The 72,089-nt window shown below is 42.8% G+C and overlaps 2 protein-coding genes across 4 annotated transcripts in view; one reads left to right on the top strand and one right to left on the bottom strand.

Annotated features, from left to right (window-relative positions):
• LOC119729803 (STAGA complex 65 subunit gamma-like) overlaps positions 1-17,788 on the bottom strand; it is a 24,286-nt gene extending 6,498 nt beyond the window's left edge. Inside the window, exons 1-7 of one of the 3 annotated variants that reach the window (XM_038202591.1) lie at positions 17,659-17,788; positions 12,107-12,273; positions 11,550-11,676; positions 9,141-9,268; positions 2,595-2,704; positions 1,422-1,543; positions 410-553 (exon numbers count right to left, since the gene is read on the bottom strand). In XM_038202591.1, coding sequence (XP_038058519.1) covers positions 410-553; positions 1,422-1,543; positions 2,595-2,704; positions 9,141-9,268; positions 11,550-11,676; positions 12,107-12,237 — 762 coding nt within the window. In that variant the 5' untranslated portion in view covers positions 12,238-12,273; positions 17,659-17,788. Of the gene's footprint in view, positions 1-409; positions 554-1,421; positions 1,544-2,594; positions 2,705-9,140; positions 9,269-11,549; positions 11,677-12,106; positions 12,274-17,180; positions 17,613-17,658 lie in introns of those variants that run through there. The other 2 variants (XM_038202571.1, XM_038202582.1) reach the window with 2 other exon arrangements.
• A 24,916-nt stretch (positions 17,789-42,704) lies between these two features.
• On the top strand, positions 42,705-71,085 carry LOC119729802 (probable isocitrate dehydrogenase [NAD] subunit alpha, mitochondrial). The gene is made up of 7 exons (XM_038202555.1): positions 42,705-42,859; positions 53,658-53,711; positions 60,449-60,532; positions 62,009-62,181; positions 65,997-66,126; positions 67,438-67,571; positions 70,960-71,085. Exons 1-7 carry the CDS (start codon positions 42,824-42,826, stop codon positions 71,006-71,008), a joined length of 660 nt encoding a protein of 219 aa, XP_038058483.1. The 5' UTR covers positions 42,705-42,823; the 3' UTR covers positions 71,009-71,085.
• The last annotated feature ends 1,004 nt before the right edge of the window (positions 71,086-72,089 follow it).

Here is a 72,089-nt window from a genome sequence, read left to right as displayed (position 1 = left end):
GTGTCTCAGACGCTGAATTCAGGCCCAATTCAAAACATGATTCAGCAACTTTTGATTTGAAATCGAGAACCTAGCATGATGTTTTTCTCCAAATGTACAGCTGAAGCTGAGCTGAAACTTCATCAGGTTAGTTGTTCAGTGCCCTTCCTTAGATTTTGAGCATGTTTGTTGCTTCAAACGAACAAAATGCACAAATTACAAATGATGGACTATACCTTTAAACTGATGCAGGAGCTCGAATCATATGTGTATACAATGTTGGCACTCCTCATAGATTATTGAGTGGAATGTACTTACCACAAAACATGCTTGGTGTCATGGTATCATGGTTGAAGCCAGTTTGTGGAGCCTGGTTTCTTTTATAAGGCACTTCCACTAATTTCAGCAAGACTAGAGCTTCAGTACCCACCCTTAGTTTGTCATACTGCTCCCTGAGTTGAGAATTTCTCTTCTGTATGAAGGCATGGTAGTCCTTAATCCCAGCTTTCCAGAATTTGAAGAGTGTCTCTGTGTCACCTATGCCAATCTCTTGCAGGACTTGCGACAAAACATCCTGTGGAAAAGACAAGTGGTTTCTAAGCCCAGAAAATGGCTTATAAAAGTTTGATTGAAATCAACACTGTAAGAAATGACTCTACAGTACAGGTCACATCATCCACACAATGACTTTTATTCTCAGCAGAAAAAAAAGGAATTTCAACAATCTATGAGATGTGAAATGACTACTGACTTGTGAAACTGGAGATTCTAAAATATGTAAAACAGAATTTGTTGATACAGAATATATTCAAATTTCCAACTTCGCCTTTAGAAACATGAAGAAAAAACAAAAGACACATTCTAATAACTTCTTGCCAGGAACACCGGTGAGTAGTAAGCTGATGTGCTTGCAGAAATTGCCCCAGTTCATTGTGTCGGATATCTCATGTGATATTCTTTCATGCTGAGCATTTATGAGTTTGTACACTCATGTCTGTCATTGTGTTAAGAAAAATGCATTAATTCACAAACAGTAGTGTAAAATATTGTAGCATAAAAGTGATCGTCATTACAAACTGCTTTGTTTGAAGCTATTGTGACAGAAATAATCAGCCATACCGATGCCCCATTGCATTAATTTATCAAGTAACATCGACAAAGATAAGCTGACATCAGAATCTATTTATTAATGTAAATCATCCTTCTAAAATTGAAAAAAAGTTATCAGTTCTATGCAAAGAAGAAATTAGGTATGTTGTAATAAATTCTTGCCAGGAACACAAATGTGGAAATAGGGTCAAAGTGCTCCGTATACTTGACAGTTGTTCTCAACACTGGTTTCAAATCTCAAGTTTCCAAATTCCAAACCAGAAAACTGTACTCAAATTTGAATGTTAAAATATGCAGACTTCAATCCAAGCACCTGTGTTGACATAACCCACCTGGAATCCAGTGCAGCTTGTCAGTGCCTCCTTGTCCACGGCCCCCCTTAGCAACTTGCACACCTTAGTCAAATACTCATGAAGAACATCAGTCAGGGTTTCAGTGGCTGATTCTTGGCTCACTATACAAACAAGTGGTGGGCAGCTGTGTTAGTCAGGCAAAATCAAATGGAAAAGTAAGGTATCACCTTAAATGACTAACTAGAGTGAAAGTGTGCATAGCTTTCAAAGCTACAACTACTTCATTAAATGCAATGAAGAGGGGCATCATCATACAAGTTTTATATAGCGATTCCAAAAAGTGAAAGGTGTCATGCCAAAGTCAGGTGATTACGGTGCTTTCAGAGGCATCCTAGTTGCCAGAATGGGCAGTTATTTTGGCCATTAGTTGGCACAATGCTTTGGCTTTGACTTGGATGCTTCAGTGTGCATGATCATCACATACTCAGATCGATTTTAATCCAGGTGGCAAATTGCCTGCCAGAATGCACATTTCTCTTTGCCAGTAGGCTGAATTTGCTGAGGCATGAACCTCTTAAAAACATCTTTCTAGGCAGTTCTGGCAAGGGTCCCCTTGGAATCTAAGGGATCAGTTGGGGAACAGTGACAGTTGCTTTGCCACTATTCATCTGTCAATGATTCTGTGCTCATGTCCTGATTTATCTTGACACATGGCCTTTCACATTTTGTGAGAATGTCCAACAATTAGAACACCATGGACAATTTCCGTCTGTCTTGGAGTTTCTGGATACCTCTTTTTCTGAAATATTCAGTGGATTTTGTGATAATTTATGTTTAAAAATGGGTATACTTTTTTGTAGACACCCGATAGGTCATACCGGTAAGCAGCAAACATGTTTGTCAGCCTATGAAACGGGATCACCTGAGACTTAATCTCATTGATGAGGAAATCCAGCTCTAGCCAGAGAGTGGGTAAACTCAAGTGTGCGTTAAAACTATGCTGTTGTATTAGTTGAGTATTTCATGTTTCTTTAATTTGTTCCCTTTCATTCTGAAACAAATATTTCCTCTTTATGGCTATAATGAAAAATAAATGCTCCAAGAATTTTAGCAAGAGAGAGGGGAAACACATTTGGGAGACAGGGGAGGGGGATGGCAACTATCGTTCTACAGAAGTAAAGATGAGAATATCAAAGGTCATCAGCCACTTACTTTCATAGCCCGCATGTGCACATATTGTAGCCACAGCTCGCCTGCTCAGTTTTCTGGATGTGAACATTTCATTTTGTACACTAGTGTTTAATATTGTTGGCTTGCATATTCTTTAGAAAAAGAGAGAATAGAATGGTAGAAAGATAAAAGGATTATATAACCCAACCTGGTGTGCATGTAAGGCATCTCCATTGTTTAAATTAAAATTACACAAAAATAGGCAAGATATTTGTATAAAAGAAGTGGTGTACATGTACAAACTAAAGGGAAGGAGGTGGCCCCCTCACCAATAGCTCATGCTGTGTAATCACACCCCAAAATTAACATTTTGTGAAAACAGACAGAAATCTTTAAAAAAAATTCTAATACATGTACTGTGTCACACAGCAAGTTCTGATAAGGGCAACCGCATGCAAAAATGGAGGGGAAAAGCAGTGCTGATTATGCAACACTTTGCCACACGAGCAAGGAATTCAGTAAACTCCTGCTTGACTGCTCGGAATGTGTTTGTCTTTGTTGGTGTTCAATTTCACTTCTAATTTATTCCGGGTTTGGTAGTAGACCTTAATATTGACTTCATGGAGGGTACGCTGGATCTTGTGCGATGCATGGCCAATGCATGGAAGGACGGCAACCGGCATGTCAGGTGTGTTCGGGGTCTGAGACTGGTTACGAGGCATGCCTCTTCAGTCGGTACATTAGTGAATAAAGACTTGACATCAAAATTCACTAGCATGTCGGCGGGTTGTAGTTGAATTCCCTTTACGGTGTTGATGAACCCTGCTGAATTGGGTGCATGGTGAGGCGTGTTGCCAACGAGTGGGTGTAGGAGATTTATATGTTAAGTGTTGTGCGAGGTTGTAGGTTGAAGACACATTGGGTTGGAGTGGTTTATCGGGTTTGTAAATCTTTGGTTGGCCTAAGAATCTTGGGCATTTGGAGCTGGCGGGCAAAGATGCCTGTATAACGGAGTCAGTAAGGCTGTGCTATGATTAGGCGGATATACATAGGTATCTGTGTTGAGGATATCCTGAACCTTTTGATAATATTCTGTGCAGTCCATTATGACAATTGCATTCTGCCTTTAGAATGTGTAATGAAGTAACATTGCAGAGGCTGTTGATAGCCTGGTGTTCCAGTATTGTTACATGTATGTTTGATATGGGAGGCTTTGAGTGCTTCAGGACTTGGTGTACTTGCATACAGATGTCGTCTGCTTTCTGTATGCCAAGTTTACGAATAGAAGGTTCAATCGATTGAATGAACTCCTCTACTGGAATCTTGTTAGGGTAGGTGGCAAAACTCATACCCAAGGCTAAGACGTTTGATTTCGTTTTACAAAGATGGCGTTGGCTGAGGTTTACCACCAACTTCGTTTTCTCCTTGTCATCATTGTTCCGATTGTTTTTGGACGTGTTCCGTGAGGCTCTGTCTATTCTTTTTGTGTGAGAGGAAGTGAGGCGTTGGAATTTTTGGATCTCCGTGAGGGTTGATATCTTATCATAATCAGTTGTGTGCATAGTCGTACGGAGACTAGCCTTCCTACTCATTATTTCTTGATCAGTTCGGTATAGGAAACATCGGGTGGAGGCAATTTGTGATCGGAGTAGGGCTTTATTGGCAGTGTGTATGATTCAAGCACAGTAATTACAATGGAAGAGCGCCCCCACACTGTTGGCTTGGATGTCATGACCTCTGCCCTGTTTACAATTCAGGTCATGACATCCGGGGTCTTGTGTTCTATCACGCATTCACACCGCATGATCCGGCTTTCGATGCCGTAAAAAATCGTCAAATTGACACAAAATGTCTGTTGCAGAGCACAATTCTGGTGAAAATACACAACTGTTGACTTTGCTCAACAATATTCAGAAGAGATTATCGGCACTAGAAACGAGGATTGCCCCGAATTTGGAGGAAACGTCAGCCGTTACAAAGGACAGTGTGGTCGAAACGACACCACAGGACAAGCCTGATTGCACCTGTGATAATCAGGCAGACACACCAGCCACTGACACCGGTGCGGCCGCCATCAGTAAAGAAGATATCCAAAAGGAATTCAGTGCGGTTAAGGATACCGTCTCACGAGTACATCTGGACTCTTCCCTCAGGCTGTGTGAGGGCCCCTGCCCATCAGGTACCAATAATAAAACTGAGAGGGCACTTTACTTTCTGCTAAAAAGAGCAGTTGCTACGTAGAAACAGCTCTGAAAGTACTTCAGCTAGCGTACAGCGACCTTCACAAGAATGAAAGTGTGGATCCAGCATTCTTGGACCAGCTGGCTGTAAGTTTGAAAGCCAACTTGGACTACAATCAGCGTGAGTACGAGGCAGTTATTGTGGCATCACAATTCGACGAGGATACCTCCAAGTTGTTTCGCAGCTTTCAGAAAAACAATGCTTGCTTCTCTGATCGAGGGGTGAACCAGCTAAAATTAGCAGCAGAAGTAGCCGCAGCTTCAAGAAAACCAGCATCAGGGGCACGTTCAAATACTAGGTCATATGCCTCCAGAGGCAGGGGTTATTCTTATAGAAATTATGGTAGAGGTGTAGGTGGTCGTAGTCAAGGTAGAACGGATGTGTGGAGGAGAATAGTTCTGAATCATGCCACTCTCTAACTATTCCAAGTGGCAAGAAATAGGTGCGTCGCCTACTGTTATTAGTTGGCTTCAATGCGGTGTTACACTACCGTTTACCACTGACCCACCGGTGATTGAATTACCTAACAGAAATTTTGCAAGTGATCAAATAACATTTTTGAATAGTGAGATTAAGAACTTGCTTCAGAAAGGTATTATTGCCAGATGTGCCTTTAAACCTAGAGTTGTCTCTCCACTGAATGTGGTACCGAAGAAGGGCAAAAATAAGTGGAGACTTATTATTGATTTACGTGTTGTGAATTCTTACATTGATGCTCCCAAGTTTTCTAACGAGAAAATTGACGTTGTTTATTCATTAGTGAAGAGTGAGGACCAGTTAATTACGATTGATCTCAAGGATGGGTTTTATCATGTGCCTGTTTGTGAATGTCATCAAACCTTCCTAGGTTTTAAATGGAATCATAATTATTATTGCTGGGCCAGACTTCCATTTGGGTTAAACGCCTCACCTTACTTCTTTGCAAAAGTTTTGCGACCGGTTCTTGAATATGTTAGGGTCTGTGGTTTACGTGCAGCCCTGTTTGTTGATGACTGGTTACTTGTGGCATCCCCAAGTAATATTGCTGCCCAATCAGACTTCCTAATTGCCACTCTTTAGGATCTTGGGTGGACAATTAATTATGACAAATCCTCATTGGTACCTGAACAAACAAAATTGTGGATCGGGTATAATATCTCAACCTGCCCGGGCACTGTGCCAACAATATGCATTCCTCAAGAGAAAACGCGAAAACTCCGGCGCGAGGCCCTAAACAATTGGAACCACACTCCAATACAGCGACGACCTGTGGAACTCCAAATGTTTACCGATGCATCGTCCACAGGTTGGGGAGCATGGATCCTTGAACAAAAAGCAGCAGGTTTTTGGAACAAAAGGTTGAGCAACATGCCCTCCAATTATCGCGAAATGTGTGCAGTACTTATGGCACTTCATTCGTTCCTCCCCACAGTAAAGGAGAAGTCAATCGAAATTGTGTCCGACAACATCAGCACGGTGGCCTACTTGAACCATCTCGGGGGCCCGGCAAAGGACTTGTCAGATATTTCAACAGCGATATGGGCATTAGCTTTTCAACACAATATCGCCATCACCGCACGATATTTAGCAGGCCGGGACAACAGTTTGGCCGATGCCCTCTCCCGACTCAACCCGCGGTATGAATGGCGACTTCACGCGGGTCTCTTCCAATGGCTGGACAGAAAATGGGGCCCTCACACCATCGATCGCTGTGCAACAATCCTCAACACACAGCTACCCCGCTACAACAGGCGCTTCTTCGATCCAAGATCGGAGGGAGTGGATGCTATGGCTCAGAACAATTGGGGGTCGGAAAACAATTATGTAAACCCACCTTTCCGACTCATCCCAAAAGTGATAGAGACACTCAAGCAGCAACACGCAACAGCAACATTGATCACACCATGTTGGCCAGCACAAATCTGGTATCAAACGCTTCAAGAAATGTCAATAGCGCCACCCATATCCCTCCCAAACTCAAAACGGACTGTGTGGTCAGTGGGAGTAAGACCAGAACCACTAAAGAATGCCCACTGGCAACTTATGGCTTGGCGAGTGTCTGGAGCAGTCACTTAAAACTGTTGAACTGGTCACCAAGGGCCAGCTCACAATGCATACTCAGCTGGGCGCCTACTACCCTGCGTGTATATGACCGCCAATTACAGAGACTTCGCAAATTTTGTGTGGAAAGACAATTGCAGTATCCACCATATGACACTGCCACATTAGCAAAGTTTCTGTGCTTAGTGGCGGACTCATCCTCAAAGCCACGGTCAGTTTTGCATAGCACCATGGCTGCCTTGACAGCCCTTCATCAGGCTTCTCCAGGCAAGAACAATCCGACAAACTCTGCCGAGCTTCATAGACTGATTACCGCTCTTGAAAAGAGTGGTACCACTGCTCCAATGACACATTCATCTGTCATGCCAATACAGCCTTTTGTCAGTCTCTTCCAATCTTGGGGTGACAATGAAGGACTGGACTTAAAGCGTCTATGCTTGAAAGCAATAACGCTCTTGACACTCGCGGTTATGGCGAGGCCATCCGACCTTGCACCTAAGGGTGTACTGTTCAACGAAAATGGACCTAGCGAGCCTATGGTTATGTGCAAAAGTCAGCTTACTTTCCACGAGAACGGAAAACTGTCAATCCAGTTCTTCGGGATCAAGAATGACATTCACCGTAAAGGCTTCTCAGTTACCATCCCAGCAGCGGACAATCAGTGGGTGGACCCAGTCTCTTGCCTGCACACTTACATCCGCAAATCCCACAGCCATCGGCTGTTATGCAAGGATGACCCACTGTTCGTCACTCTTAAGAGACCATATGGAGCATTGTCAGCTGGATCAATTGCAGATCAGCTTAATTCCGCTATAGGTCTGGCTGGACTTGGGGGGCGGGGTTTCAGTGCAAAATCCTTCCGACCCACAGCAGCTACAGTTGCAATTGACACAGGCTGTGATCCTGATGTAGCCAGGAAAATTGGATGCTGGGAATGCCCAGCAGTGTTCTATGACCACTTTGTTCACTCCAACACTCCACTAAACTTTCGTAATAACTTGTTTGGTCATAAGTGAAATTTGAGCATACTGCAGAAGTGTAGCATACATGTAGTTGTACTTGGTGGTTTGTTAACATATCACTGGGTGCATAACAGACACTTGGCTTACTGTTTACTTGGCTTTACTGCCAGTATTTGGAATTGACATGCTAATGTTTACCAAATTTCTTGGTGTTCTTGTTAAACATTGTCTCTCCTATTATGGCATTTCATTAAAGTTATTTCAAATGTTAATCTTTAATGTTCAGTGTTTGCTGTTCCATGAGTAATGTATGTTTGCTTAAAAAAGTAATTACAATGGAACAGCGCCCCCACACTGTTGGCTTGGATGTCATGACCTCTGCCCTGTTTACAATTCAGGTCATGACATCCGGGGTCTTGTGTTTTATCGGTTAAGCTTTGTACACTGGTGATGAATGCGTGATGGTACAGGATATGGCATTTCATTAAAGTTATTTCAAATGTTAATCTTTAATGATCAGTGTTTGCTGTTCCATGAGTAATGTACGTTTGCTTAAAAGAATTGTTTCCTTGTATTAGGTCTCGTAGGTGGAGACTCTTTGGGACTACATTTGCATCTCTACATCTCTTTAGAAAAGTCAGTTTATTTATCAGTTTGCAACGTCTGGTACAACAACGTTGGTATAACTTGACAAGGTTATTCGTGCACTCACCGTAGAGCATTCTGATATACGATTTTCGGCCTTGCATGGTTGAGTATCAGTATCGTTTCAGTTTGCTGTCACAAACGTGATTATTACTATCTGTCCATGTAACAAACGTTATTTCAGAAAAGCTGTAAACATGTCTTTATTTCAAGTTATTTCTTTGGTTGAACAGTCTAGAAAAAAAATGAATTGGGGTTTACATGGCCCTTACTATTCTCAGTTGTTAAAAAGATCTTCATCAATCAAAAAAATGGTAATTTGATATTGTCTTGTCTGTCCCAGTGACATACGTTATTTTCATGGCATCCTCCTCTCTACAATTTATTAAGAAAGAATAAAGTTTCTTTGAAAGTTTTCAACAACAAAAAAGCCGAGTTGTGTTATAGATGAAAATTGACCTGATGTCATGATGACGTCATCACATGAAATGTGACATCACATTTAAGGTGCATTTTTATAAGCCTATAGCTTCTGAACTATTGGCACTGATGATTGAACACTATACAACTTTCTACTGCACATCTATGTTATATCAGTCTATAAGATGACAAAAAATACAACAAATTGCAGAAACAGCCATAGGTTTGTCCACAAACATCTAGATTCAAAAGGTGTACAAGGGGCTTTTTAAAGACTCACTCATCATGCTGCTCTAACTGGCCCATGTTGTCGCTGCTAGAAGCCCAGGTCCTCTTAGTTGGAACCAGCATAAGAGGTGTCGCTGGTAATGACTGCAATCTTGGTCTTGCACCTCGGTCTTCTCCTTTCTATTAGAAGTAACAGAGGCACTGTTTATGTTTCAGCCCAGCAAGAACACTACAAGCTCCTAGCACCAGACTTCACGGTCCTCCCCTGTCCAATGTGTCAGTATTGCTGACTCCAACTAGCTTCAAGCTAATGTGCCATCCATTACACATATTTACTTTTTATACAACATAATGTGAATTTCAAAAAGAATTTTATCTCTAAAATTCCATTGATATCCTCTTCAATTAAAAAATACATAAATGATCTGATATGCCTTTCAAATCTCTTGAAAAAATCACATAAACCTAGACATGGAAACATATATCCTGTCGTTATCATTATTTAAACAGTTGTGTTTTTAATGAAGGGCCTATTTAGTTTCTTTTTTAAAAGATATGAAATGCCGATAAGATCTCAAGCCCTCCCATAATCACATCAGTTTTAATGTACTGTATGTAATATTCTGATCATTTGACAACACATTTGAAATGCTGATTGTATACTGAAATGCTACATTATGAAGCAGTTGCAATCAGACACTAGCGTATTACAAGACACGCCCATTACTCAAGCAGAAAAGCCATCATTGTTCCCATATTCAAGAAAAAAGATAAACTGGACTGCGCCAACTATAGGGGTATAAGTCTACGCAGTCTTGCAGGGAAGGTCTTCTGCTCCATTTTGCACAATGAAACAAAGAGCAAAGAACAGAACAACTATTATCTGACTCACAAGCTGGATTCAGACCTGGTCGAAGCACAATAGACCAGATGTTCACTCCTAATAGAAAAGTACACCGAAATAAGAAATCCCTTGTACCTCTGCTACATCGACTACAAACATGACAAAAGCCTTCGACATCTTGTGGCAAGAAGGACTCTGGGCTACTATGCGACATCTGGGCTAACCCGGCAAGAATGTGAGACTACTCCAGGCCTTGTACATCATCTCCAAGGGCGCTGTGAGAGACAACAACGGCTTGACGGACTGGTTTAAAATCCTTACAGGCGTCAGACAGGGTTGCATACTATCATCGCAGCAAATTCAATCCTACTTGAGCTAGTCATCACCAGGGCAAATCTGGAAATGAACATAGGTGTCACAGTCCAAGGCAAAAACAATCAACAACCTACATGTACCATTTGCTGATGACATTGTCCTACTTGCCGAATCTGAAGAAGATATCCAACTACTGGTGTCCAAGGTTCAAATATCAAGCAAGAGATTCAGTCTCACCATTAACCAGAGTAAAAAGAGGTGCAAATAATCATAAAAGAGAGCAAACATAGTTCAATTCTTATTGAGAACATGCCTTTGAAGCAAGTACCAACATTCACCTTCCTGGGCGGTGTTATAACCGACAAATCTACCAGCAGCCAAGACATCAAAATGGGAAAGGTCTAGCCATGGGCAATACGCAAACACTGTCTTCATTCTGGGAATCTAAAGATATAAGCTGTGACACTGAGATTGAGTTGTACAAAGTACTCATCCTGTCAACTGCTACATATGGATCTGAAGCATGGACACTGAAGAAACGGGAAGAGCAAAGACTCCTAGTCTTCGAGATGTCCTGCCTCAGACATATCCTAGGCATATCAAGAAGAGACAAAATCAGAAACACTTCCATACGAACGGCCACAAAATGACAACCTACGATCGTTGATAAAATATTAAGAGCAAAGCAGTTGTCCTAGTTTGGTCATGTGATTTGTATGCCAAACACCAGATACCCCAAAGTTGCCCTAGAAGGAGGAATCACTGGACAGAGACCCAGGGGCAGGCCTCCCAAGCATTGGTTGGACAACATCAAACAAAGCTGCCTGGATCTCGGAATATCTACAATGTCCAAAGCATGTAGATTAGCCTACAACAGGCCCTACTGGAATTCCATGGTGAAACGACTGCTAGCTCCAAAGATTCCTCAATCTGCAGCAGGACAGCAGTAAGTCAAGTAAATCAAAACTTACAAGCATAGATACATACATGTACGTGTACCTTTATGAAGTTACACATCCTACATATCCTACATGAATTATTCGATATGAAGTGAATCCTGATAGCACACATTGGTTTGATCACAAGAACTTCCATCACTTTTTGAGACTTTCTGGTTTACCAAACTCCTTAAAATTGTGCTGAATCTTTCACTTATGCTTTGAATTCCTCTGATCACTTTACTGTTGCATACGAAAAGCTGAAGGTTTTAATACTTTACTCTAAAATACATGTGTATATATATATTTATAACATATAATAATAGATGGATAGGGCCTATAAATGGATGAATCTTTCGCTTACATGTACATTGCTTTCTGTTTGCAGCTGCTGAGAAGCGGCAATAATTGTCCGGATGCGGCGGTTGTGCTTCATCAACTGAATGGTGTGAATGCTGATGGCATCAGGACGGCACATCTCAGCTGGCAAGCTGCAACAGACAGAATTCTGACATAAGGATTGAAGGAGATCATAGGCGCTTGTCCATGTATAATGGAAAAGGCTGGTCAATTGATGTTGATCCTGTAATGAACTGCTGCTGGGGCAGAACTGGGTGTCATTCAGCTGAGTTTCTAGGTCTTCTACAAAAAAAGCCCTTTAGTTCAACTGCTTACAAGTTGATTCAATTCTTGAGAAAATCATTAAGCCAGCTCCCCCCCCCCCCCCACCCCGACGAGCAACCAACTGGCCCCCCAATCGACAAAAACCATAAGTGTAAAAAGGTATATCTTTGGGTTTCTTTTTTATGGTGTGGCCCCTAGTTTGTACTGTGACCCCCCCCCCCCTCCCCCAATGCCAGGAGCTGGCAACGGTGCTGCTTGTAGAGAACATATTTTAAAGTGCATATTGCACAAACTTACGATTTATGAGGAAGAGTATCATGATGTGCAGTTGGCTGGTGCAAATGAGGTCCTTCCAATTCAAGAGATTTAGGGGTTAGAGTACCTAAGTCCATATCAACCATATGCATTGACTTTGTTGGACACTGCATGTGTACAAACTCCCCCCAGTGATGCACTGCTTTATTCTACAAGAGAAAAGAAAGAAGATTTACACGCTGATATGGTCATTACAATAATTATGGTATTACTATATGAAAAGACTTTCACAATCCCTCACTTTTACATTGTGCAGTATACTATATCACATTACAGTACATTTTCATGCTGAACGTCTTTTTGTTTCTTGTATTTTTTTATTGTAGAGTAGACCCATATACATGTATATCATAATGACAAACTCCCAATTTTTTGTAATGTGCGTTTATACATGTATGTTTATAAAGCTGAAATTCATCGAGTAATTCGTCGGTCGGCGAGCGCATATTTGAAATCAACAGATGTTGAATTTTTCATGCAAAATTCGTAAAATCAGAAAAATTGTGACGTAATAAACAGGACTTATTTATACAACGGCTGTTTACTGCTACCCCATGCGCCCCAGCAACATGTGGCTCGGAGTCAAGCAGTAAAAACATCAACATTTTTTTCAAAGACTCGCAGAGATTAACATTCCTGTCCATCGGTTTTTTTTTTTTTTTGATGAGTATGTTGACCAAGGAAACGGTGACCTCCAAGCCGTTCTTCCATATAAATTTGAGCCCGAACTGCACGAAAAAGAGACCAGCGAAAACATGGATACTGCAACTGGACCAACTGAAAACACCCGACAACATGGCTCTGATGAGTGGTAGGTTTATAAAGTTTCCGTAAAAAAACCAGCAATGTTTTATCCAAGGATTCAAAGTATTATGTTCATTATAAAAATTCTAGATGAGCATCAAAAGTCCTACCACAACATTCTTCGTGATCTACAGACAATCCCCAGGTTATTCTGGTGAATATTCAGTCCAAAGAGACGACAGATCACTAGGCTGTTTTCGAATACACGTACAGCACGCATCACGGCAGTGGATGTGGTAGACTGCATCCAGAACTAATGATATACGGTAAGCAGCATCACGGGCCCCGGTCAAGTCCCTTGCGTTGCCAGGTGCTTTATATACATGTATATGTATACATTCGCCACAAGGAATAGTCCTTTTTCTCTTTTCTTTCCTTGTGAATTTTAACAAGTACATGTACATGTATGTTTTATCATCCTGATTTGATAATTATGAAGTTACTCGAATTTTGAAACTGTTTTAATTTTAAAAAGCTGTAAACAAGGCCAGGAGATCCATATGGGCCTACCGTTTCACCTCAACCCGTAAACGTGGCCACACGCTCATGCACGCTCCGTTCATAAATCTGTGGACTTAAAGCCCGAGTCCATCATTTGCAGCTATCCAAAAAAGCAACCGGCGTAATTATTGTTGAAAAACATACTGGTTGAAAGATAGTAGGCCTATTAGGGGACTAAACTCCCTGTGAAATTATCCTTTCTGGCAAGCTCTCATTTTGAAGAAATCAACGAAAGAAGGCATTTCCAACGGTGCTTCTTAAGAAGCACCGTAGGAAAATTTAAATTAGTTGTTCGTTTTGTTATTCGGCGCAGCGCGCGCACAAGCATTGGAACGACGCACACGAGCGCGCGGTTGCTATAATTCGTTGGATCAGTGTGCAACATCGCGTAGAGCTGCAATTCAAAACAATTCGAAACATGATTTAGCAACTTTTGATTTAAAATTGAGATCCTAGAATGCTGTTTTTCTCAGAATATGAAGCTGAAGCTGAAGCTGAGCTGAAACTTTATCAAGTAAGTTGTTCAGTATCCTTCATTAGATTTTGAACACTTCTGTTGCTTCAAACGTAAAAAATGCACAAATTACAAATGATGGACTATACCGGTAGCTTTAAAGGGGTACAAGGTTCTGAAATCCCAATTTCAAACATCTGGTTGAAAGGAAACCAACCTGTCTTACCATTCGCGAGAAAAGAAAAAAAAAAACCGGTTGTTTACATCCTACGTGACGGAGCACGAATACGTTTTTCCTGTCGTACTCAGTCAATGTACAATATACACATTGTGTGTTTCTACACTGTATACAGCACCGTGCTCTTGAACAGCTGTGACCAATCACCAATGCACACTTCAACCATGTACAGATTCGTTTGCACACGTTTGCGTATCAAAATTTCAACATGAAATTTCACGAAAATTAGACATTTGAAAAAGGCAGCACTTTCTGATTAGCCTATTAAGTATAAAGAGATTTAGTATGCTTCTAAAGCAAAAATAAACTACAAACTAAGCCTAAATGTGAAAATCAAAATGTGACAAAGTTTGACATGTTTTTGTACATGGTTGAACATGTTGAAGTGTGGCCTTTATTTACGGAGGTAGGCCTAGGCCTAGTCCAGTAAATTGGCCACATTATGGGGCTACGGGGAGGGGTGGGGGAAACAATAGGCCCATAAAGACTGCTTTAGCCTGCAAAAGTCACTTTGGTACTACTGGACAGTCATCTGCCAAAGTCAGTTTTGAACAGAACTCGTGAAAATAGAGGTGTCCTAAAGAAAAGGATTACCTAGTCCCACTGGGGCACTAGGCAGCTAGAGGGCCTAGCCTATTGTTGATGTACCTTAACGTGGCGCAGCCCCCAACGTGGCGCACTTTGATTTTTCGCCTGTAGCGCCTACCTAGAGCAAAAGTTTTAACTGAAATTTCACAGAAAGTGAAATTTCATCAAGTTCTAAACACTCCTGTTCATAAATCGCGAGGTTATTTACCCGTAACAAAGTTAGAAGAAAAATTTATTTTGACGTGATTTTTCGATTGTATTTTCAAGTGCAAAGTGAACCCTTTGAAAATGCCAGGAAAAATAAGAAAATAATTTTCTGACAAACATCTGGCTGGGTAAGTAAGTAGAGATAATAATTATTTATCAGAATTTATCAGGTTTACAGAAATTCTTAAATGTTAATCTGGAATTTTCCGAGATTTATTCAAGTGCGCCACGTTAGGGAAAACTCCGCCAATTTGTGCCCAATTTCCAGACGCCACCGTTCTTGAATTTCGGATTAAATTTTATGAAACCGAAATTGTTCACAGAGGTTAAATAGCAAGCATTAATTTAAAGGTAAAAGTACTAGTATTTTACTGCATGAATTTGAGGTTTGTCAACAAAGAGGTTTGGTAACACTATACAAGGAAATTTGGGTAAGCTTCGAAGTGCGCCATGTTAGGGATTTTTGACATTTGGGATGTTCGTACTGTAGTAGTAGGCCTACATGTAGCCTCATAAATGTGGCCTATTTACTGGACTGCCTCCGTAAACATAGGCCACACATCCACATGTACAAAAACGTGTCGCACTTTGCCAAATTTTGATTTTCACATTTAGGCTTACTTTGAAGGTTTTTTTTTGGTTTAGAAGCATTCTCACCCTCTGTATAGGCTAATCAGAAAGTGCTGCCTCTTTCACATGTCTAATTTTTGTGAAATTTCATCTTGAAATTTTGATACGCAAACGTGTGCAAATGTATCTGGAAATTTCACGAAAAACGGACATCTGAAAAAGGCAGCACTTTCTGATTAGCCTATAAAGAGGGTGAGTAAGCTTCTAAAGCAAAAAACCCTACAAACTAAGCCTAAATGTGAAAATCAAAATTTGGCAAAGTGCGACACGTTTTTGTACATGTGGATGTGTTGCCTATGATTTGTTTACGGAGGCAGTCTGTTGTGCCCATTCTTGAAAATCACGCAATCTTAAGAATGGGCGCGCATTCTTAAGAATGAGCGCGCATTCTTAAAAATGAGCACGCGTTCTTAAGAATGAGCGCTCATTCTTAAGATTGGCTGGGAATATCACGTGAATTTATGAATTTTGCACAATCTTAACAAACATTGCACGACATAATTAGGAAAGATTTCCATATACGAAGTTCACTCAACACCCTGTGTACAAACCCTATGAGATTGGACTGAACAATATTTAATAAGTGTTTTCTAAGAAAATGCTTGTATTTTCTCACTGCTCAAATTGACTTTGATGACATGAAATTGCTATCTGGGGGCTTGTTAGTCAATACAGAGGAAAATTAGTGAACTTCGCATATATGGTAATCTTGCCCATAATTATGTTAAATGAAATGTATAGTGGTTAAAAGGGAAACAATTCATATAAAAAGGAAAGAAAATGTTCTATGCTTCTGTACTCGTATAACTACGATAATTTGAATCAAATTAAACCTGTTACTATTGCTTTTTTTCTGCCCACTATCATGACTATGGAAAGTTTTGTAATAACGGAGGACTGGGAACTAGTCTGGGAAGTGCTTTGTTTAGGCTAGACAAGTTACAAGTCCCTGTTATCAAATGCATGCCACGAAAAAAAAATGCTTTTTTGACTAGATAGAATCCAGCTCTGCGGCGTAATGATGGGGGTGTGACACTGTGAACAATAAACTGGTGGCAATTTAAATGAGAAATAGCATTAGCACTATGAGATGTCACAGTATTCATTCTCATTCTTCACATTCTTCATTCTTACGTCCCCCCCCCCCCTTTTATTATCACAAAAATCAGAATTCTTTCCAATACACTATTATTATGTCTCTTATTTTTTCCCCGGTCCCCCCCCCCCCCATCCCAATACGCGTATACTTTTCATATCCACTCTACTTTTCAGCGCCTTGCATTGCAACAGTATAATTATTAAGAATCAGTGAAAGAGGATGCTAGACTTGCCAAGCGCAGCAGGTGCTCGGCCAACAAGACCGTTATCTTGTCGCGCATTCTTAAGAATGTGCGCTCAATCTGGAATAGTTATTTTTTGCGAAGATTGCGCAAGGATCCAGTTGCACAATCATGAGAATGTGCATGCACATTCTTAAGATTGCGTGATTTTCAAGAATGGGCACAACATCAACAAGTCCAGTATTAATAGGCCACATATGGGGCTAGCCTACATGTACAACAGACCAACATCCCAAATGTCAAAAAAGGAGGTCAAGCGCCCCAGTTAGTGGGACTAAGCCTTCTAAGGATTACCGTGTTACTACTGCTGCTTACCTCCCCCAATGTGCCGAAATTTGTTAATTTTCCGTCACAGTTTCTTTTTATCACAGTTGTGGGCAACTCCATTTTGGAAAAGTCCGCCTCCAATTGCGTGCCGGTCAACTCGGTCCGTGACCAACTCGGTCCGAGTCAACTCGGTCCGTGACCGACTCGGTCCATGACCAACTCGGTTCATGACCAACTCGGTCCGTAACCAGCTCGGTCCCGATGGGAAAATGTGCGAAAAACAGTGCACGGCCGGTGCCCGGGCAGTGCCGCGCCTGACCGCACATCCCCACTGGCCATCGCTACGGTGCACGGTACGGTACGGCCGGCCATGGGGCTGTGCGCCTGGCCGCACAGCCCCACCGGCCGTCGCCTTAATGCACGGCCGGTGCAGGCCGGTGACAGTGCCGCGCCCGGCCGCAATATTATATAAGTCTGTAATCGTAAGGTCTAGGATGTCACTGACCACTGTCAGTGGGGTGTGGGTAGTGAATAACGGCAAAGCAGCATTTAAATATTTTTCATGTTGGCCCCTCTGTGGATTTCTTTCTCCATGGTCCACGCAACCTCAGCTCAGCGGGCGACGGGGTGGGCCGCCTAAAATACTATCGGGATCGCCTTGTCACAAAGATATGCAATCTTTTTGCGTACATTTTCCCATAGGGACCGAGCTGGTTACGGACCGAGTTGCTCATGGACCGAGTCAGTCACGGGCCGAGTTGGTCACGGACCGAGTTGGTCACGGACCGAGTCGGTTACGGAGTCGGTTACCGAGTTGACTCGGACCGAGTTGGTTACTGACCGAGTTGACCTGAAAGCCTCCAATTCCTCTATTACAATATAGTAGCCTACGTACATATACAAGTGTACGTGACAACGTGCATAGAGCTGCATACAAGAAGCCATTATTTTTTCTGCAGCCTAGTAAAGTCAATTAATGGGCCCCATGAACGAGTTGGCCATATTGAATTGAAGTAAATTACTAACTAATTTCAGTCTGCTTCAAAATGAATAATTCAAAAAATTTAAGTCTTCTTTCAAAAAAGTACACTCCTCTTACTTTAGGATACGTGCAAAGGCAATGTTTCATGCGGGAACAAAATTTCAAGAAAAGATAAGTGCAGATCTGATCGAAACATCATTCTCTTTATGTTAAAAAATGTTACATATCTGCATAATTTTGAGCCCCCCCCCCCCCAAAGGAAAAAAAATCAGTATAGCGGCTTTGCGTAAGTTTTCACGATAAGTGCATACAGGAAAATCTAATTTTTATCTATAGAAAAGACATCTTAAGAAGACTGGATGTTCCCAACTCATCCGAAACATCATCAACTCCATTACCTTATCAGCATCGGACATGATGGGCACAACAGCTGAGCACCGCCGAGACCAGTCAAAACCTTCAGGGTGCAGACCAGTAAATCGGTCCGAAATTGCCTGCGCCGGCCAAATCACGATTTGCATGCCCTCAAAATCTTCGGTATTTGGGCATGCTTTGGGCCATGAACTTGAGGGTTTGTAAAAAATATGGGTGGAAGCCGTGCACAGGACTGGGAGCTTGCAATTCTGTGTAATTTTGATGTAATTTGGACCCGAAAAGCGCTCTATTTTGCAATGGAGTGTAGGCATCGTTTTTCAAAATGGCGATGGGCTTCAGGACTATTTTCAGGGGTGATCATCTTCAGATGGAAATTTCCCCTAAAAGTCATCAGTTGACCCCCCGAAAATTGAAAAGAAAATGAAAGATGATGAAATAAGCTTTAATTTGATGTGCGTCTCGAACACCTTGGAGAGTTGTGAGTATTTTTCCCGAATTTTTGAAGTGGGAGCATTTACCATTAGGGTCTATGGAAGTTTATTTACTGGTCTGCTACCTGTAGTTTCAAAATGGCGCCTTCCACGTTTGTTTGTCAAATGTTTGCGGGGTGTTTTTTTTTTCAGGGGGGCGGAACCTGGGGGGGGGGGGCAGCGTTTCAAAAGGGGTCACCAATGGCGGTTCCGCAACAAATGCGCCCAAAATCTGAATAGGGCCGATGGACCGTCGTCCGATCACAGCAATTTCGAGCGAACAAGGGGGGGGGGGGTAATTTGGGGTCGGAAAGAGCAAAAACTCAATTAAAGCCCGTTGGGGGCGCCCTACAGTACGGTAGCCGCAAACAGAGGGCTTGTTTTCAGGCCAGAAATCGCAGTCACAGATTTTTTTTCTTGCATTTTTTGATGAAATATGAGTCATCCATCCTTCCTCGTGCCGTTCAAGTGGTTTGGGGAAATTTTTCAAAACCTCGCTTCTCTATAGGGTGCAGACCAGTAAATCGGTCCGAAATTGCCTGCGCCGGCCAAATCACGATTTGCATGCCCTCAAAATCTTCGGTATTTGGGCATGCTTTGGGCCATGAACTTGAGGGTTTGTAAAAAAATATGGGTGGAAGCCGTGCACAGGACTGGGAGCTTGCAATTCTGTGTAATTTTGATGTAATTTGGACCCGAAAAGCGCTCTATTTTGCAATGGAGTGTACGTTTTTCAAAATGGCGATGGGCTTCAGGACTATTTTCAGGGGTGATCATCTTCAGATGGAAATTTCCCCTAAAAGTCATCAGTTGACCCCCCGAAAATTGAAAAGAAAATGAAAGATGATGAAATAAGCTTTAATTTGATGTGCGTCTCGAACACCTTGGAGAGTTGTGAGTATTTTTCCCGAATTTTTGAAGTGGGAGCATTTACCATTAGGGTCTATGGAAGTTTATTTACTGGTCTGCTACCTGTAGTTTCAAAATGGCGCCTTCCACGTTTGTTTGTCAAATGTTTGCGGGGTGTTTTTTTTTCAGGGGGGCGGAACCTGGGGGGGGGGGGCAGCGTTTCAAAAGGGGTCACCAATGGCGGTTCCGCAACAAATGCGCCCAAAATCTGAATAGGGCCGATGGACCGTCGTCCGATCACAGCAATTTCGAGCGAACAAGGGGGGGGGGGGTAATTTGGGGTCGGAAAGAGCAAAAACTCAATTAAAGCCCGTTGGGGGCGCCCTACAGTACGGTAGCCGCAAACAGAGGGCTTGTTTTCAGGCCAGAAATCGCAGTCACAGATTTTTTTTCTTGCATTTTTTTGATGAAATATGAGTCATCCATCCTTCCTCGTGCCGTTCAAGTGGTTTGGGGAAATTTTTCAAAACCTCGCTTCTCTATAGGGTGCAGACCAGTAAATCGGTCCGAAATTGCCTGCGCCGGCCAAATCACGATTTGCATGCCCTCAAAATCTTCGGTATTTGGGCATGCTTTGGGCCATGAACTTGAGGGTTTGTAAAAAAATATGGGTGGAAGCCGTGCACAGGACTGGGAGCTTGCAATTCTGTGTAATTTTGATGTAATTTGGACCCGAAAAGCGCTCTATTTTGCAATGGAGTGTACGTTTTTCAAAATGGCGATGGGCTTCAGGACTATTTTCAGGGGTGATCATCTTCAGATGGAAATTTCCCCTAAAAGTCATCAGTTGACCCCCCGAAAATTGAAAAGAAAATGAAGATGATGAAATAAGCTTTAATTTGATGTGCGTCTCGAACACCTTGGAGAGTTGTGAGTATTTTTCCCGAATTTTTGAAGTGGGAGCATTTACCATTAGGGTCTATGGAAGTTTATTTACTGGTCTGCTACCTGTAGTTTCAAAATGGCGCCTTCCACGTTTGTTTGTCAAATGTTTGCGGGGTGTTTTTTTTTCAGGGGGGCGGAACCTGGGGGGGGGGGGCAGCGTTTCAAAAGGGGTCACCAATGGCGGTTCCGCAACAAATGCGCCCAAAATCTGAATAGGGCCGATGGACCGTCGTCCGATCACAGCAATTTCGAGCGAACAAGGGGGGGGGGGGTAATTTGGGGTCGGAAAGAGCAAAAACTCAATTAAAGCCCGTTGGGGGCGCCCTACAGTACGGTAGCCGCAAACAGAGGGCTTGTTTTCAGGCCAGAAATCGCAGTCACAGATTTTTTTTCTTGCATTTTTTTGATGAAATATGAGTCATCCATCCTTCCTCGTGCCGTTCAAGTGGTTTGGGGAAATTTTTCAAAACCTCGCTTCTCTATAGGGTGCAGACCAGTAAATCGGTCCGAAATTGCCTGCGCCGGCCAAATCACGATTTGCATGCCCTCAAAATCTTCGGTATTTGGGCATGCTTTGGGCCATGAACTTGAGGGTTTGTAAAAAAAAATGGGTGGAAGCCGTGCACAGGACTGGGAGCTTGCAATTCTGTGTAATTTTGATGTAATTTGGACCCGAAAAGCGCTCTATTTTGCAATGGAGTGTACGTTTTTCAAAATGGCGATGGGCTTCAGGACTATTTTCAGGGGTGATCATCTTCAGATGGAAATTTCCCCTAAAAGTCATCAGTTGACCCCCGAAAATTGAAAAGAAAATGAAAGATGATGAAATAAGCTTTAATTTGATGTGCGTCTCGAACACCTTGGAGAGTTGTGAGTATTTTTCCCGAATTTTTGAAGTGGGAGCATTTACCATTAGGGTCTATGGAAGTTTATTTACTGGTCTGCTACCTGTAGTTTCAAAATGGCGCCTTCCACGTTTGTTTGTCAAATGTTTGCGGGGTGTTTTTTTTTCAGGGGGGCGGAACCTGGGGGGGGGGCAGCGTTTCAAAAGGGGTCACCAATGGCGGTTCCGCAACAAATGCGCCCAAAATCTGAATAGGGCCGATGGACCGTCGTCCGATCACAGCAATTTCGAGCGAACAAGGGGGGGGGGGGTAATTTGGGGTCGGAAAGAGCAAAAACTCAATTAAAGCCCGTTGGGGGCGCCCTACAGTACGGTAGCCGCAAACAGAGGGCTTGTTTTCAGGCCAGAAATCGCAGTCACAGATTTTTTTTCTTGCATTTTTTTGATGAAATATGAGTCATCCATCCTTCCTCGTGCCGTTCAAGTGGTTTGGGGAAATTTTTCAAAACCTCGCTTCTCTATAGGGTGCAGACCAGTAAATCGGTCCGAAATTGCCTGCGCCGGCCAAATCACGATTTGCATGCCCTCAAAATCTTCGGTATTTGGGCATGCTTTGGGCCATGAACTTGAGGGTTTGTAAAAAAATATGGGTGGAAGCCGTGCACAGGACTGGGAGCTTGCAATTCTGTGTAATTTTGATGTAATTTGGACCCGAAAAGCGCTCTATTTTGCAATGGAGTGTACGTTTTTCAAAATGGCGATGGGCTTCAGGACTATTTTCAGGGGTGATCATCTTCAGATGGAAATTTCCCCTAAAAGTCATCAGTTGACCCCCCGAAAATTGAAAAGAAAATGAAAGATGATGAAATAAGCTTTAATTTGATGTGCGTCTCGAACACCTTGGAGAGTTGTGAGTATTTTTCCCGAATTTTTGAAGTGGGAGCATTTACCATTAGGGTCTATGGAAGTTTATTTACTGGTCTGCTACCTGTAGTTTCAAAATGGCGCCTTCCACGTTTGTTTGTCAAATGTTTGCGGGGTGTTTTTTTTCAGGGGGGCGGAACCTGGGGGGGGGGGCAGCGTTTCAAAAGGGGTCACCAATGGCGGTTCCGCAACAAATGCGCCCAAAATCTGAATAGGGCCGATGGACCGTCGTCCGATCACAGCAATTTCGAGCGAACAAGGGGGGGGGGGGTAATTTGGGTCGGAAAGAGCAAAAACTCAATTAAAGCCCGTTGGGGGCGCCCTACAGTACGGTAGCCGCAAACAGAGGGCTTGTTTTCAGGCCAGAAATCGCAGTCACAGATTTTTTTTCTTGCATTTTTTTGATGAAATATGAGTCATCCATCCTTCCTCGTGCCGTTCAAGTGGTTTGGGGAAATTTTTCAAAACCTCGCTTCTCTATAGGGTGCAGACCAGTAAATCGGTCCGAAATTGCCTGCGCCGGCCAAATCACGATTTGCATGCCCTCAAAATCTTCGGTATTTGGGCATGCTTTGGGCCATGAACTTGAGGGTTTGTAAAAAATATGGGTGGAAGCCGTGCACAGGACTGGGAGCTTGCAATTCTGTGTAATTTTGATGTAATTTGGACCCGAAAAGCGCTCTATTTTGCAATGGAGTGTACGTTTTTCAAAATGGCGATGGGCTTCAGGACTATTTTCAGGGGTGATCATCTTCAGATGGAAATTTCCCCTAAAAGTCATCAGTTGACCCCCCGAAAATTGAAAAGAAAATGAAAGATGATGAAATAAGCTTTAATTTGATGTGCGTCTCGAACACCTTGGAGAGTTGTGAGTATTTTTCCCGAATTTTTGAAGTGGGAGCATTTACCATTAGGGTCTATGGAAGTTTATTTACTGGTCTGCTACCTGTAGTTTCAAAATGGCGCCTTCCACGTTTGTTTGTCAAATGTTTGCGGGGTGTTTTTTTTTCAGGGGGGCGGAACCTGGGGGGGGGGGCAGCGTTTCAAAAGGGGTCACCAATGGCGGTTCCGCAACAAATGCGCCCAAAATCTGAATAGGGCCGATGGACCGTCGTCCGATCACAGCAATTTCGAGCGAACAAGGGGGGGGGGGGTAATTTGGGGTCGGAAAGAGCAAAAACTCAATTAAAGCCCGTTGGGGGCGCCCTACAGTACGGTAGCCGCAAACAGAGGGCTTGTTTTCAGGCCAGAAATCGCAGTCACAGATTTTTTTTCTTGCATTTTTTTGATGAAATATGAGTCATCCATCCTTCCTCGTGCCGTTCAAGTGGTTTGGGGAAATTTTTCAAAACCTCGCTTCTCTATAGGGTGCAGACCAGTAAATCGGTCCGAAATTGCCTGCGCCGGCCAAATCACGATTTGCATGCCCTCAAAATCTTCGGTATTTGGGCATGCTTTGGGCCATGAACTTGAGGGTTTGTAAAAAAATATGGGTGGAAGCCGTGCACAGGACTGGGAGCTTGCAATTCTGTGTAATTTTGATGTAATTTGGACCCGAAAAGCGCTCTATTTTGCAATGGAGTGTACGTTTTTCAAAATGGCGATGGGCTTCAGGACTATTTTCAGGGGTGATCATCTTCAGATGGAAATTTCCCCTAAAAGTCATCAGTTGACCCCCCGAAAATTGAAAAGAAAATGAAAGATGATGAAATAAGCTTTAATTTGATGTGCGTCTCGAACACCTTGGAGAGTTGTGAGTATTTTTCCCGAATTTTTGAAGTGGGAGCATTTACCATTAGGGTCTATGGAAGTTTATTTACTGGTCTGCTACCTGTAGTTTCAAAATGGCGCCTTCCACGTTTGTTTGTCAAATGTTTGCGGGGTGTTTTTTTTTCAGGGGGGCGGAACCTGGGGGGGGGGCAGCGTTTCAAAAGGGGTCACCAATGGCGGTTCCGCAACAAATGCGCCCAAAATCTGAATAGGGCCGATGGACCGTCGTCCGATCACAGCAATTTCGAGCGAACAAGGGGGGGGGGTAATTTGGGGTCGGAAAGAGCAAAAACTCAATTAAAGCCCGTTGGGGGCGCCCTACAGTACGGTAGCCGCAAACAGAGGGCTTGTTTTCAGGCCAGAAATCGCAGTCACAGATTTTTTTTCTTGCATTTTTTTGATGAAATATGAGTCATCCATCCTTCCTCGTGCCGTTCAAGTGGTTTGGGGAAATTTTTCAAAACCTCGCTTCTCTATAGGGTGCAGACCAGTAAATCGGTCCGAAATTGCCTGCGCCGGCCAAATCACGATTTGCATGCCCTCAAAATCTTCGGTATTTGGGCATGCTTTGGGCCATGAACTTGAGGGTTTGTAAAAAAATATGGGTGGAAGCCGTGCACAGGACTGGGAGCTTGCAATTCTGTGTAATTTTGATGTAATTTGGACCCGAAAAGCGCTCTATTTTGCAATGGAGTGTACGTTTTTCAAAATGGCGATGGGCTTCAGGACTATTTTCAGGGGTGATCATCTTCAGATGGAAATTTCCCCTAAAAGTCATCAGTTGACCCCCCGAAAATTGAAAAGAAAATGAAAGATGATGAAATAAGCTTTAATTTGATGTGCGTCTCGAACACCTTGGAGAGTTGTGAGTATTTTTCCCGAATTTTTGAAGTGGGAGCATTTACCATTAGGGTCTATGGAAGTTTATTTACTGGTCTGCTACCTGTAGTTTCAAAATGGCGCCTTCCACGTTTGTTTGTCAAATGTTTGCGGGGTGTTTTTTTTCAGGGGGGCGGAACCTGGGGGGGGGGGCAGCGTTTCAAAAGGGTCACCAATGGCGGTTCCGCAACAAATGCGCCCAAATCTGAATAGGGCCGATGGACCGTCGTCCGATCACAGCAATTTCGAGCGAACAAGGGGGGGGGGGGTAATTTGGGGTCGGAAAGAGCAAAAACTCAATTAAAGCCCGTTGGGGGCGCCCTACAGTACGGTAGCCGCAAACAGAGGGCTTGTTTTCAGGCCAGAAATCGCAGTCACAGATTTTTTTTCTTGCATTTTTTTGATGAAATATGAGTCATCCATCCTTCCTCGTGCCGTTCAAGTGGTTTGGGGAAATTTTTCAAAACCTCGCTTCTCTATAGGGTGCAGACCAGTAAATCGGTCCGAAATTGCCTGCGCCGGCCAAATCACGATTTGCATGCCCTCAAAATCTTCGGTATTTGGGCATGCTTTGGGCCATGAACTTGAGGGTTTGTAAAAAAATATGGGTGGAAGCCGTGCACAGGACTGGGAGCTTGCAATTCTGTGTAATTTTGATGTAATTTGGACCCGAAAAGCGCTCTATTTTGCAATGGAGTGTACGCATCGTTTTCAAAATGGCGATGGGCTTCAGGACTATTTTCAGGGGTGATCATCTTCAGATGGAAATTTCCCCTAAAAGTCATCAGTTGACCCCCCGAAAATTGAAAAGAAAATGAAAGATGATGAAATAAGCTTTAATTTGATGTGCGTCTCGAACACCTTGGAGAGTTGTGAGTATTTTTCCCGAATTTTTGAAGTGGGAGCATTTACCATTAGGGTCTATGGAAGTTTATTTACTGGTCTGCTACCTGTAGTTTCAAAATGGCGCCTTCCACGTTTGTTTGTCAAATGTTTGCGGGGTGTTTTTTTTTCAGGGGGGCGGAACCTGGGGGGGGGGGGCAGCGTTTCAAAAGGGGTCACCAATGGCGGTTCCGCAACAAATGCGCCCAAAATCTGAATAGGGCCGATGGACCGTCGTCCGATCACAGCAATTTCGAGCGAACAAGGGGGGGGGGGGGGTAATTTGGGTCGGAAAGAGCAAAAACTCAATTAAAGCCGTTGGGGGCGCCCTACAGTACGGTAGCCGCAAACAGAGGGCTTGTTTTCAGGCCAGAAATCGCAGTCACAGATTTTTTTTCTTGCATTTTTTTGATGAAATATGAGTCATCCATCCTTCCTCGTGCCGTTCAAGTGGTTTGGGGAAATTTTTCAAAACCTCGCTTCTCTGTAGTTTCAAAATGGCGCCTTCCACGTTTGTTTGTCAAATGTTTGCGGGGTGTTTTTTTTTCAGGGGGGCGGAACCTGGGGGGGGGGGGCAGCGTTTCAAAAGGGTCACCAATGGCGGTCCGCAACAAATGCGCCCAAAATCTGAATAGGGCCGATGGACCGTCGTCCGATCACAGCAATTTCGAGCGAACAAGGGGGGGGGGGTAATTTGGGGTCGGAAAGAGCAAAAACTCAATTAAAGCCCGTTGGGGGCGCCCTACAGTACGGTAGCCGCAAACAGAGGGCTTGTTTTCAGGCCAGAAATCGCAGTCACAGATTTTTTTTCTTGCATTTTTTTGATGAAATATGAGTCATCCATCCTTCCTCGTGCCGTTCAAGTGGTTTGGGGAAATTTTTCAAAACCTCGCTTCTCTATAGGGTGCAGACCAGTAAATCGGTCCGAAATTGCCTGCGCCGGCCAAATCACGATTTGCATGCCCTCAAAATCTTCGGTATTTGGGCATGCTTTGGGCCATGAACTTGAGGGTTTGTAAAAAAATATGGGTGGAAGCCGTGCACAGGACTGGGAGCTTGCAATTCTGTGTAATTTTGATGTAATTTGGACCCGAAAAGCGCTCTATTTTGCAATGGAGTGTACGTTTTTCAAAATGGCGATGGGCTTCAGGACTATTTTCAGGGGTGATCATCTTCAGATGGAAATTTCCCCTAAAAGTCATCAGTTGACCCCCGAAAATTGAAAAGAAAATGAAAGATGATGAAATAAGCTTTAATTTGATGTGCGTCTCGAACACCTTGGAGAGTTGTGAGTATTTTTCCCGAATTTTTGAAGTGGGAGCATTTACCATTAGGGTCTATGGAAGTTTATTTTATGGTCTGCTACCTGTAGTTTCAAAATGGCGCCTTCCACGTTTGTTTGTCAAATGTTTGCGGGGTGTTTTTTTTCAGGGGGGCGGAACCTGGGGGGGGGGGGGGGCAGCGTTTCAAAAGGGGTCACCAATGGCGGTTCCGCAACAAATGCGCCCAAAATCTGAATAGGGCCGATGGACCGTCGTCCGATCACAGCAATTTCGAGCGAACAAGGGGGGGGGGGGTAATTTGGGGTCGGAAAGAGCAAAAACTCAATTAAAGCCCGTTGGGGGCGCCCTACAGTACGGTAGCCGCAAACAGAGGGCTTGTTTTCAGGCCAGAAATCGCAGTCACAGATTTTTTTTCTTGCATTTTTTGATGAAATATGAGTCATCCATCCTTCCTCGTGCCGTTCAAGTGGTTTGGGGAAATTTTTCAAAACCTCGCTTCTCTATAGGGTGCAGACCAGTAAATCGGTCCGAAATTGCCTGCGCCGGCCAAATCACGATTTGCATGCCCTCAAAATCTTCGGTATTTGGGCATGCTTTGGGCCATGAACTTGAGGGTTTGTAAAAAAATATGGGTGGAAGCCGTGCACAGGACTGGGAGCTTGCAATTCTGTGTAATTTTGATGTAATTTGGACCCGAAAAGCGCTCTATTTTGCAATGGAGTGTAGGCATCGTTTTTCAAAATGGCGATGGGCTTCAGGACTATTTTCAGGGGTGATCATCTTCAGATGGAAAATTTCCCCTAAAAGTCATCAGTTGACCCCCGAAAATTGAAAAGAAAATGAAAGATGATGAAATAAGCTTTAATTTGATGTGCGTCTCGAACACCTTGGAGAGTTGTGAGTATTTTTCCCGAATTTTTGAAGTGGAGCATTTACCATTAGGGTCTATGGAAGTTTATTTACTGGTCTGCTACCTGTAGTTTCAAAATGGCGCCTTCCACGTTTGTTTGTCAAATGTTTGCGGGGTGTTTTTTTTCAGGGGGGCGGAACCTGGGGGGGGGGGGGCAGCGTTTCAAAAGGGGTCACCAATGGCGGTTCCGCAACAAATGCGCCCAAAATCTGAATAGGGCCGATGACCGTCGTCCGATCACAGCAATTTCGAGCGAACAAGGGGGGGGGGGGGGGGTAATTTGGGTCGGAAAGAGCAAAAAACTCAATTAAAGCCCGTTGGGGGCGCCCTACAGTACGGTAGCGCAAACAGAGGCTTGTTTTCAGGCCAGAAATCGCAGTCACAGATTTTTTTCTTGCATTTTTTTGATGAAATATGAGTCATCCATCCTTCCTCGTGCCGTTCAAGTGGTTTGGGGAAAATTTTTCAAAACCTCGCTTCTCTGTAGTTTCAAAATGGCGCCTTCCACGTTTGTTTGTCAAATGTTTGCGGGGTGTTTTTTTTTCAGGGGGGCGGAACCTGGGGGGGGGGGGCAGCGTTTCAAAAGGGGTCACCAATGGCGGTTCCGCAACAAATGCGCCCAAAATCTGAATAGGGCCGATGGACCGTCGTCCGATCACAGCAATTTCGAGCGAACAAGGGGGGGGGGTAATTTGGGGTCGGAAAGAGCAAAAACTCAATTAAAGCCCGTTGGGGGCGCCCTACAGTACGGTAGCCGCAAACAGAGGGCTTGTTTCAGGCCAGAAATCGCAGTCACAGATTTTTTTTCTTGCATTTTTTGATGAAATATGAGTCATCCATCCTTCCTCGTGCCGTTCAAGTGGTTTGGGGAAATTTTTCAAAACCTCGCTTCTCTATAGGGTGCAGACCAGTAAATCGGTCCGAAATTGCCTGCGCCGGCCAAATCACGATTTGCATGCCCTCAAAATCTTCGGTATTTGGGCATGCTTTGGGCCATGAACTTGAGGGTTTGTAAAAAAATATGGGTGGAAGCCGTGCACAGGACTGGGAGCTTGCAATTCTGTGTAATTTTGATGTAATTTGGACCCGAAAAGCGCTCTATTTTGCAATGGAGTGTACGTTTTTCAAAATGGCGATGGGCTTCAGGACTATTTTCAGGGGTGATCATCTTCAGATGGAAATTTCCCCTAAAAGTCATCAGTTGACCCCCCGAAAATTGAAAAGAAAATGAAAGATGATGAAATAAGCTTTAATTTGATGTGCGTCTCGAACACCTTGGAGAGTTGTGAGTATTTTTCCCGAATTTTTGAAGTGGGAGCATTTACCATTAGGGTCTATGGAAGTTTATTTACTGGTCTGCTACCTGTAGTTTCAAAATGGCGCCTTCCACGTTTGTTTGTCAAATGTTTGCGGGGTGTTTTTTTTCAGGGGGGCGGAACCTGGGGGGGGGGCAGCGTTTCAAAAGGGGTCACCAATGGCGGTTCCGCAACAAATGCGCCCAAAATCTGAATAGGGCCGATGGACCGTCGTCCGATCACAGCAATTTCGAGCGAACAAGGGGGGGGGGGTAATTTGGGGTCGGAAAGAGCAAAAACTCAATTAAAGCCCGTTGGGGGCGCCCTACAGTACGGTAGCCGCAAACAGAGGGCTTGTTTTCAGGCCAGAAATCGCAGTCACAGATTTTTTTTCTTGCATTTTTTTGATGAAATATGAGTCATCCATCCTTCCTCGTGCCGTTCAAGTGGTTTGGGAAATTTTTCAAAACCTCGCTTCTCTATAGGGTGCAGACCAGTAAATCGGTCCGAAATTGCCTGCGCCGGCCAAATCACGATTTGCATGCCCTCAAAATCTTCGGTATTTGGGCATGCTTTGGGCCATGAACTTGAGGGTTTGTAAAAAAATATGGGTGGAAGCCGTGCACAGGACTGGGAGCTTGCAATTCTGTGTAATTTTGATGTAATTTGGACCCGAAAAGCGCTCTATTTTGCAATGGAGTGTAGGCATCGTTTTTCAAAATGGCGATGGGCTTCAGGACTATTTTCAGGGGTGATCATCTTCAGATGGAAATTTCCCCTAAAAGTCATCAGTTGACCCCCCGAAAATTGAAAAGAAAATGAAAGATGATGAAATAAGCTTTAATTTGATGTGCGTCTCGAACACCTTGGAGAGTTGTGAGTATTTTTCCCGAATTTTTGAAGTGGGAGCATTTACCATTAGGGTCTATGGAAGTTTATTTACTGGTCTGCTACCTGTAGTTTCAAAATGGCGCCTTCCACGTTTGTTTGTCAAATGTTTGCGGGGTGTTTTTTTTTCAGGGGGGCGGAACCTGGGGGGGGGGGCAGCGTTTCAAAAGGGGTCACCAATGGCGGTTCCGCAACAAATGCGCCCAAAATCTGAATAGGGCCGATGGACCGTCGTCCGATCACAGCAATTTCGAGCGAACAAGGGGGGGGGGGGGTAATTTGGGGTCGGAAAGAGCAAAAACTCAATTAAAGCCCGTTGGGGGCGCCCTACAGTACGGTAGCCGCAAACAGAGGGCTTGTTTTCAGGCCAGAAATCGCAGTCACAGATTTTTTTTCTTGCATTTTTTTGATGAAAATGAGTCATCCATCCTTCCTCGTGCCGTTCAAGTGGTTTGGGGAAATTTTTCAAAACCTCGCTTCTCTATAGGGTGCAGACCAGTAAATCGGTCCGAAATTGCCTGCGCCGGCCAAATCACGATTTGCATGCCCTCAAAATCTTCGGTATTTGGGCATGCTTTGGGCCATGAACTTGAGGGTTTGTAAAAAAATATGGGTGGAAGCCGTGCACAGGACTGGGAGCTTGCAATTCTGTGTAATTTTGATGTAATTTGGACCCGAAAAGCGCTCTATTTTGCAATGGAGTGTAGGCATCGTTTTTCAAAATGGCGATGGGCTTCAGGACTATTTTCAGGGGTGATCATCTTCAGATGGAAATTTCCCCTAAAAGTCATCAGTTGACCCCCCGAAAATTGAAAAGAAAATGAAAGATGATGAAATAAGCTTTAATTTGATGTGCGTCTCGAACACCTTGGAGAGTTGTGAGTATTTTTCCGAATTTTTGAAGTGGGAGCATTTACCATTAGGGTCTATGGAAGTTTATTTACTGGTCTGCTACCTGTAGTTTCAAAATGGCGCCTTCCACGTTTGTTTGTCAAATGTTTGCGGGGTGTTTTTTTTTCAGGGGGGCGGAACCTGGGGGGGGGGGCAGCGTTTCAAAAGGGGTCACCAATGGCGGTTCCGCAACAAATGCGCCCAAAATCTGAATAGGGCCGATGGACCGTCGTCCGATCACAGCAATTTCGAGCGAACAAGGGGGGGGGGGTAATTTGGGGTCGGAAAGAGCAAAAACTCAATTAAAGCCCGTTGGGGGCGCCCTACAGTACGGTAGCCGCAAACAGAGGGCTTGTTTTCAGGCCAGAAATCGCAGTCACAGATTTTTTTTCTTGCATTTTTTTGATGAAATATGAGTCATCCATCCTTCCTCGTGCCGTTCAAGTGGTTTGGGGAAATTTTTCAAAACCTCGCTTCTCTGTAGTTTCAAAATGGCGCCTTCCACGTTTGTTTGTCAAATGTTTGCGGGGTGTTTTTTTTTCAGGGGGGCGGAACCTGGGGGGGGGGGGGGGGGCAGCGTTTCAAAAGGGGTCACCAATGGCGGTTCCGCAACAAATGCGCCCAAAATCTGAATAGGGCCGATGGACCGTCGTCCGATCACAGCAATTTCGAGCGAACAGGGGGGGGGGGTAATTTGGGGTCGGAAAGAGCAAAAACTCAATTAAAGCCCGTTGGGGGCGCCCTACAGTACGGTAGCCGCAAACAGAGGGCTTGTTTTCAGGCCAGAAATCGCAGTCACAGATTTTTTTTCTTGCATTTTTTGATGAAATATGAGTCATCCATCCTTCCTCGTGCCGTTCAAGTGGTTTGGGGAAATTTTTCAAAACCTCGCTTCTCTATAGGGTGCAGACCAGTAAATCGGTCCGAAATTGCCTGCGCCGGCCAAATCACGATTTGCATGCCCTCAAAATCTTCGGTATTTGGGCATGCTTTGGGCCATGAACTTGAGGGTTGTAAAAAAATATGGGTGGAAGCCGTGCACAGGACTGGGAGCTTGCAATTCTGTGTAATTTTGATGTAATTTGGACCCGAAAAGCGCTCTATTTTGCAATGGAGTGTAGGCATCGTTTTTCAAAATGGCGATGGGCTTCAGGACTATTTTCAGGGGGTGATCATCTTCAGATGGAAATTTCCCCTAAAAGTCATCAGTTGACCCCCCGAAAATTGAAAAGAAAATGAAAGATGATGAAATAAGCTTTAATTTGATGTGCGTCTCGAACACCTTGGAGAGTTGTGAGTATTTTTCCCGAATTTTTGAAGTGGGAGCATTTACCATAAGGGTCTATGGAAGTTTATTTACTGGTCTGCTACCTGTAGTTTCAAAATGGCGCCTTCCACGTTTGTTTGTCAAATGTTTGCGGGGTGTTTTTTTTTCAGGGGGGCGGAACCTGGGGGGGGGGGGCAGCGTTTCAAAAGGGGTCACCAATGGCGGTTCCGCAACAAATGCGCCCAAAATCTGAATAGGGCCGATGGACCGTCGTCCGATCACAGCAATTTCGAGCGAACAAGGGGGGGGGGGGTAATTTGGGGTCGGAAAGAGCAAAAACTCAATTAAAGCCCGTTGGGGCGCCCTACAGTACGGTAGCCGCAAACAGAGGGCTTGTTTTCAGGCCAGAAATCGCAGTCACAGATTTTTTTTCTTGCATTTTTTTGATGAAATATGAGTCATCCATCCTTCCTCGTGCCGTTCAAGTGGTTTGGTGGGAAATTTTTCAAAACCTCGCTTCTCTGTAGTTTCAAAATGGCGCCTTCCACGTTTGTTTGTCAAATGTTTGCGGGGTGTTTTTTTTTCAGGGGGGCGGAACCTGGGGGGGGGGGGGCAGCGTTTCAAAAGGGGTCACCAATGGCGGTTCCGCAACAAATGCGCCCAAAATCTGAATAGGGCCGATGGACCGTCGTCCGATCACAGCAATTTCGAGCGAACAAGGGGGGGGGGTAATTTGGGGTCGGAAAGAGCAAAAACTCAATTAAAGCCCGTTGGGGGCGCCCTACAGTACGGTAGCCGCAAACAGAGGGCTTGTTTTCAGGCCAGAAATCGCAGTCACAGATTTTTTTCTTGCATTTTTTTGATGAAATATGAGTCATCCATCCTTCCTCGTGCCGTTCAAGTGGTTTGGGGAAATTTTTCAAAACCTCGCTTCTCTATAGTTTCAAAATGGCGCCTTCCACGTTTTTTGTCAAATGTTTGCGGGGTGTTTTTTTTTCAGGGGGGCGGAACCTGGGGGGGGGCAGCGTTTCAAAAGGGGTCACCAATGGCGGTTCCGCAACAAATGCGCCCAAAATCTGAATAGGGCCGATGGACCGTCGTCCGATCACAGCAATTTCGAGCGAACAAGGGGGGGGGGGGTAATTTGGGGTCGGAAAGAGCAAAAAACTCAATTAAAGCCCGTTGGGGGCGCCCTACAGTACGGTAGCCGCAAACAGAGGGCTTGTTTTCAGGCCAGAAATCGCAGTCACAGATTTTTTTTCTTGCATTTTTTTGATGAAATATGAGTCATCCATCCTTCCTCGTGCCGTTCAAGTGGTTTGGGGAAATTTTTCAAAACCTCGCTTCTCTATAGGGTGCAGACCAGTAAATCGGTCCGAAATTGCCTGCGCCGGCCAAATCACGATTTGCATGCCCTCAAAATCTTCGGTATTTGGGCATGCTTTGGGCCATGAACTTGAGGGTTTGTAAAAAAATAGGGTGGAAGCCGTGCACAGGACTGGGAGCTTGCAATTCTGTGTAATTTTGATGTAATTTGGACCCGAAAAGCGCTCTATTTTGCAATGGAGTGTAGGCATCGTTTTTCAAAATGGCGATGGGCTTCAGGACTATTTTCAGGGGTGATCATCTTCAGATGGAAATTTCCCCTAAAAGTCATCAGTTGACCCCCCGAAAATTGAAAAGAAAATGAAAGATGATGAAATAAGCTTTAATTTGATGTGCGTCTCGAACACCTTGGAGAGTTGTGAGTATTTTTCCCGAATTTTTGAAGTGGGAGCATTTACCATTAGGGTCTATGGAAGTTTATTTACTGGTCTGCTACCTGTAGTTTCAAAATGGCGCCTTCCACGTTTGTTTGTCAAATGTTTGCGGGGTGTTTTTTTTCAGGGGGGCGGAACCTGGGGGGGGGGCAGCGTTTCAAAAGGGTCACCAATGGCGGTTCCGCAACAAATGCGCCCAAAAATCTGAATAGGGCCGATGGACCGTCGTCCGATCACAGCAATTTCGAGCGAACAAGGGGGGGGGGGGGTAATTTGGGGTCGGAAAGAGCAAAAACTCAATTAAAGCCCGTTGGGGGCGCCCTACAGTACGGTAGCCGCAAACAGAGGGCTTGTTTTCAGGCCAGAAATCGCAGTCACAGATTTTTTTTCTTGCATTTTTTTGATGAAATATGAGTCATCCATCCTTCCTCGTGCCGTTCAAGTGGTTTGGGGAAATTTTTCAAAACCTCGCTTCTCTATAGTTTCAAAATGGCGCCTTCCACGTTTGTTTGTCAAATGTTTGCGGGGTGTTTTTTTTTCAGGGGGGCGGAACCTGGGGGGGGGGGCAGCGTTTCAAAAGGGGTCACCAATGGCGGTTCCGCAACAAATGCGCCCAAAATCTGAATAGGGCCGATGGACCGTCGTCCGATCACAGCAATTTCGAGCGAACAAGGGGGGGGGGGGGGTAATTTGGGGTCGGAAAGAGCAAAAACTCAATTAAAGCCCGTTGGGGGCGCCCTACAGTACGGTAGCCGCAAACAGAGGGCTTGTTTTCAGGCCAGAAATCGCAGTCACAGATTTTTTTTCTTGCATTTTTTTGATGAAATATGAGTCATCCATCCTTCCTCGTGCCGTTCAAGTGGTTTGGGGAAATTTTTCAAAACCTCGCTTCTCTATAGGGTGCAGACCAGTAAATCGGTCCGAAATTGCCTGCGCCGGCCAAATCACGATTTGCATGCCCTCAAAATCTTCGGTATTTGGGCATGCTTTGGGCCATGAACTTGAGGGTTTGTAAAAAAATATGGGTGGAAGCCGTGCACAGGACTGGGAGCTTGCAATTCTGTGTAATTTTGATGTAATTTGGACCCGAAAAGCGCTCTATTTTGCAATGGAGTGTAGGCATCGTTTTTCAAAATGGCGATGGCTTCAGGACTATTTTCAGGGGTGATCATCTTCAGATAGAAATTTCCCCTAAAAGTCATCAGTTGACCCCCCGAAAATTGAAAAGAAAATGAAAGATGATGAAATAAGCTTTAATTTGATGTGCGTCTCGAACACCTTGGAGAGTTGTGAGTATTTTTCCCGAATTTTTGAAGTGGGAGCATTTACCATTAGGGTCTATGGAAGTTTATTTACTGGTCTGCTACCTGTAGTTTCAAAATGGCGCCTTCCACGTTTGTTTGTCAAATGTTTGCGGGTGTTTTTTTTTCAGGGGGGCGGAACCTGGGGGGGGGCAGCGTTTCAAAAGGGTCACCAATGGCGGTTCCGCAACAAATGCGCCCAAAATCTGAATAGGGCCGATGGACCGTCGTCCGATCACAGCAATTTCGAGCGAACAAGGGGGGGGGGGGGGGTAATTTGGGGTCGAAAAGAGCAAAAACTCAATTAAAGCCCGTTGGGGGCGCCCTACAGTACGGTAGCCGCAAACAGAGGGCTTGTTTTCAGGCCAGAAATCGCAGTCACAGATTTTTTTTCTTGCATTTTTTGATGAAATATGAGTCATCCATCCTTCCTCGTGCCGTTCAAGTGGTTTGGGGAAATTTTTCAAAACCTCGCTTCTCTATGTAGTTTCAAAATGGCGCCTTCCACGTTTGTTTGTCAAATGTTTGCGGGGTGGTTTTTTTTTCAGGGGGGCGGAACCTGGGGGGGGGGGGGCAGCGTTTCAAAAGGGGTCACCAATGGCGGTTCCGCAACAAATGCGCCCAAAATCTGAATAGGGCCGATGGACCGTCGTCCGATCACAGCAATTTCGAGCGAACAAGGGGGGGGGGGGTAATTTGGGGTCGGAAAGAGCAAAAACTCAATTAAAGCCCGTTGGGGGCGCCCTACAGTACGGTAGCCGCAAACAGAGGGCTTGTTTTCAGGCCAGAAATCGCAGTCACAGATTTTTTTTCTTGCATTTTTTTGATGAAATATGAGTCATCCATCCTCCTCGTGCCGTTCAAGTGGTTTGGGGAAATTTTTCAAAACCTCGCTTCTCTGTAGTTTCAAAATGGCGCCTTCCACGTTTGTTTGTCAAATGTTTGCGGGGTGTTTTTTTTTTCAGGGGGGCGGAACCTGGGGGGGGGGCAGCGTTTCAAAAGGGGTCACCAATGGCGGTTCCGCAACAAATGCGCCCAAAATCTGAATAGGGCCGATGGACCGTCGTCCGATCACAGCAATTTCGAGCGAACAAGGGGGGGGGGGGTAATTTGGGGTCGGAAAGAGCAAAAACTCAATTAAAGCCCGTTGGGGGCGCCCTACAGTACGGTAGCCGCAAACAGAGGGCTTGTTTTCAGGCCAGAAATCGCAGTCACAGATTTTTTTTCTTGCATTTTTTTGATGAAATATGAGTCATCCATCCTTCCTCGTGCCGTTCAAGTGGTTTGGGGAAATTTTTCAAAACCTCGCTTCTCTGTAGTTTCAAAATGGCGCCTTCCACGTTTGTTTGTCAAATGTTTGCGGGGTGTGTTTTTTTTCAGGGGGGCGGAACCTGTGGGGGGGGGCAGCGTTTCAAAAGGGGTCACCAATGGCGGTTCCGCAACAAATGCGCCCAAAATCTGAATAGGGCCGATGGACCGTCGTCCGATCACAGCAATTTCGAGCGAACAAGGGGGGGGGGGTAATTTGGGGTCGGAAAGAGCAAAAACTCAATTAAAGCCCGTTGGGGGCGCCCTACAGTACGGTAGCCGCAAACAGAGGGCTTGTTTTCAGGCCAGAGAAATCGCAGTCACAGATTTTTTTCTTGCATTTTTTTGATGAAATATGAGTCATCCATCCTTCCTCGTGCCGTTCAAGTGGTTTGGGGAAATTTTTCAAAACCTCGCTTCTCTGTAGTTTCAAAATGGCGCCTTCCACGTTTGTTTGTCAAATGTTTGCGGGGTGTTTTTTTTTCAGGGGGGCGGAACCTGGGGGGGGGGGGGGGCAGCGTTTCAAAAGGGGTCACCAATGGCGGTTCCGCAACAAATGCGCCCAAAATCTGAATAGGGCCGATGGACCGTCGTCCGATCACAGCAATTTCGAGCGAACAAGGGGGGGGGGGGTAATTTGGGTCGGAAAGAGCAAAAACTCAATTAAAGCCCGTTGGGGGCGCCTACAGTACGGTAGCCGCAAACAGAGGGCTTGTTTTCAGGCCAGAAATCGCAGTCACAGATTTTTTTCTTGCATTTTTTGATGAAATATGAGTCATCCATCCTTCCTCGTGCCGTACAAGTGGTTTGGGGAAATTTTTCAAAACCTCGCTTCTCTATAGGGTGCAGACCAGTAAATCGGTCCGAAATTGCCTGCGCCGGCCAAATCACGATTTGCATGGCCTCAAAATCTTCGGTATTGGGCATGCTTTGGGCCATGAACTTGAGGGTTTGTAAAAAATATGGGTGGAAGCCGTGCACAGGACTGGGAGCTTGCAAATTCTGTGTAATTTTGATGTAATTTGGACCCGAAAAGCGCTCTATTTTGCAATGGAGTGTAGGCATCGTTTTTCAAAATGGCGATGGGCTTCAGGACTATTTTCAGGGGTGATCATCTTCAGATGGAAATTTCCCCTAAAGGTCATCAGTTGACCCCCGAAAATTGAAAAGAAAATGAAAGATGATGAAATAAGCTTTAATTTGATGTGCGTCTCGAACACCTGGAGAGTTGTGAGTATTTTTCCCGAATTTTTGAAGTGGGAGCATTTACCATTAGGGTCTATGGAAGTTTATTTACTGGTCTGCTACCTGTAGTTTCAAATGGCGCCTTCCACGTTTGTTTGTCAAATGTTTGCGGGATGTTTTTTTTTCAGGGGGCGGAACCTGGGGGGGGGGGGCAGCGTTTCAAAAGGGGTCACCAATGGCGGTTCCGCAACAAATGCGCCCAAAATCTGAATAGGGCCGATGGACCGTCGTCCGATCACAGCAATTTCGAGCGAACAAGGGGGGGGGGGGGTAATTTGGGGTCGGAAAGAGCAAAAACTCAATTAAAGCCCGTTGGGGGCGCCCTACAGTACGGTAGCCGCAAACAGAGGGCTTGTTTTCAGGCCAGAAATCGCAGTCACAGATTTTTTTTCTTGCATTTTTTGATGAAATATGAGTCATCCATCCTTCCTCGTGCCGTACAAGTGGTTTGGGGAAATTTTTCAAAACCTCGCTTCTCTATAGGGTGCAGACCAGTAAATCGGTCCGAAATTGCCTGCGCCGGCCAAATCACGATTTGCATGCCCTCAAAATCTTCGGTATTTGGGCATGCTTTGGGCCATGAACTTGAGGGTTTGTAAAAAATATGGGTGGAAGCCGTGCACAGGACTGGGAGCTTGCAATTCTGTGTAATTTTGATGTAATTTGGACCCGAAAAGCGCTCTATTTTGCAATGGAGTGTAGGCATCGTTTTTCAAAATGGCGATGGGCTTCAGGACTATTTTCAGGGGGTGATCATCTTCAGATGGAAATTTCCCCTAAAAGTCATCAGTGACCCCCGAAAATTGAAAAGAAAATGAAAGATGATGAAATAAGCTTTAATTTGATGTGCGTCTCGAACACCTTGGAGAGTTGTGAGTATTTTTCCCGAATTTTTGAAGTGGGAGCATTTACCATTAGGGTCTATGGAAGTTTATTTACTGGTCTGCTACCTTCACCACACTGGGTGGGTGTGATCTTCCAGGTCGTCTCTAGCAACACCTCTATGATATACATCAAGGTTAACATTAACGCGAGTGCAAGTACTTACCAATTTGAAAGAACATAATGAACATAGTGGATGCGTCAAATATGCGTATACAAGTGGAGAAACCAACCCTCCCAATGAAGGCATATAACGTTTCCGGAATCATCTGGCATGGCTCGATACACCTTACCAGCAGAATGGCTGGCAGTTCCAAGTGGTCAACGGTGCCAGGACCAGCTATCGCTGGGCTCCCTATACGAGCCGCACGTACCCTACGGGGCGCACCCTACACTGAGTGACAATCCACACGGGAACACAACCCCTAAGTTCCAGGCCCCGACAAGAACCAAAGGGCTGACCCTAACGGCTACCACTCCGGGACATACAAGACCTGAAGGACCCGCTGCCAACGCAGTTTGATACCTTCGATGACTTAGATGCGCGCTTTCCTACACCTCAGCTCCACATAAATCCGCCACGTATAGGTGCCAGCGCTCATGTCAAACCAAAACCGCAGGCCGAGCTGAAAAAGATGGATAAAGACTGGGTCATACGAAAAGTCTCCCATTGCACAGACGGGAGCCGCTCAGTCACAACAACTGCCAAAAATACGGCCCATTCAGGATGTGTCTGGATCCCAAGCAGCTAAAACACACGCCTTAGTTCTTCTCAAAGCTGGACGTCAAAAGCAGGGTATTGTCTTCCCATCTCGAGCATAGCAGTCTGAAGAGCTGACAACATACAATTTGGTTGTCGGCAGCTTTCGTCGCCCACTCATCGGCTTATCAGTAAGCCAGGATAATAGTCCAATCCAACGACATTGCAGTACATATTCGGTCTCCCTTGGGAAGCATTACGAGCGACCGAACGTCTCATCGCCCTGATGGAAACCGTCGGTTCTTTAGCATACTTCAACATTGTCTCACACTACACCCCAAATTGCGCAGAATTTCTCGCTTCAGCGATCTTCTTCAAAAAGATGTACCATTTCTCTGGCAAGAGGACCATCAAGCTTCTTTTGTAACCCTTAAAAACTCCATCTCAACTCAGTCCTGGTACGATTCTCCGACCCACAGGTATAGAAACCATCCTCAAAGTACTGCATCTGAATGAGGATTGGGTATCACCTAGGAAGGTAAACCCATCGCATTTGCCTCAAAGATCCCATAGATACTCTTCCCAGAGCATATTCTCGATTATTAACACCCGAATAAATCCCCGTCATCTGATTGGTGGATCGTTGATCACATGTATCATTGAATTATTTGTACCAACGCACGGCACGCGCGTGGCGTGAAGCGCACAGTGCAATGGAAGTTCTATTGGCACTGTGAATATAGTCTGGTTCCCCGACCTGACAATTTCCCCCGACGTCTACACGTCTAAATTGTAGGTCAGGCAACCTCCGTGGCTAAAAATAAACATGACGACATTGACGGCCCTTTTCAAAGCTCGGCTTCGTTTCTGAATTCGCTTTATCACATAAAGCTTTTAATGTTCCGATCATTTTTTTTAAAATAAATCACTTGCTTCATATATCATACAGTTATGATATACAGTTTAATACTTCTGAAAACATTGACTAATTTTGACCTGGAATCTTCAAAGTTAGACACCCAAACAGCACTGTAAGCAGGCGGAGCCGAATTGAGACCACGCCGAGTTTTGGAAAATGCCGGTAACGGTCGTCAAATTCAAACTAGTGCGTGACGCAGCAAAAAAGTTCGCCCCTCGTATACGATCCGAGTGCAAAATCGTCGTTGAATTTCAAGTTTTCTAAATAAAAGCAATATATATTAATTATCAACTAGTTTTTTAAAGTTTTTAATAAGCAATTAGCAGTTAATAAAACCTATATTATACTCGGAATACTCGGACACTATCCGATAGTCGACGAAATGAATTCGGCAAACTTCGGACATTTTCGGAAAAAGGAGGAATTCCTCCCGTTTTAGTCACTAATTGTAATACATTGTATTACCGGAGGCTACCTGACCTAAGATTCATCAGGAATAGTCGGAATCTTTTGGTCTGGGAACCAGAGTACTGTGAATAGAGCTTCCAAACTGTGTCACTGCTGGTGTTGGCGCTGTTTTAAATAGAGATAAATTGAATAGGATTGTTCTCAACCTGTTGAACAGTTTGCATTATTATAAATACTAGTGCAGTGCCCGTCTAAAATGTGCATGTTCGGGAAACGCAAATTGCTTTGCCGCTGGTATAGGTTGCATACTTGCAGAGTTTTGGAGAACTGCTCGTGCAAACAACGCACGCGATTCAATGGTGTTGTTTTTCACAGGTTTGAACGCACACTTACGTCAAAATTTTTGCCAAGTTTGAAGTTCGACCACCTACAATGGTCGCTCAGTCGACTGCAAAAATAATGTGCCCGTGTACATACGAAAAACATGGTATGCAGTGCTATTCACCCATTGATCCATTAGTAATTCACCCATACTGGACAGTGTATCGCCCTGCAATGCACGTGCGCGTGCCCGTCCTTTTTGCATTGTTTGCGTCATATTGAGCACGCGCGCTTTAGCTTAAACATGACGTAAACAATTGAAAAGAACGGCAGTGCGTGCGGTGGTGTTATGTTCTAAGCTGCCACGTTTGCCTCCGAAAATACTGTTTTTTGCAGCTTTTTCGAGAACCGCTGGTCCAAACCACTTCAAACTTGACACTGCACATTCTGTTGTCCCGAGCAATACACCCGCCGATTTTCAACTTCATACGGTGCCCGGTTCTGGAGATAATCGACGGACAGACAGACAGACAGAGATTCCTGGAATTATAGTAAGACTAGTGCAGGGCCAGTCGAAAATATGCGTGTTCGGAAGGGGCAGTTGAGAACTGCAGCTCGTGCAAACAACGCACATTATTCAACGGTGTGAACGCACACTCGCAAGTTAAACTCACAAAATGTCGTCAACCCCCCCCCCCCCCCCCCCCGGCACATTCTGTGCAGTGATGGTTGCTCAGTTGAGTACAAAATGCATGTGCCCGTGCATGCCACTCACGTATTGCAAAAAGTTCGCTGGAACTACGCTGCATCGGTGTCCTGTTTATTACGTCACGATTTACTATGTTTTGTTTGCTGCCCCCAACGACGACTTTTACACAAATTGCACGTTCGGGTCGTAACAGGACCTGAGAAACAGCTCTCAAAAGTACCTTTTTATTCATTTCATGACAGAAACAAGAGTCGTTTTTATTTCATCACACCTTAGACTGCATATACCCGAAAAATGACAGAAATGTCTTCGAGCATTCCACAACCTCTTTAAACAGATTTTAACTTTTATAAATTAGCTATTAAAAGTCAACCAATCAGATGACAAGGATTTATTCAGGTGTTTTATAAAACAAATAATGATTGTTTCACGTTCGTGCAATGGAAAGAATAATTTCATTTGGTTCATTTGGCTTCGCCTCGTGGAATGAAATTAGTCTTACCGTTGAATTATTGTATACTGACTTTTGTTGGTTGCAGAAAAAAAAAAAAAAAATTGCTGACCGGCGCATGCGGCACTCTCCTCGACCCCGCGTCACACTCGTATCTTTAGGATTTTTGGTGGGGACGTGGTTGAAACTTCACCACTTTCAAGACATGCAAGATGGCGGCTCGCATGTCGTGCATGTGGCGATACGCGGTAAGTAAGTCATAATTTATGGATAATAATAAGACCCAGGCAGTGCGTCCTGTATAAAAGTATGGGAATTTATTAGCCCCACTAGTGTGACCGCGGTATGCTGCGCTGAACCTCTGGCCACACACCGTGTTACCGCGCACTACTGAGCAGTGAGGGCGTTTTCATAAAAATTAGGCAGTGGATATATTGCCGGAGACGGCAAACCTTTAGTAAACGTTAGTTTGCCGGATATGCACTGAACATGCGCAGTTACTGTTTTTTGGGCAAGATTACCATATGCAAAGTTCACTCATTTTCCTCTGTATGTATTGACTAACAAGCCCCCAGATAGCAATTTCATGAATTTCATGTCATCAAATTAAATTTGAGCAGTGAGAGAATACAAGCATGACATGGTTGACAAGCATTTTCTTACAAATCTTAGAAAACACTTAGAATTTTTCAGTCCACTCTCATAGGGTTTGTACACAGAGTGTTGAGTGAACTTCGTATATGGAAATCTTTCCTTTTTTTGTAGGTAGTGGATATTTTGTCGGAGGTAACGCTGGCAAACTAACGTTTACTAAAGGTTTGCCAGCGGCAATCCATATCAACAGAGGGCGCTGTACTCTTTAAGATAGGGCTGAATTATAAGATATACCGGTATTTAATTCCAATTGAAGTTGTGTAGCACAGTCGGTGCAGTGAGTGGTTAAGTAATGGCTCTAGAGAGTGGGATGTCCCGAGTTCGAGTCCTGATCCCCTCCACATTTTAAAGTTTTTTTTTTCCATCCCCAAATAAATAATAATATTCTTCTTTTATTATTTTAATATGTCTCAAACATTTTATTGCAGAGTATTACTTTTTCTTTTTCAGATTTGTGGCTCTGGAGGAATTTTTTTTTTTTAAAGGGAAATAAAGTCCGAAATTATAAAATGGTCTGATTCCCATCTTGTAAATACAAAGTTACAACGATAATATTGGCATGGAGCCAGACTAAAATTTGTCACCGGAAAATGTTTAAGTTAAAAAAAACAGTAACTGCGCATGTTCAGTGCATATCCGGCAAACTAACGTTTACTGAAGGTTTCCCGTCTCCGGCAAAATATCCACTGCCTTTTTTGTACTAAAACATTTTCCGGTGACAAATTTTAGTCTGGCTCCTTGCCAATATTATCGCTGTAACCTCGTAAGTCGTATTCACAAGATGCAGAGATGCCAACATACACGATTTGGGCGTAGCATCTACGAATTTGAGCCGTGAATACGACTCTACGCTTATACTTCATTGAAATACGATTTTTATAAATATAATTGACAATTGTATTTATGTAATTTTACATCTACTAGTGAACAATTTATGAAGTATTACATGTAAATGGATATACAAATGATAAATGAAATAAAATATAAATAAAAACCTTTTATTTAATTAAAAGAAGATTATGAAGACCGCCGTCAAAGGCATTGCGATCGTGGAGGTGTTCTTAATCTTACCACCACGTTCGGGCGGCGAGCCGCGACAGACTATTTTACAACCACTAGTCGATTTTCCATGGTAACCTATGCACGAAATACATATTGGGTACCAGGCAAAATCGACCAATGGTTGACGAATAGTCGCCACGCGCGGCGAGTTCGCATTATGTACATGTACATGTATGCTAGATGTACACATCCGCGTTAGACTCGATTGCCAGAAACCAGCCTCACTCTAGACTTGATTTCAAGTCGGAGATCGCGGTTGCGCCGCGCAATATTTTGCAACAGCACCACTGTGCTTCATTCAGTACGAGCTTCATAAGCCAAAAGAGGGTGTTATTTACGATGTGGTTATGGAGGAAACCCACGATCACAGACTTGAAAGTCTGTGTTTTACGCATGCGGGGCGTGATCGTACCCAGTGATTATCATTGCATATATAATTATAATACAGAATAGTGTAGTGCGTGCACTACAGTATACATGTACATGTACATTGTACTTCAACGAAGCTGGCTGCATCAAAGCTTAGCCCGGGAAAGCTGGAATAATGGAGACTCCTCTGAAAACAAAGAGACTTTCTGAGCAGAAATACCTTCCGGAGAATGAGCTAGGTAGCATAACATAGAGTAAAGATTATGGTTTTGGAAAGCCTACATGTAGGTATCCCTTGACCTAATGTGCTCGGCGATGCCGGTATGGGGGTTCAAACAAACTCTGGGAAGATTTCCATACGCGGACAATGCTTATTATTCCCTATAGTGACCTACATTGTACAGCCATGAAATGCAATGATGACCTCGTCGGCTGTTTCCTGTGCCGTGGATCCTGAATGGAGATCAGTGCACGTGGCCCCCAGACGATAAATGCATGGTACAGGAAACAGCCGTCGCATTTGCAACTCGCGCCCTCGCTCGACAAGCAATTTGCATAAACGCGACGTCACAGCTTGAGGTCATCTCTTGTCACATTCAAAATGGCTGCCATCGCCAGACGTTTCACGAGTGCATATGGGCTCCAGAAAGATTCAAGAATATCTCGGAAAATTGAACATCATTTCACCTAAGCATCCCAGAAGTGATAGATGGGACATCATAGAATACAACCATATGTAAGAAACGGACCGTAATTTTTATGAAAACGCCCTCAGTAGTGCGCGGTACCGCGGTTGTGTGGCCAGAGGTTCGGCGCAGCATACCGCGGCCACACTAGTGGGGCTAGGGAATTAATCAGTTACTTATACTACAGTTGTTTTCCTAGTTCCGGATAGCAAACATCATTTAGGCTGCTTTTGGCTCAACTACCGGTAGGCCCGTACTCGTTTTCCACGATCGTGTAGGCTAGGCCGGTGGCGATTGTGAAGTGTTGGGCCCCTGTTTTGTTTTGATGAAATTAGAGTCAAAATGTTTTTGTTTTTTTATTGCTCAAAAATCACCTTTACATCAAAATCAAAAACAGACTTTTCTTAAATAACACCTGTTTTGCAATTTTGAACAGATGGGTAGAAATCATGATTTTCCAGCGTGGTTTTGCCTTGCGATTGCACTGTCATCGTCATTTTACCCCCAAATTTCCCTCAAAAAGTCAAAACTCTGCCCTCAGTCTATGAGTATGACATACCTGCTTATTGAGAATGTCGCCAACTAGTTTGGTAGGTCCAATAATTTTGAAGTGGATTTTGTTCCCTTAATATTAGGAACCGGGCCCTACACTTCACGATCGCCGTGTAGGCGGCCTAGGCCTAGTCCGAGTAACTTGGACCCAACTTATCGCCTTTTAAGCATTCGGACATCACCAAGCTAACCCCACTTGTGTGGCCTCTGTATTGCTGCGCTGTACGTTAGGCCACACATCTGGTTTTCCAACCTGCTGCTGAGGAGTCGAGTCCATTCTCTGGCGCACCCTGTTTTGGCACCTTTTTTTTTACCTACCACTGTATATGGTTGTATTCTTTGATTTCTCATCTTTTGCCCTCTGGGTAGATTAGGTAGGCCTATTCTGTCTTCAAATTTTTCGAGAAATTTAGACATCTTTCTGGAGTCCATATGTGCCAGTTTCGGACTAAACTCCTCAGTAGTCCGAGTAACTAGGACTCTACAGATCGCCTTTTGGACATGGGCGGGCGATTAGTAGAGTCTTAGGTACGTGGCCGTATATGGTTACCATTAATGTGTTTTGACCATTTTCAATCGTACCCCCAATCAAAATTGTCAGATTTCACCACAAAAAAAGTCTTCAAACTGCCTTATGCGCCCCTGTGGCTTTAGTGGGAATTGGAAACTATACAAATGATGGTGGTTAGGTTCACATACCTTAAAGAAGAAAAGAGAAATTGCACCTTCATTTTGGAAACCAGCCACGCCGAGCTGTCGTGCTGGTAAAAGCCATCTTGAATGTTGTTGTTGTGTGCGACAGGGGTGTGAAATCTCAGCTTTAAAGCTGATTTCAGCTTTTTTGGTTTTGGATTTCAGCTTTTTCCCCTCACTTGCTGTGTACAAAAGTATAGGAGATATCCAGACTTCAGCTTTTTTTACACCTTTTTCAGCTGTTTTCAGCTATTTTTATCAGTGGTCACTCACAGCCCTGGTGCGATTCATTCAAATTGTGAGGTCAAACTTGATGACGTATGACGTGCCGGCCGAGCGCATGCCTGCATTCACAATCAGGCATATCCTGTGTGCACGCGTACACTGGCAACTGTTTACTGAACGGCGCGCGCAGCCTGCACATGTATATCGCATGCACGGCTATGCGCGCCGTTCAGGAAACAGTCGCCGGTGTAGGAACTTTTAGGAACCGGGCGCATAGATAGATACATGATTGCCAAAAAGTTTACCCATGGGCATGGAATAAGTTAAGTATTAGGGGAGTGTACATAAGGGGGTCCCCCCGTGCATCCCCCCCCCCCCCCCCCAACTAACTTTCACCAATTTTTTTGGAAAAGGGAAAAAAAAAATCTGATGCGAAGGAGATATTCAAGATGGCGGCCAATATGGCCGCCAAAAATGGTAAAATCTTGAAAAAAAGCATAAATCAGCCAAATTATGTGATAAAAGCTTAAATAAAATGGTTAGTTATATGTTTTAGACCCTCAACAACTCATTTCTGGTATCCTTGTTTTGCTATTATGCTTCAAATTCAAGATGACGGCCAATTTGGTGGCCAAAATGGCCGCCATATTGGTAAAATATGGAAAAAGTCATATATCAGCCTAATATTATGATATGTAAGTGAAATTGTTAGTTATACGTTTTTACCCTCACAAATTCATTTCTGGTATCGCTTTTTTTCTATCATGCTTCAAATGCATGATGGTGGCTAAGATGGCGGCCAATATGGCTGCTAATATGAGAAAAAAAATGGGGGGAAAAAATCATATTTTAGCGAAATAGTGTGATAAAAGCATCCATAAAATTGTTAGTTATGTTTTTGACCCTCGCAAACTCATTTCTGGTATCCCATTTTTTGCTATCATGCTTCATATTCAAGATGGCAGCCAGGATGGCCGCAAAAATGGCCTCCAAAATCGGTCAAATGTGAGAAAAATGATACATACCGGTATTAGCCAAATAATATGATAAATGCATACATTTAATTATTAGATACATGCTCTTCACCCTTACAAGTTCATTTCAAGCATTCTTTCGTTTTGCTTCCATGAACCAAATTCAAGATGGCTGCCAATATGGCTGCCAAAATGGTCAAATTTAAGAATAGCCATATATTGGCCATTCCATGTAAGGGTCATCACCAAACTCAAAAATTGAAGTGGAAGGAATAAATGTTTGTCAGTTATATTTGGTAAGAGGAATATTGAAACCATCTAAATCTCAAAAGATTTTTTAAAATAAATCAGCCTCCTGAACATGGATGAATTTTGTGGGCAAAACGGAGGGTCAGGGGTATAAATCACAAACTGAGGAAGTAATTGAAGCTCATTCATAAGATTGTGCTTTATCTGCATACATTTGGTAGCTATTCCAGTCTATTTGATAAAACATTGAGAATTTTTCCAAATGTCTTAAGTATTTTCCCACTATTTCATCGTGAAAACACCCTCAAAAATGTGTCACGCAAGTCACAAAATAGGACTTTTTCTCAGATTACTTAATAACTAGAGAGGGATTCAACTAGTGTTTGATAATTGTAAATGAAATAGTGGTGGTCTATCCATAAAAGGATGAATATTCTTATTTGCTCTACATTCCTTGTAGAAAAAACTATCTCAAGAATGTCACGCGAGTCACACATGATGTATGTCACGCGAGTCACCAGGGGCGGATCCAGGAATTTTTGCAGGGGGGGGGGGGTTTCATCAGCCCAAAAATCTGAAAATGTACACACGTTTTTTTCTCCGGACACTTGGCCTCCGTAAAATAAAAAACTGGGGGGGGGGGGGGGGGGGGAGCTTGTACCAATTTCAATCGGGGGCGCTGTTCAAATTCGACGATTAATAACACACGTATTTTGAACAGGCGGACATTAGACCAGTATAATTTTTTGGGGGTGTCAAAGCAGGGGGGGGGGGGGGGGTTCGACTTTTATGTTCTATTCCTTTTACTTTTCTTCTACCTCTTCTCCTACTCTTTTATTATCACTTCTCCTTCCCCCTTGCAATCTACAAAAATATTGAAAAGCCTATCCTCCTTTGTTTGAAGAGTCTAAAAAGTACGATAGAACAATCCACTTATCTACTTGCGAGCATTCTCTTGTCACTCATTTTGTTTAATTCCTCTCATAAAATAAATAATGCGAGTCTGGACTAGCCCCTTTCCACAGTACAATAATAAATAAAGATGACGGGCTGCTCCTCACTCCATCCATGTATTCAAACATAATGTCAGAAATCTAAATCTACACGCAATGATGGTAATTGAATTAAAGCCAAAACAACTTATCGCTTCCCTCCCCAACCTATGTCAACCTTCTTCAACCCCCCCCCCCCCCCCCCCGCGCCCGCCCGGCTGTTTCTTTTGCGCTTGATTTCACACGTCTTGCAGTGACTTTGCACCCTGTCTTGCACATGCGCTGTACCCCTTACCTCGCCCAGCTCCCACATATAAGTTGCTGGCATGCCACTAAAACCAAAACCACAATTTCCACGCTCTCTTGCAGACCTCATTCAATCAATACTTATTGAACACAAGTTTACATTAACAAAACGAATGCAGTCAAGAATAGATCTGTCCAATCTCGCCAAATAAGCAAAAAGCACAAGAAATGGGCGAAGACGATCTCTCTTGAGCTGAAAGCTAAACAGAGTATGCCCTATGTTAAGAATCTCTCGGACTCTCAGCTCTCTAACATTGAACTGATTGCTCTAGGCAGGGGTTTGAACTTTATACCCACCCCTAGAAAACCAAAAAGGTCCACCATCCTTCGCCATTCCCAATCATTTTTCAGAAAAATGAGATTACGTCTAAAAATGGCAGGGAGAGTGAGACCTTCAAATTCGCATCCTTTCAAATTGCCCTCCACTTGGAATCCCCAACCTACCTTCAACCTTAATCTAGAATCATACATTGAGGGTACTTTGGAGGAATTATCCAAGTTGGAAATAAAAAATGTAAAATCTAACATATCAAAAGCGGAACGCATCGCTCTGACCGGCCTTAAGCAAAGACGAGACATAGTCATTAAACCATTCGATAAAGGCCGCGGTGTATGTGTTCTAAACAGACAAGACTATATACATGAGGGGCTACGACAATTATCAGGCCCACACTATGAAGAGATTGATAGGGATCTGACTGGGGAAAACCGCGCAAAAGGTCGCTCAAGCCATACGCAGACTTCACATTGATGGAGTAATATCCAAAAAACATTTGAGTTTCTCAACCATGACAACCACGACATCAAAACTCCTTGCCTCTACCTCTTACCGAAAGTTCACAAAGAAGCACCCAAAGAAACGCGGTTTGTGGGGAGGCCTATTATTAGTGGTTGCGGAGGTCCGACTCAATCAATTTCAAAATACATAGACTATTTTCTGCTTCCGATTGTCAAACAACAAAGCACATATACACGTGATTCCGGGCATGTGCTTGAAAAACTAAACAACGTGACATTGAAGCAGGATAGCCTATTGATCACATTGGATATTGTGTCCATGTATACGAATTGCCCACAAGATGAGGCAATTGAATCAGTCTGCGATGCACTTGAAGTTGCCGATAACAGTCTGTACGCAATACCCAAACCTACAAGAGAACACGCTCGCTGTCTCCTGGAACTTATCATGCATCGAAACATATTTGAATTCAATGGAAAGTTCTTCAGACAGAAAATTGGCGTGGCTATGGGAAGCGAATGCAGTCCAGAAATATGCGGTATAACCCTGTTCAAATATGAACAACAAATTATTCTCCCACACAATCCTTCAATTGTGACTTACATGAGATACAGGGACGACGTCTTAATAATATTTAACGGTAACGAAGACCAAGCCGGTGACCTCGTCCAAACTCTAAACCAAATTCATCCCACGCTCAAGTTCACGTCAGAGATTTCAAACAGTCAAGTCACCTTCCTCGACCTCGTCATCTACAAAGGCGAACGGTTCAAAAAAGAAGGGAAACTGGATACTCGAGTAGCAACCAAAAAAACTGATACCTTTCAGTATTTTGCTCGAGATTCAGCCCACCCTGAGTCAGTATTTGGCGGTTTGATTAAGGGAGAAATAATGAGATATGACCGTATATGCACACACTCAAAAGAATTTGAGGAGAAGGTTGAATTCTTCAAAGACAAACTACAAAAACGCGGATACAACCAAGAAGATTTAGCCCTTCTTCCCCAAAAAGGCGAAACTCGCGTGAACTCTAAAAAGCGTGCAAAAACCGAAAAGAATATCCCGCTGGTCTTTGTTTTACCCTACAACCCACAAATTAAACACCCAGCTCTTAAGCAGGCCCTTCTGAAACACTGGAATCTGATCAGCGATAATGATTTTCTCAGTGCACTCTTTGCGACCCAACCCATCCTGTCATACAAACGATAAAAAAACATAAAAGATGGCCTGGTCCGTTCAAGGATTAACCCATCTCCACCATCCAACCAAGAAAAAAACTTGGATGAGGAGAACATTCAAATCCTTTGGAACTTCTTGAAGAACAGAACTAACATAATGGTCATTTAGGCATGGATTTCGAAATAAAAAATAAAAAATAAGGAATCCACCTAGTCTGATCATTACAAGAAAAGCTAACGCGTAAAATATTCTTTACCATCATTAGCAATAAAGTAAATACGTACAAAAGAATTAAACAAAGGGTGACTGATGAAGTGCGTAAAAAGGGCACAGAAAATATGCACTGTTTCCCCCGACACACAAAAAAGAAAAACAGGTGGGACGGCATATTATCACCGGTATAAATCAAAACATTAAGTGAACTAGAAACAAAAACCACATGTACACAAACCAGTCCCTGCGTCGCCTAAACACCGGATGAGTTTTTTTGAAACTCCCGCTCTCCGGTTATCACCAATCTAATGGGCCCGCTGGCGAGGTATGTGTTGACAAGTTATAACCCACCCATCACCGCAACCCAGCAGTGGAATTGACTTTACTTCCTATATGCGTATTGAATTTCCAAAAAAGGAAAAAAAACCTTAACAAATACGCTCTAGGCAGTTTAGTCATATAACTACACAGGTATCCATACCAGTGCTTGTAAGTCTTAAATAAACGAAAATCTTCCCTAGCTGGTTGCAAACACAATGTTTTCAAAAAAAGATTCATCAGCTTGCAGAGCCCCTCGTACTCCAATGTTATCATACATCCCATAAAAGAAAAGAATGAGGAACGGCCCTGCTGATGCTGATAGCAAATCCCATCCCCCTCCCATGTTTTAAACCCTATTTCACGGCGGCAACTTTCTTGGAATGACCTTGGAACTTTCCAACAAGTTATTAATATCAACAGATTATTTCCTGAATTTTGCCTGCACAAAACCGGTTCTTCCTTGCTATTTTCCTAGCCAGAAAACCACTTCCTTTTAAGAAAACACAAGTCTGATAAAAACTGAAATGCATGGTGGCGGCCAAACTCCATTCCATTTAACTTAAAATGTAGTGGCGACATGTATGATTACGCCCCTTCCTATTAAACACAAGATGGCAGCCATGAATTAGAATGGGATATTGCAGGCATCTGCTTGGCCATTCCTCATGTTGTTGTGTCACCTGGACTTGTCCAGGAAAGAGACTATGCAATCACTATGTCTCTAGTTTGTATGTATTATTGGTTTTGGAATTGAAGGCCTTTGGGCCACAGGGTTTAGGTAAACTTGTTTAATTCTGGGCATATGCCTCTGGCTTTCTTTTTCTTGCTTTTGTTTTTGTTTTAATATTTTTTGAATATTTGTATGTGTTTTAAATGCCGAATGAATAATAATAAATAATGTATCGGCCTAGTACATGTATATATATGTACGTGTATGGTACATGTATGTACCGCGCCGGCATGTGGTATTTTAGTAAAATTGGTCTCGTCTAAGAAGGTGAGGTCGAATTAGAACTAACTTGAATCATAGATGCAGCTCGGAAACCTTCATAAAATTATGATGTCAAAGGTCACATACCAAGGTCAAAGGTCATCTGAGGTCAAGTTGTAAAATAAGCGGAATGTAAAATTGGTCTCATTTGAAAAGTTGCTGTCCAATTGAAACCAAACTTGGGTCATACACATGTACATGCAACATAACAACCTACATATGATAAGGTTGCATACCAAGGTCAAAGGTCACCTGAGGTCAAATTGTAAAACAGGCTGAAATTGTCAACTTGGCCTCATTTGAAAAGTTGAAGTCCATTTGGAACCACACTTGGGTCGTAGATGCAACATGGCAACCTTCATATGAAAATGATGTCAAAGGTCACATACCAAGGTCAAAAGGTCAACTGTGGTCAAGTTGTACGATATGCTAAGAATGTAAAATTAGTCTCATTTTAAAATTTAGTCACTCTTTAAAGATTGTCGCTAAAGCAGGCGAGATGCATGGTTCAAGAACCAACTTGTTTTAATTAGGCCTATAGGGGGCAGGTTCCAAAAACATTTTTGAGGAGGAAAAGGCTCTACTAGCGCTTGAATGAAAAATTTATCTTGGAGCCTACTATCGCCAGATCATGACCAATGTTATAAAAGTTAATTTGTAGAGTCCTAGTTACTTTGAATTCTGTTTCTGTTTCTATTGAGTCAAGTTATCCTGCCGTTTTCAGACGAAAGTGGCAGTGAGTGTGTCCAAAAATGATTGTACTATTTTTTCTTTATGTGAGGGTCATGTATGTTTGTCCTTTTGATATTCTGCTTCTGTTGGTTTCATTCCTGACTTGTAGGCACCAAGCATCAAAAGGTTGGTTGGTACCGGTAGAAGATACTTCTCGCAAGAGGTAAGCTAAGGATTGTGTTGTCTTTCCTCTTTCTGTTCTGTGAGATTTACCAGAGATTCACATAGAGCATGAAAAAAAATCAGACTGGCAGATTTAGGTCAGTTTTGCCTGGTTAGGTATGCATCAATGGACCGATCCAGTAAGCCCCTCCGACTGCGCACGTGGGCAAATTAACACATGCTCCTCTCCAATGCCACACTGCATTTTCCTGCTACGCGCATCATACGCGCGTGCACGCATGTCGGACTTTTGTGTACGCATGTCGGACACAAATCACGGCTGTGATTAGTCAGAATACCATGGGGCGGTGCTTACTGGATCGGTCCATTGTAACAAAGATGTTAGTTGTACTAGATGTGTATGTAATTGTATCTTGGTTCTTAGGTCTGCATGCACATTAAAATATATAAAATGTCTGTGGTGGGTGACTATATTCCTAAATTAGCTTTTATACTCTGGGTCCTAAGTACTTATTGCGAACTCGGACTTATTTATGGCACCCTCTTTTGTTCAACGTCGCACATTTGCACGTTTCTGTAATAGTATGGTGCCGTCCTCACTCTGCAGTTCGTTAGTAATGCACTGTCAAGATTCTAGGCTTGCGACCGTAGTTTAAACCGTGTCATTTACATTGACCTCGTACTGACAAACTTCTAGATTTGACACTAAAACTCAAAAGCCACATTGATAATGCCTTTGGACAGAAAGAAGCATTGTGTTTGTAAGTCTGGTGTAAGTAGTAGATTTTATGCGACAGCGATTTTTGAAGATGACTTAAAGGGTTGTTTTTTCGCATCAAGAAGACAGGGAGGGTTTTCTGTGTTCTACATGCATGTGGTGTGCTTTGAATTTTCGGCTTGACATTTCACTTAATTTCAATTATCGTGAAGACAGCAGGGGTCACTCTAGAAAACGCCAGATTGGGGGAAACTGAGGTTCCCTCAGTTCCCCGGTTCTACCCGGTTCCAATATGAGAACCGGAACCGCGAGTACAATCTTTTCGAGAACCGGATACCCGCTATGCTCAGTTCCGGCCCCAGAAGAATCGGTTCTATTAAATTACCTTTTCTCTGGGCACAAAACCCAGAGCCGAGAATCGGTTACATTGCAATTCAATCCCGTGAAGGCCAGGACCATTCACTCTGGCTAGTCACAACAAAAGCGGGGAAAACCTCACAGACTCCCATATGTGTCACGGAGAGTCAGAGACAAAAACTGCCCAACAGAGCCTTTTTTGCGAGTTTGCGGTCAGCCACGAGGCGCGCATACAGAGCATTGAACCCAATACTGGCCCTGTACCATGGATGATTTCGTTTGGACAAGCGGTGTAGCGTGAATTTAGGTTTATGAAATATGGATTGCACCGTGGTATTGCGCATGCTCACGCATAGATAATTGGAAAAGGATCGCTCACAAAAAAGGAGTCCGTTGTTCACATGAATCCATTTTCATATAGCACTGGCTGAAGTAGGAAAGTACGCTCAGAAATAGAAGTAAGATTGCTGCTGTGAATTGTGGGCATAGTTCCTCAAGTTCAGAACAAATTTCTTCAGCTGCAGGATCACCTTCTCCTAATCAAGTCCCTACAGTCTCTCTTTTTTAAAATAAATTTAACGGATAAGTATCTTGAGAAAACAAATGTGTCTACATTTCAGCATAGATGTGCAAGTGCCCTTTATAGAAATGTTTAACACCCCCCTCCCCCCCCCCCCATAAGGATGACATTGCTATGCCCCTGCACTAATACTGGATCGGTCTATTTAGGTTCATCTGCCGCATGAAAGTTGAATTACACCATTTTTAATAACAGTTGTTTTGCTCTCTGGAATTGCATTTTGTTCCATACATGTATCAGCAAAGTGGGAGACATTTGTGGGAAGTTTGGGTGTATTCAGTTACCACAACATACTCTCATCTTGGTGTACATGTACTATGGATCTAAAAAGAAATTGGTGATTTAATAATTGTGTGTTCATTTTTTATTTATTTAATTCAACAAATTAAAGGTCATCCACTTTGGATGGGGTCATGCTTGATGGGCCCGATGATCCATACATGTAGAATTGTTTTGCAACTTTAGGTAGTTGCCCACGCCGCATGGGATGAGGATTTTTCCACAACCATAACTTGCAAAAAGACACTGAAGACTAGTTCAACTTTTCACCTTTTCAGCATGCCACTATTAAACCTTCTATTCCATTGGTAAAAAAATGTTCGAAGTCACGCAGGTCGAGTCCAAGTCTGAGTCCGATTGGCGGAGTCTGAGCCATTTGACATCGTGACACGAGTCCGAGTCACTGATATTGGGACTCTAGTTGGACTGAGACTCGATACTGAATTAATTCGAAGAGGATACCTGTACATGTCCATTATGAAGTAAAATACATGTAATGTATTAAAATGTGGAAAATATAACGGCTAACTTCAGATTTTATACCATCACAGCATTAGGGATCCAAACGTCAACATTGTAATGGATACACAGGGAAGTTTCAGACCAACTTTTACATTGACATTTAAAACAAAGATTGTATCTCTCAGGTTTAATTTTTCAGGAATTTTCAAAGGAAAACAGGTCTTTTCATTCAAACTTCTGATCTGATGACGTCATCAATTTCTTTTCACGCACATGTGTTCTCTGCATAAAGGTCATCATATATAATTTTGAAGCGATTACTGCAAACTTTGCTACAACATCCAACTGAAATTCATTCTAAATTTTTTTTATCTGCCGCTAGAGGCGCTGCAACATTTTATGACGTCACTGGTATTTTTTTTCTTAAGTACAATCTAGCCAGAGACTAATATCATTGAAAGCAAGTTCACATCTTTTTCCAATTTCAAATTATGAGGCGCTTCCAGTTGGATGTAGTTTTGCAAATAATATCAAAAATGAAGACAGTGGATTATTCTTTCAGTACCCGTAAAAAGCAAAATCAGATTTTCTAACAATTGATTTTATATTGATTTTCAAAGATTAAATCTAGAAATCTTTGGTTGCTTGTCATGCTTGTAATCTGATACTTGATTACCAGAAAGCTTGAGAGCTATGTTTACTGTGCTATTTGAATAAAAAATCTGGATGTACATATCTCTCGCGGTTGATTTTTCAACAATTTTAATGGTTTAACCCCAACTCCCTAGGCCTTTTTGCTAGGATGTAGCCTCAATTCTGCAAAATCCTCCAATTGGCCTCATGGAAAAATAGCATAAAGCCTCAATCTGCAGATTCCTCCATTATTTCTTGAAAATGGTCCGTGGAAGGTGACCACTGCCTGAATCCTGCAAAATCCTGTGGCAGTGACTGTCAATGTGTTGAAGCTTGGCCAGTGACATCCTGGAGCAGTCATGGCAGTACGGAGGATTTCAAGCTTTATCCAGGCCTATATTTATGCATGGCTGAGCAAAAACAACACAAGGTCCGGCCAAGACCTGACAAAGTGCATCCTACAAAATCAGTAACGCACTTTTGCCATGTAACCTCAATCCTCCAAATTCCTTCACTTTGGCAAAGAGGATTTTGAAGGTTTCAGGGCAGTTAGGGTTAAAGGTCTTTTCATTGTAACTTCCGGTCTGGCAAAATGTCTGGTGATGTCATCAATATTTCTTGTTCTTAACATAAAACTGATTAAATACATCAATTATAAAGTTATTTCAGCAAACTTTGCCACATGCATCAACTGAATATTCATTCTATACATTTTCAATCTGCCTGTAGAGGGCGCTCTAACATATTGTGACATCGGTTCATTATGTGTACAGTGCAGTGTGTGACTATTGTCATGATTGTGTATGAATTATATATGTGCACTGATGCATAATCCGCCATTTTGGTTAACAGTGCGACCCTCATGTCGCAACACTCTCTATATACGGCTCTGTTATGACGTCACTGTAATTTGTTTGTTAAAGGGAATATACAACAATTGCAAACATTAGAAAACAAAACTAACAATTTTTACGAAATACCTTAATAGAATGTTGGTAAATGAAAGTCTAAAGCATCCTGTAAAATTATGGCACCTGGTGTGAAGTCATTTTCAAGAAAAGTGGTATTTTGTATAAATTTCCAACGGTGGTCGGCCGACCACCGTTGGAAAAACCTAACTATTTTTCAACTACTGCTCCAAATTTACCTCTTTTTTTTCAGTCCAAATTTTGGTTACATGTTCATGAACGGTTGCAGGCCAGCTAGACTGGTTTCCCTACCTTACAATTTTCGGGCATCAATAAAATTATTCATTTCATCTTTAGTGGAGTCAGGGAACCAGACTATTTGAACATTTTTTTTTTCTTGATTTTTCCAGCATTTTCGAACACAAATCTTCAAACTTGTCTGTGTAACAGTATTTGATCTATTATACTAACCCCTCAAATAGTTCATTTCTGAAAATTACAGCAAAAGCCAATGATGTACATTCCCTTTAAGTACAAACTAGCCAGAAATTTACATTATTGAAAGCAAGTTCACATTTTTTCCACTTTCAAATTATAAGGCACTTCCGGTTTGGACTGGAAGAAAGGGTCATGTGATTAGCCATACAAGATAAAATGAAGATCCTGGATTATTCTATCAATTCCTGCAAACACCTAGATACTTGCGTTGATACAAAGTCATTTTCAATGTACATGTATGCAATGCGTTCTATACATGATGTCATTTTTATTGACCAGGTATGTGACTGGTTAAGACACATGACCATCACAAGTGTTGAATCAATTACCCTATTTATTCCTACTGTAACGAAACAGGGGTAGATGTAGACTGATATCAAGTCTAGCCCAAGAAGCATCACGTCAACCTGCGTGTTTTAGCGCGTGATACTGTGGGGCAACCAATCAGCATGCGCGTCCTGCATGTACACTAGGCTGATGAGCATGTCTGGCTATGAATTATGCAGGCATGTACCGCGTGATCGAGTGCATGATAGTGCACAGCGACCAATCAGCAGCGTGCGTCCGGCATGGTCTGGGGCGATTGCCTCGTGGCCTGGCGTGGGTTCGGCACTCGTGTGAGAGACTTCAATGAGTAAACTACTGGGAGAGACCGCGTTGTGAAACAAGCGATTTTCGAGCAATCTCGTGAGCGTTTACTGATTTGCGTGGTTGGACTGGAGCGGGAGAAAGTCCCAGCGCGCCTGGTGTGATCGGTCAGTAAAGCTGGACTTGTTGTTTACATCCCCCTGTGCATTTTAAGGTCTTATCGGATAAGATTTGGGGTGGATTGTTGTTAAGAAGTCGGGATATTTCAGATATAGGGCCTGAGTTAAGTTAGTAGTCGGACCCGGAGTAAATCTGAAGGTTGGGGAACAGTTAGGCTTAGTTCAGACTTAAGGATTGTCTTCCGTTGTTTGGGCCATTTAGCGTAGCTGCGGTACAGCTGCCCTGTGAGTCCGTAGGCTTGTTTTCCCATTGAGGAAATAGTGTAGCTAAGATTGTTTGGAAGGTCTGTCTGCCGTTGATCTATGCCAATTGGAGTGGCTGCGGTTGATGCGGACTTGGAAAACTGAGAGCTCGCTTTTCCTGCCGGGGAACCCGCTTAATTGTGGCTTTGTGGAGGGAATTGCATGCCGTTGTCCTGTGCAACTTTGGCGTAGAAACAGTTGATTGCGACCCTGTAAAGTCTGTGAATCCTGAGTTTCCCGAAGGTTTACTGGGTTAACGTCAGGGGACTATTATTATCATCGGGTGGGTTATAACGTTACTAACTACCCCGTGTGTGTAATTTGCTGGTCAAGCGAGTAGCAAGGACTGTGTTGTATTGTATAATTTTATTCTGTTATTGTAGACCTCATTAGAGTCATTTTGTGCTAAGTGAAAGAACGCTAGCCAGTTATTTAAGTCAGTGGTGCAGACGACCACTTTATAAACTAGGAACCCCGAGAAGTATAGGTGACGTATACCCAAGTAAGGTTACCTTAAGTGAATAACCCTGCTCAGCTGTGAATTATAATTGTGCAAGTTAATCATAAGGGAGTGCAGTTGACCCCTGTTGAACCAGACGTTTATAATTGTATAAGCTGAAGGGTGCAGTTGACCCAAGAGCTGTACGAAGGTTATAATTGTATAAGCTAATGACAAGGGGAAGTTGACCCCTCAGCTAACAGCGAGGTTTATTAGTGTTCATTATCACAGCGAGGTTTACTAGTGCTTATTCTAATAGCGAGGTTTACTAGTTTTCATTATCACAGTGAGGTTTACTAGTGCTTATTATCACAGCGAGGTTTACCTGGATTTATCTTAACTGTGAGGTTTATCATTGCATAAATTATCGAATGGTGACGCATTGACATTATATTTGAAGTGTGCTAAAGGAATAAACTAACTGATTAACGTCTTGGAATAACTGGTTACTGTGAAGCTTATGTAGTCCCGCTCTCTGTTGGATATATCTGAATAAGTTAGTCTCCTCTGTTGTCAATAAAGTCAAGTACTTAATCGCAGATCGGTGGTATATTTCCGCCAAACGAACAGCCCCTAGGCTTAGTCCGCCGTTCATTGACTATATCCCCCCTTGCGTTTGGGTAGCCACTCATCCTTGCGTGAGGTTAATAAATATTTTTGTGGGTTAAGGCCAGGTCCAATTCCATCCATCGATCAGGTCAGACTGTCGGGTCACCTAGTTATTCCCGCCACAAAGGGTGTATAGCTCATTTCGCCACACTACTCTTTAAATGTTATCTTACTTTAAAAAAGAAGAGAATAATACATAGTTAAAATTTTGTATTTTTTTCCAGCCGAAAACTGTTACACTCATCCCAGGAGATGGCATTGGCCCTGAAATATCAGCGTCAGTGCAGCAAATATTTGCTGCTGCAGAGGTAGGTACATGCAGTTTCTGGTCAATTCTACTTGTACGTGTATAGCTTATGTAGCACACATAACACAGGATTTGCCAAGAAAAACCTTTTTGAATCCTTTTGTAATTACACAAAATATTGTATTTACTGTTCCTAAATGAAATTTATTGCCAGCTTCTTGCTGCCTTTCAACTTTTAACTTTCAAAATATTGTAACTGTATACCCACAGGCCTCCCAACAAAAATTCAAATGCAGTTGCCCTTCAGGCAGGAATGCTTGAAACTGGTTGCCTGAATTTCATTTTCAGTTGCCCAATAACATGAATAAAGAACTTTTAATATTGCCACAAACTGAAGGCAAATCCTAATGTACATTTTGTACATGGCTGCTTACCTGATGTGGCTCAGGGCAGTCCGACATCCTGGGACAATCAAAATATTTTGTACTCGGCTGCTGCGCTATTGCCATATTGCAAGAGTGCGGCCGACCGTGGCTGCGTGCGTGTGTACGGAACCCGCGCTCTGCACCACGCTGGTACATGGTGTACAGTGGTCCAGTCATAATATTATTGGAACACACGTACACAAACCCATGTTTGTTTTACATACTCTATGTGGACATTCCTTTCTTTTCGTGAAGTTAAGAAAACTCCGTACAAAAAGTAACTTTACTAAAACTGTGAAAACTAATTCAACCCCAAATTTGTTTTTTGATTTCCTTGAATGTTTCTCGTCATTCTGCGACAGATAACCCTAACCCGAAAATGCCTCTAAACCTGTTTTCCAGAGAGGGCAAAGCGTTATGTGGACACGGCTTAGTCCACATAACGTCAACACAACCTGCATTATGTGGATATCTTTTGTGCACATGTCCACATAGTGACTGTAAGACAAACTCAGGATGGCATTCGCTACCTACACACATTACGTACACGAAATGTTATTGCATGATGTAGCCGGACTGTACATACAGACTGTGATTGACCGCGTTTCTGTTTTGGCTGGTACCCGTTATTGGTTTATGCGTAGATTACCAACATCAAATAGCGAGAGCGCAGCAGCTGAGTACAAAATGTCAATATTATCATGATTATTGTTCGATACTGTGCACATGTATGGGATTCTGCAACTTAAGAAAATCCCATGGACTAAATTAAAGTGTGAAAATGTGTGAGTATTGGTGAAAAAAACAGTGGTTGCCCGTCGGGCTGGCAACCTGGAACTTTTGGTTGTCCGACAAAATATTTTGGTTGTCCCGGGACATCGGACTGCCAATTTTGTGAGCCTTGACCTAGACATTTTAAGATATTTACCACATTCTTCTTTGCTAAAATACTCTCTATTCCAGAAGCTACTTGCTTGCCTAATACTTGTTTTCCATGTATGTACAAATATTATGTATATATTATGTATCTGTAAAGCTTGTTTCACAAAGTGTCTCATATGTACAATTACTTGAGAGATTACGAAGAGTTCTGTGTTACATGAATATCCCAGGTTCCTATTGTCTGGGAGTCGGTGGATGTGACCCCAGTTCGAGGACCTGATGGCAAGACAAGGATACCTCCTGAAGCCATCGACAGCATGGGAAGGACCAAGCTGGGTTTAAAGGGGCCCCTGGCCACACCAGTTGGCAAGGGCCACATGAGTCTCAATCTGGCTCTGCGCAAGTAGGTTCCTACATTATTCATCGTAGTATAGGTTGAAAGTGACATACAGTACTCCCGTAGTGAGCTCAACACAGTGCATGGTAACCCTTGGTAAATTCTAATCCATCATTCTGGCGAGTACACCGAATATTTCAATATTTGATCATGAACCAAATATTCAAATAGCATTTTTATATTCAATTGTTTTGAAAATAATGTGGCCACGAGGAGATGATTAAAAACATCTATAATGTTATTTTAATTATTGTGCAGTTTTGTTGTTTACCAAATGCCACACTTTAGTTGAAAGCCACTTTTGCATATGATTTTCAGAGCTTTCGCGAGACTATTAAATGGTCAAATATCGGCCATTCCTCTACCTGCTCTCTTTACTATTAATAATAAGCTCTTTGTCAGTTTTCGTCAAGCGCAAACACATGCAAATCCCGAGCAGTGGCCAGTCTAGGCACATTTCAAATATTTGAATAGTTGATCAAGTCCAGCTAGGGTATAATTTGCAAGGGGCATTTTTTTGGGGGGGCCCTCATATATACAGCAGGGTGAAAACTTAAAGAAATAAACATCTGTTTCAAAACTAAAATGAGTGGGGATCTTTGCTGTTCTATATTTTAGGACAGTTTTCTTTAATACGTGATGTCGCTGGTTGCAATGGAAGATCTTGAAGTTGTGGTATTTTATAGAGGATCAGCTTCTCATGCATCATAAAAAACACAATGGATATATTTTAAGGACCAAAGCAATGTTAGAGTTCCTTGATTCTCAAGACATCGACCAAGTATTGTTCTTTCCTGTAGTATTCTGTTAAGAAGAGGAATTAATCACTTGATGGTTCTGAATGTTTCTGACACCTAAACTTCTCTATGAGTGGATACTGAAGATAGCTTACTTCCCAGTTCTTGACAAGTGTACTGTTGTGACTGTATATACGTACATGTCCATGCGCACAGTATCACTGATTGGTGGGACAGTGTCTGCTGTGGCTGTAGAGTCCTATTCTAGAGTGACAGTCTCTGCCACAGGTGCTGTATGTGAAGGCTTATCAATTCCTCAGAGCTCTTCTCTTCTCTCTCCCACACTTATCCTGTATACTGCAGCCCTCCATGCTTGGCAGTTGTTTGCGACCGATTCCAATTTATTGGGTCAATGTTGCACTGTTTCATCTCGCACAGGTCTGCAGACATTTATTAAGCTGAGAGCAGGGCGATCAGTGGCTCCGGTGCCAATGGCAAGCTGGCTGTTGAGAAGAGTCTTTGGGTATCCTGCCATTATTCATGCGGTGCCTATGGCTGAGCCATGGCAGGCGTCCCTGACACAGGAGGGCATACATGCTGGGAATGTTTGCCTCCTCAAGGACCTTCTGGTTTGGCACATTTAGCCACTTGATGCCAAGGATACGTCTAAAGCAGCGCCGATGAAATGTGTTAAGGCGATGTCCTTGTTAGGTGTATTGTCCACGGCTAGCTGCCATAGAGTGCAGTGATGAAAACACGAGCCTGATACACACAGACCTTCATGTTCTGTGTGAGGGCACAGTTTTTCCACACCCTTATGGCCGATCTTGACATGGCAGAACCAATGCGTTTGCTAATTTCAGCATCGAGGGTCAGGTTGCTGGTGAAAGTTGAACCCATGTGAATTCCTGGACCACTTCGAGGATGTGGTCATTGATGGAGATGGATGGGGCGATGCTGATGCCCTGCTCCATGATGTTGGTCTTCTTGAGGCTGATGGTCAGGCAAACTCGCTGCATGCGATTTCAAATCTGTTGATGAGACACTGCAGGCCTTCCACAGTGTGTGATGTCAACGCAGCATCCATGGACGTTGCCAGAATTTTTTAGAGGGGGGGGGGGCAAAGCACATTTTCTCCCCAGAATACCTGTACTTGTCCAGCATATATTCTCGATTTATCATTTTTTGAGGGTGTGCAGGGAAATTTTCCCCCCTCCCATTAAATTAAAAGCAATATGACTTCGCCCCTCTTTTTCTTTCTTATTTTCTTTTTTTCCCTCCTTTTTTTGTTTTGTTTTTGTTTTTGCTTTTCCAGGGGGAGGGGGGGTAAGTGCTCCCCCCCCCCCCCCCCCCCCCCCCCCCCCGGGATATGGCAGCATCAGTGGTGTCATTGAGTTCTGACTCTCTTGCTATTTCGTCTGGATTTGGACTTGAGAGGGCAGTTCTCATGATGCTTGGGCTTAAGGTTTTTTGATGCCAGCATACGTTCCCTAGATGTTTGCGGTGTCTGATGAGACCAGATGGATGTGGCTGCAAAGTTGTTGTCAGTTGTCATTTTAACACTGTCTGGCCATTCTTTGTGTTGTGCTTCTTGCGGGTTTTAGGACTGCAAGTGTTTTCTTGCAGGTTTTTTCTTGTAGTTCAGAAGTGTGGTTCATTTACAGGATGTGACTGATTCCATCACATCTGGATGGGCTTTAAACCAGTCTGCATGGTTTTTTTTTCACATTTGCTAAAGACTGACATTGCTGTGTTGTAGATGGCATCTTTGATGTGGCTCTATTTGGTTGTACCAGTGTCTCCCTCAGGTGTACTGTAGAGGGCTTTGTCAAGGGAATCAGCAAACTCCTGTGCCAGCTGGGGATAGGAGACCCTAGCAGTGTTGATGAGAGTAAGGCTTTCTGACTTGGAATGATGGATTTTCTTAGCCTGTAGCTTGACCTTATTACATACTGGTGAGTGGTCAGTGTCACAGTTCATGCTGTGGTAGCTGCGTATAACTAGAACCTTGTTGATGGAAGCTTGTTTAGTAATAATAAGGTCCATCGGGTACCGGTGCTTAGAATGTGGATGTCGCCATGATACCTAGTGGCAGGGTTTGGTGCAAAAGGCGGTGTTGGTAATGCATAGATCATGGTACTTGTAAGTGCACAGTTCCAATAGTCACTGTCTGTTCTCATTTATTTTTCTGGTACCAGATTGACCTAGACAGGAAGGCCAAGTATCATGATCTCCCCCAACCCATACATTGAAGTCACCCAGCAGGAACAAGTGTTCAGATTTGGGAATGTTACTGAAAGTGGTTTTCAGATCCTTGTAGAACTGATCTTTGACCGAGGGTGGAGAAGAGAGTGTTGGGGCATAAACGCTGAGTAGGTTAACTGGGCCTGCTGAGGTGGACAGTTGGGCCGACAGTATGCATTCTGAGCCTTTGGATGGTGTTTCGATTGCGCTCAGTAGACAGTTTTTGATAGTAACCTACTCCATGCATCGTGGTTCATCTTACTGTTTGCTTGCCAGTACAAGTTGTGCTCCTCCTCTCTCAGTGATCCACTTCCAGCGAGACAAGTCTCCTGGAGTGCTGCGATGTCTACATTGAGCCCAAGAAGCATGTTGTTTATGACAGCGGTCTTTTAAACATTGCTAATTTGTGTAAGATCTTCAGACAATCCTGGACACATACATGTACATGTAGTCCTGACGTTCCAGCTTGCAAAGCAAAAGGCTTGATGATTCTTTCTTGTATTTGACTTTAATTTGCTTAGTGCAGTGATGCAGTCCACTTGACAGGGCAGTTAGTGACCCTAAGCTCCAAGCACCCATTGAAGCAGATGGACTGTGGCAAGCCGGCACCTTAATGGCCGGGGGCTGCCCGGCTTGAGGTGGGCAAAAGCTTTCCAGTGAGAAATATAGGATTTTGTTAAGCCTATAGAACTACGTTTTTAATTTTCGGTGTGCAGGTAAGATTTGAATTTGCTGCCTGTTGGTGATTCTGAAATACCTAAAATGAACTGCAATGTATTGATATAGAATGAAAGTAGAACAAGACATTGATTCAGATTATGACCTTCTTTATCTCCATAGAGAGTTTAATCTGTATGCCAATGTCAGGCCCTGCAAGTCAATAGATGGGTACAAGACACCATATGATAATGTGGACTTGGTAACAATCCGAGAGAACACAGAAGGAGAATACAGTGGTATTGAACATGTGGTGAGTATTATAACCCTGTATGTCCCTCTCCTCATAACCTCCAATCCCTACCAAAAATCCAGAAGTTAGCCAAAGTCACATTGTAACCTTAATCAGTGTGAATAGATGAATTGACAATAGCCTAGACGTTGTCTTTATAAACCAATAGTTAAACTAGAAATGTGTTTGTGGACAAACACAAGCTGTTTCGGATGCTATGTACATGTACATTAGATTTGAACTAGCCAACCGATCCCGTTAGCTCGGTGGTCGAGTGGTAAGACATCTGCACTAGAAAGCAGGAGGTCGTGGGCTCGAGTCCCACCCAAGTGATTTTTCCAACTTTCACTTGGGAGGTAACATTAATTAATTTCTTGCTATCAAAGTTTTGAGCAAAATGAATAAAAAACAATGGTGGTAATCATGTTGTTGAGGACCCAGTTTCCTTATAAAAGAAGAAAAAATTGTCCACGTCCACTGGCCACATCCTTTGTATTAATCTGTGTCACAAAAGGTGTTCATTAGGGAAGAAAGTAAATTGCTACCAAAAGTCAAGAATGAGTCTGCGCACTACAATTTCTGGCACACGGTCTATGTCTGGGGAAAAAATGAACACAATTTTGAAGTTGCCAAAACAAAAATGTACAGTAGCTAGGTGTATATTTTGACCTATTTTGTGACTTTTGGGAATGTTGTTTCCACTGGATAGGGTCCCTGAACAATTAAACGTGTAGACAATTGGTAGCGCCCAACTGCTGAAAGGATCTCTCAGTTTAAAATATCCCTTATTGGACATCATGGGCTTATTATCTCATTACAGGTTGGTTTAGGCCTATCACATTACACTTACATGTAAACATTGTTATTCTTTCAGGATGGTGCAGTTATTGCATTATGGGCTCACTTTTGTTACATGTGAGGTCGATATTGCATATTTAGTATGTTACAAGAATCTGCACTTTTCTAGATGTCATACCATCTATCAGCCCACAGTTTGTTACATGAAACATACATGTATGGGGTTTGTTTGATTTGTGGTGTCTGATCACATTTAAAATTCTTGTAAGTTTGAATACCGGTACATGTATCTGGAAAGTAACGGTCAAGTGATTTCACCCTCAAAATGAATATTGCACGGGAATATGATGTTCCATGTGAGCATGTGTTTAGTTGTGCTATTTCTTTAATACTATTGATTAAGGAAACTGTGTGTTTCTTCTTGCTAAAATCGCTCACAATTTGATAATCAGTTTGGTGAAAGAAAACTAGGTCCACATTCAATCTACTGATCCAAGGTCTTTTGCTGTGTTCCACTTGCTTTGTGTGTTACAGATTGTTGAAGGTGTTGTCCAGAGCATTAAGCTAATCACTGAACCTGCCTCAAGAAGGGTGGCCGAGTTTGCCTTTGAGTTTGCCAAGGCTAACAACAGACAGACAGTCACTGCAGTGCACAAAGCTAATATCATGTAAGTTAATGCTAGAACATTGTCTCACTGTGGGTTCTCATGACACCAGCTAAAATTATTGTTTTGGTGTTCGTCACTCAGATTGACAAAAATCGTTGGGGAGTGGAATTTGTATTTCATATTTTATAAATTCCACTTTGTCACATCCAAAGTAAATTGAGGGAGTTGAAGTTCAATTTATGGTTATAAACCTTGAAGAAGACACAACTATTCATAAGATGGAATTTGCTTCGGATTGATATTGAATACTGAAGATTCGCAACAAACATGAAACTACAAAATATTAAATACCAGTCAACTGTTTTATGACCTCAAACCAAATTTTTTTCCAATAAATCAGAGTTTTCACTCACAAACATCGCTCTTTCAACACGTGGAAAGTTGCACACGCAATTGATGCGATCGCCTGCTTGCAGTAAAGTTATGTTGTGGGGAGGCTCGACCATTTTCTAGAGAAGGGGATTACCTTTTTTCAGAGCGTGTAAAGGTGATGTCGATATGACTGGGAAAAAAAGATATACATTGTATCCCCTTCTTTACACAATGGTCGAGCCGCCCCACAGAATAACGTTACTGCAAGCAGACGACCGCATCAAGTGTGTGTGCAACGTTTGCGGTGTGCAAAAAGTGATGTTTCACTGTTTGCTTGTAGATCAATGGGACTGTGCCTATGGATTTGGTGATTAAATTTGTCTGATAAAAAAATTTATTGGAGAAAAAATAACACCTTCAGAAAAATGCAAAATATAAACTAGAGCTACATGTATGCCTGTTTAACAGTTTAATGAACAGGACATAGGCTTTTCTGCATTTTGTTTTTGCTAATATTTCAGAAATCTATTTGGAAATTCATACAGAAATATTGTAAAGAAATCAACCGATTACATCATTATGGCGTCACATTAGATTTTGCCTACAAATAACATTGTCTGACTTCCCACCAAGTTTTATGACGATCCAATCAGCCCTTGCATATGAAAACAATGTCATCTTTAATTAGTAAAGTTTATTATCAAATTTGTCCAAAAAGGCAGAAACGAGCAGAAATCATTTTACCCTGATGACACGTGTCGGACTACCTTCATAAAGACTTTTGAGCCAATCAGTCAGATAGTTTATCAATAGAAAACTTTGACAAATGTTCATTCATGATCATGTCACATGTCCTGTGATGACGTCATCGTAAAGTCATTTCAGATTTTGTGTGCTACTTACTATTATCTACCAACTCACCAATTTTTATGATGATCGATATTTTTGATGGCGTTATAATGACATCACACAATTTTCACAATTTTGTGAATATACCTATTACCTAACCAACATGATACAAAAAGGAATATTGAATTTAGCATATTGCATCCATGAGATATGGCTTAAAGGTCCAAAACTTCAAAAATTGATATAAAATCACACAATGATGTCATGATGACATCACCTCAATTTTTGCCTATAACTACATCCCGGTCTACCTACATACTGAGTTTTACCCAATCAGACTTACTGTTCTTTAGATGTAGGATCTTACAGTTTGTACATTTAAGATGACCCATGCTGACGTTATCATGACGTCACTCTTCCGGACACAAACGCACTTTGGGGTCTTCACATACCAGTAGGTTAGGTTTCATTAGACATGTTAGAATACATAGCCTCTGTTTAGGGTTAAAAATGCTGCGGTTAAAAACTTGTACGAAGTCTATGGGATTTGGGGTGGAATAAAAAGAAAAAGAAAGGAAAAATCAGAACAAAAACAATGCTTTTCTGCTTTCATGCGGAAAACAAAAAAAATATCGGGGGCTGGGGGGGGGGGGGTAGTAATGAAAACCTAAAAATTAATGTTAACTGGCCTTATGTTTTAGATTCAGATTTATTTTCAGGAATATGGCATTTTCTTGATAGGAAACATTTGAATACTGTAACATTTGGCCTTATAATACAGGATGAGTAAAAAAAAATAAAAGGCACCAAATGGCGCCCCCTATTTTTTACGGAAGTTCTGCAAGTATCGCTTTCCAGATCTAGGTTGTGAAAGCCCAGTTAATAGGTCATCCAAATCACTCATGTACTTTTCCAGTTATGGAAATTTGAACGTTTAAGGTAAGTGATATTTCAGTAAAATGAAACCATGTCGTATCATTAAAACGATATCAGAATAATCCCATGTCTCATGGTAGCCAAGTAGAAAGCACGGCAAGACTATAAACTCTTGACATTATACAGCTTGTTGTTTTAACATTGGAAGCAGAAGGTGTATAAATGTTATAAGTGCACGCTATCATGGTTATGAGAGGTTTTTTATGTGTCTTTTTTTAATATGAATTGTCTTCATATTTTGCTTAAGTATCACTTACCTTTATTGTGATTCGTAGACAAAATTATAAACTGTGTTTGTGTTTAAAAGTCCATAGCTGGAAAAGTACATGACAATTTGAATTATTCTTTTACTAAAAGAAAGCTTATTCACTTGGGCTTTCACATCCTATATCTTGAACGCGCTACATGCTGAACTACATGTACTTCAAAAAACAAGGGGTGCCATTTGAGTTCCTTTTTTTTTAGTCACCCTGTATTACTGAACTACCTGTACACCATATGTATTGTTCAAATCAAATTAGGTTTTTCCCTTCACAGAAGTATAAACACTGTATACTCAGTGTGTTACCTCCCCGAGTGAAAGTTGGAAAAAATCACTCGGGTGGGACTCGAACCCACGACCTCCTGCTTTCTAGTGCAGATGCCAATACCACTCGATCCCCGAGCTAACAGGATCGGTTGGCTGGTTTGAATCTGATGTACATACGGTAGCAGCGGGTACTGCATTAATGTATTGCTTATCCAGTGATGACTTGGATTAAGTCTCCCTGTGCAGAGATGTAAATTTAATAAGGAGTTTTGCCTTCCACCGACATTTTAATAATGCTGTTCAAGTGCTTGTGATGAGAAAAATTACATGCTTAACAGGGTGGGATTGAACCTATGTACAAGTTTCTGCTTTTCACTGCAGATGTCCGATAGATACCAATTTGACATAACAGTGGCCGTGAGTACCATGATCACTCTTTTTTGATGGGATTTTGGTTTCAGGGAGATGTTTATGTTAATGGTGAAAGGTAAATATTAAATTATGTATTGATGCTCATTATGTGATATGGCCTATAAATTGTACCAAATACAGAGTTTTTTTTCTGACTTATACTACAACAAGCATCGACATGTAGTGATAACAACCGTGATTCTGCTGGTTATTAAAGTGTGGGATGCCTGTTTTATAGAAAGCTGAATTGGCTGGATTGAAATGCCAGTCTCAACACATCATATGCACATTGTTTACCAGATTAATACACGTAGGTAGTAAAAGTGTATGTGAATGCAATGTGTTTTGTAGGAGGATGTCAGATGGTCTGTTTTCTCCAGTGCTGCAGAGAAGAAGCTGAGAAGCACAGGGACATCAGATTCAGGGAGATGTATCTGGACACAGTCTGTCTCAATGTGAGAACTCTTTCCTTTCACTTTAATAATTCAACACTCACTCGTTTTTGTATCCCAAACCGAAAAGTAAACACTTTGATATCATTTCTGCTTAAAAATTCACTTGAGTATAAAAACTCCCCTTGAATATATAAAACTCCCCTTGAATATAAAAAAAATTGAAATCTTGTATAAGTGATCTGCATTATTACCTGGGTGTAGACCTTTACCGTACATGAGAAGTGGACGAACAATCTAACGAAAAGAGACAGGTGAATGGAATTACCCTCACAATGTGATCCCAATAGTGTGTGAGTGTGCTGAAGAGATGCCAAAATACAGAAAATAAAGAAATCCCCCCAAAAGCATGGACAAGCAAATGACAGTGACTTGAGTGCAGTCATGCCATAGACTTAGTGAAGTTGAGTCATTGACACTCACAGTGACTCGAGTTGCGTTGCAGAAAGATTGATTTCATTCTATTCTGTTTCCCGTAGTTGAGTCATTTGCTTGTAGTTGAGTTGCATTGTTTACTGGTAATGAATCCATTCAACAACAAAACTTTTCACCTTTTAGTAAATCAAATGGCAGAATTTGTCGTTTTCTTTTAATTCTGGGTTCCGGCACGATGTCATGTCTGGTCACTGACCTTAACACGGGGGATGAATTTTGACCGTGTGTGTATGTGCGTGCTGAAGTGCTTTTGGTGCTACGGCATGCCATTGTTTTCACCCAGTGGATAATGGCAGTTCGCCACTTCCAGTCACAGTACCCCAGTACTTTGATGTTGGATCTGAAAATGGATTATTTGTTCTCTAGTATCAAGCATCAAAATGAAAGAAATACACAGAGTTTAAATTCTTGTTCGGTTTCATTTCATTTGTTTGATTTAGCTACATTATATAAGTATGTACATGTAATTCATAATTTTCTGATTACTTTTCTTTAATATTTTGTTTGGTCATAAAATTGTAAATTATGTTGTATCATGTTGACTAGATGCTAGAGGAGAGGGAATACAATGTTTACACTCTTTCCTCTTCCAAT

This window comes from Patiria miniata, unplaced genomic scaffold, assembly GCF_015706575.1.
Source record: "Patiria miniata isolate m_02_andy unplaced genomic scaffold, ASM1570657v1 HiC_scaffold_1, whole genome shotgun sequence".
Classification (NCBI taxonomy): domain Eukaryota; kingdom Metazoa; phylum Echinodermata; class Asteroidea; order Valvatida; family Asterinidae; genus Patiria; species Patiria miniata.
This window is presented reverse-complemented; position numbering and strand designations above follow the sequence as displayed.

Bases quoted from the DNA above. Each gene is read 5' to 3' on its own strand.
- LOC119729802 (XM_038202555.1), top strand. From the start codon at position 42,824: ATGGCGGCTCGCATGTCGTGCATGTGGCGATACGCG. The intron at 62,182-65,996 runs GTAGGTTCCTAC...TTATCTCCATAG, and splicing joins CTCAATCTGGCTCTGCGCAA to AGAGTTTAATCTGTATGCCA. The intron at 67,572-70,959 runs GTAAGTTAATGC...TGTGTTTTGTAG, and splicing joins GTGCACAAAGCTAATATCAT to GAGGATGTCAGATGGTCTGT.